This window comes from Sorghum bicolor, chromosome 7 (genome assembly GCF_000003195.3).
Source record: "Sorghum bicolor cultivar BTx623 chromosome 7, Sorghum_bicolor_NCBIv3, whole genome shotgun sequence".
NCBI lineage: Eukaryota > Viridiplantae > Streptophyta > Magnoliopsida > Poales > Poaceae > Sorghum > Sorghum bicolor.
Genome location: NC_012876.2, coordinates 10076049 through 10148137, shown reverse-complemented (window position 1 = coordinate 10148137; position 72089 = coordinate 10076049). Strand labels below are relative to the sequence as shown.

Sequence of the window (72089 nt, the reverse complement as noted above, 5' to 3'; positions counted from 1 at the left end):
CGAATGGCCCCATCGTTGCTCTACCGACAGGGACCAACATCCTACCACCGAAGCGCAACGAAAAGCTATTGGGAGTGAAGACCAACAAGAAGGGGGAGGTAGTCTGCGCCAAATACACCACTGGTGAACGTGCCTTGAGGGGGTTCGCGCTCATCCATCGAAGGTCAAATTCATCCCCAGAGGAAGCTCCGAAGTCCGCCATGGCCATAGCCAAGACTCCATGGAAGCGCAGCAAGACGATGGCCGACTTGGAGAAGGAGTTAGCTGAGCAGTGCACCATTATAGCCTCTCTTGAAGCTTGTCAACGTGTCCAAAGTCGATGCATCACTTATGGCGATACTAGAATGGTAACGCTAGAGCATGATTCCACCTTCCTAAAGGAGAGAGTTAAGGCTTTAGAGAACCCTAAGAAGTAGGGTCTATTTATCTTAGCATACAATAGGGCGAGTGTTTCGTTTCATTCCCAGTGTGTTTATTTTTCAAAGTTTGCTTTTGTAATAATAAGCCCTGCGTGCAAATGATTATTATTATATATGTCTCTCTGTTGTCTTTATTTTGTCTCCACCATGTTGTGAATGAAGGATAACAGGAAACTAGTGTGGGGGAGACACCCGATGATCGAAACGAACAATTTTTTACGAAAAGTTAATAAAATTGGAGAAGACATGACATGAAGACCATGCTCGACGAAGTTGACCCCGAATAGCCACTAGCCAGGGGCAGCCGCCCCTATCATTCATGGGCGCCCGCCAAGGGGGTGAAGCCCCCTGATCTCCGCTTCAAACCACGGTCAGGTATGATTTCTCTAAGTTATAAATTGTTATTTTTGCTGTTGTTTCGATTTAGAATAAAATATCTTTATTTAAATCAACCTATGCATAAATAATTAAAAGATGTTTTTATTCATGACCACAGGATAGACTTATACCATGATAATTCCTAGAAATTCCTGTTGCTGTTGGGAACTTTGGTATAGGGACCCCATTTTACTTAAGTTGTTGTGGAAAGAGAGATAATATGAATATGAGAACTCAATTTCTGATGCCTAGTCATTTGGAGAATTTTACTTTTCAAAAATCTTAAAATTATTAGCTATACTTCTCCTCTGTAGCAAGAATTAATATCCTACTAGAGCCATGCATGATAGATATAAACTAGCTCACAGGGTACTTGGTTTGTATTGAGTTTTGTCAAACCTTATTGACCTATGTCGAAAGGATTATCATGCTCCTAAGATCAAGATCACGGACACCCACATATATCTGCCATTCCTACACTGGGAATGCGCATAAACATGCTTTTCCATCCACTAAAAATGTTTTACTCCTACACTGGGAGAAAACACAAAAAGAGTTTTAGTAGGAATAATTGCTCTAAGTTCTTTTAAAAGTCTTTCTCAATATTTTCTGGTTACAGAAGGAGGTATGTGGCTATGCAAAATAAAAGTCTTGAAAAAAAGAGAGAAAAGAAAGAAGATAAAAAGGACAAGTGTCTTAGAAAGAAAGAAGAATAAAAGATAGCCCATACCATCCTGTACAAAGACCATTAGTGCTTTAGAGAAAGAAAGACATTTTTCAAAACAGCAATGTCGAATTAGGATTAACCACTATATATTCCATACACATGCACTTCTTGATCTAAGAGTATGATATTCCCCTCCATGGATCTGAGTTTTGACTTAGCAAGATATGCAAGGGAAGTATGCTATTTCCTTGAATTACCTTTAACTCCATATAAGCCTATATAGAGTAGGCTAATCCACTTCGGTGAGTTCCACAAATACCACATATAATGGGTGATTTGAGTGTGCTACATGATGAAGAAGGGTAAGCTAAGTTTTTTTTGCAAAAATAATATAAAACTCCAAGTGACGAGACTAAAGGAAAAGAGAACTCTATTTTGTAACATTCCATCCTCAACCTCCCAAAGTTTTATGGTAGACACTTTGAATCCCGTAGTACAGGTATGACTTGGAATAATTCTGGTAATGTCTTGGTTTGAGGTTATGATTAAAATAATCTATCTTTTTTCCTCGAGGACGAGTAAAAGATAAGTGCGGGGGATTTTGTTGACGGTAGATAACTCCTAATTTTAACCGTCAACTTAACATGAAAAAGGACCTATTTATAAGCACTTAGTAGAAATAGGGTTATCACTAACAGAATTCCACGAGTTTTGGTGATTGTCTATTTCTGCAGGGGATTACCGAAATAATAACAAAATAAGGTCCACATGTCAGATTTACATAGAGAGAAGATCGAAACGTCAACTCAGGAAGACTCTAGAAGACTCCAGGAGCCACCACCTAAAAGGTGGGACCCATCTATCATAGGGCAGGGGCGGGCGCCCCACCCTGACAGGGGCGACCGCCCGAGGCTCTCCACCAATCGGAGTGAACCTCACGGACCTACCTCCACCGACTTTGAGGATTAATCTTAAGCGCATGTTTAAGTTGGTTTGATCCAAGGGCTGTGGTGATTCCTAGGGGACTATAAATAAAGACCCTACCCCCCTGAGATGTAACTCTAAAACCCTAATTCATATTTTCTAGAGAGAGTTAGACAGAGAGGGGTCCCTCGAATGGATCTATCTCTTTATGGTGATAGCAACAAGAGAGATTGAGAGAGTATAGGGTGAAGATAGGAGTTGAGGAAGCCCGGCCTGTCGGTGCCTCTTCTTCGTATCTTCGAGATTAAGTCTCCTAACTTGAGGCTTGGTTCTAGAATCGTCTGGCAATCGACTTCTGATACTAGTAAGTTATTGTTCTTATTGTTCTTTGGTTTATGAGTTTACTTTATTCGCTTCGCGTAGGGAATAGAGTAATTATTCGTAGCATAAGCGTGGTGCTTGGGCTAGGAATACTCATAGATACTCCCTGCTTGGCTGGATTTGTGGTAGCCTTTTAGAGGAAGTGACAATCCTCTTGGGTCTCAGTAATCCACGTCCCATCAGGAGGTAAGGTAGGGTATATGGTACTAGGGTTAAGCACTCTCTAGGGTGTCTCTTTTCTCTAGATACTCTTCTTAGAATGATATCTACACACTTACCATAGGTTAGAAGAAGACTGAAGAAAGAGTTCTCTCTATATCGCTTAATTCTCACTATCTTGTCTTGCAACCCGTGGGTAGTAGTTAAGATAAAAGGTTAGTCTTTTGCACGTTTTCTCCTAGTGGTAAAAAATAAATACGATACTCTAGACTTCTCTCGGGTGAAGTGCTCACCGATATCCATGCGCTTGCGGATTATTTCTCTTTGATTCTTTCGTGTGCGTAACTAATATCAACATTCCACTAGATTAATACTCGAAACAGGGATCAATCATATCATAAATAAGGATAATTAATAATATATCAACATATCTCAAAGGGGTCCCACTGAGCATTTCCTACTTGGGCGTGATTCTAGAAAGAACTAGAAAATAAAGACTAACTCCTAGGTTTATTCTAACTATAGGTCATTGAGCTACCTTAATTAGTGTAATTATATTTAGTAATCATAGTCATGGCTTAACCTAGATCCATACATAAGAGACATTGCTATGGCAAGGTAGGATGAAATTTGCTATGTTCCAGGCAAGAATCTAGATTTGCCAAAATCAAGAAAATAGCACCATAATGAAGATGAACCAATGTGGCATTTGAAGGTTAGCCTGTATGATTTACCAAACTAGTCACAATTGAAGCTACAGTACAACCTTGATGTTATGCACAAAGAGAAAAACATATATGAAAACATTTTGGCAACTCTACTTAATATTTTAAACAATACCAAGGACAACATCAATGCAAGACTACATTTGGAAGATAGAAGTATAAGAAAAGAGCTTCATTTGCTAGATGATAGTGGTTGTTCATCATCAAAGCATAGAGCTTGTTATGTTCTAAAACTAGAAGATAAGAAGTTCTTGCAATGTTAAGTTTCCAGATGGATATGCCTCCAACATATCAAGATGTGTCAATATGGAGGGAGCAGGATCAATGCAGGGGCTGAAAACACATGATTGTCATATACTGCTGCAACATATTTTACCAACTGACATTTGTGGTTTGGTGCGCAAAGACGTATATGAAGTACTAGCTGAATTGGCTTGGTTTTTTAGATGACTTTGCTCAAAAACTCTAAAGGTTGATGCACTACACCTAATGAAGGTAGATATTGTGCTTATCCTTTGCAAGCTAGAGAAAATTTATCGTTCAGCATTCTTTGATGTTATGGTTCACCTAGCAGTACACTTACCTAATGAGGCACTTCTTAGGGCACCGGTGCAGTATGGATGGATGTATCCCATTGAGAGATGTTTGGGCACCTTTAAGCGTTTCATCCGTAATGGTGCAAGACCTGAAGGATGTATTGCAGAGGCATACACTGCATATGAGTGTATGACCCAGTGCTCTACATATTTCAGGACATCATTGATAGGTTCACAAGGCTTGAAAGAAACTTGGATGGAGAACATAATCTCATTGAATGGTTACTCTATTTTTGGTCATGGTATTAACATGTTGGGTGCTTCAAAACTTCATTACAAAGATAAAGACTATGACTCCATGTTTTCGATTGTTCTAAATAACTCCAAAGAAGTTTATGAGTACAAAAGGTGAATAATTGCTCTAATTTTAGCTCAACCATCTTTATTCAAAACTATTGTCACAAAAAAGTAATTCTTCTTCCTTTGGATGCAACATGCATATGGAAGAATTACAACAACAAGGGGTGAACGATGTTGAAGAAATGATGTCAACACAATTCGTTACGTGGTTCGAGGATCATGTGTGTGCACCTTCTACAACATGACTTAATAATTTAAGAAACAATATATTTTCAAACTCACTAATTCTGTATGTTTTCAACCTACAAATTACTAGGTTGAAATATGAAGGCACCACACATGTTGATGAAGACCTACACTCACTAACCTACCAGCCGGTTCATCGTGTGCACTCGTACACAACTTGTACAATCAATGGGGTACAGTACCACACTATGGCTCATGACGAACATAGGAAGACACATAACTCATCCATCAAAGTGCAGGTACTCACGGTGATGACACAATTGACTTCTATGGGACAATCACAGACATTATTGAGTTGAGTTATAGTAAGAACAACAAAGGGCATAGAACTGTTATCTTATTACGGTGTGAATGGTACAATCTTGAGGGTTAGAGATACCAGATGAAAGATGATGGTTACTTCAAGAGCATAAACACGTTGATGGTATAAGAATGATCCTTTCATTATGGCCACAGATTCTTCACAAGTATTTTTCTTGGAAGATACAAAGTTAGGTCCATGTTGGCGAGTGCTACGAGAATTTGGGCACCGACATAGATTTGATGTCAAAACGTCTGACACAAACCAACCAATTCAAGAACAAATACAGATGAAATGTCAGGAGGCATACCAAGTGTAGCATATTTTAGCTAGAGATGGTGCAATGGGAGACATTCATCCTGATTTGGATTTGTTGCACATGGATAATGAACCAGGCAGCCATATTAGTAGAGACCTCATTGAGAGCATCTGGTGGTAGAAACATACACCTCAAGGTGATGTAGTAGAGGAGGAGATGAAGATGAAGATGAAACCTATCTTTAGTACCATAGTCCAAAATAAGAAGGCAATACTTCAGGAGAAGACAGTGATGATGACTGAACTATGCATTTCTGGATATATTTTTTTGTTATTGTTGACGGTCATTAACTCATAAATCCGACCGTCAATTACTATCAAAAATAGGGAAATTTGGCAAACCAACATCACATATGCATTTATTTCTAACCTAGTTCTTCATGAATTTGGAAGATTGTATTTTTTACAGGACATGTGCACAAACACATGGGGATGTTGGGTATTTTAAACGCAAACAGAAAAATCCGCAAGCGCACGGATACCGATGTAGCCTTCACCCGGGAGTATTCCAGAGTATCGATTTTCCACAGAGAACGTGAGTGTACTAATTAAGATCCAAGATCGCCCAAGGATAACTATATGATTATTTTTGGTGGGAAGAGAGGAAGTTTCCTGAGAGTTCTCTAGTTGATCTAAGAATCAAGAATTACTTCAAGATTATCTATATCGGGACGTCAGAGCACTAACCACAGAAAGAGATGAGAAGGGGGCTAGGAAGGTCTGACTACGGTCCTACAAACACCGATCCGAACGTGGTGGAATACGTCGACCGTTAGGGCTGTCACTACCCTAAGGCTACCACAACAATCCGCAGGATTGGGTGCAATTCCAGGTAATTGCAAGACTAAACACCACGTCTAATCTATTAATTACTACTATAATGTTTCAAAGATTAGAGCACTTGATGCAAGCGGGAATCCAATAAATAACTTGAATGTAAATAAAAGTAATTAGAGAACTCAGGAGTTATGAATTGAAGAACCTGGAGAACGATGAAGAACGAACCAGATGCTGCAAAAGTACAATGTTGAGGAAGATCCGACAGATCTGGCTCCTCCTCTGCTCTCCTCTTCTCTCTCCCTATTTTCTAGATTACAACTAGAACTAACTAGAACTAGAACTAGAACTAGAGGAACTAGAACTAGAACTAGATGAACTAGAACTAGATCTAGATGAACTAGAGGTAGAACTAGAAGAACTAGAGGGATCCTCTCTACTTGGATAAAGAATTGAAACCCTAACTTTGATTCTGTAGAAGAGGTATGATCTCCAGGGGCCAGGGTGGTCTGGTTTTATAGTCCCTTCAAGTGAATCTGGGCCGTCGGATCAAACCAACATTGATCGTGTGGTTTTCCTTGAAGTATTAGGTCGGTGGAGCATGATCCCCGAGCTTCACCCTGATTGGTCCAGGGGGGAGGGCGGGCGCCCTCAGGACTAGGGCGGGCGCCCTGTCCCTGAGGCCTCTCGGCTTCCGCTTCGGTCCCGTGGCTTCTGGAGTCTTCTAGATGATAGAAAATTGCGCGGCACGTTAATATCTCTATGTAAACCCGACGTGTGGGCCTTTCCTCCATATTTCCTGATAACCCCCTGCAGAAATAGACAAACACCAAAACTCGTGGAATTCTGTCAGATAAAACCCTAAGTCTAGGTGTTGGTTGCATTTGGATCCTTTTCTATGATTAATTGATGGTTAAATATGTGCATTAAGGACCGTCAACAAGCTCCCCCAAGCTTAACTTTTGCTCGTCCCTGAGCAAAGATGAACTCAAGAGTTTCTGCAGTGGTTTCATAACTTAAAGATACACATGCGTTTAAACAAGATCTCATCTCTGGTTAGAGTAAACTGTTAAGACTTAAAACTTACTCATTTACCTTTCACCATGGGACTTGTAACCGTCACTTCTGTCTTGAGTAGTTAAAAGATAGAACGGCCTAGTCAAGCACCATGTCTCTTATTCTTGATCAGCTATAGCTCTGGAGTTTTTGTAGATTTTCAAATAAAACTCAGAGATTCCTTATATGACTCTCTCTAGTCTCTCTTTTGTGGTATTTCTGGATCCTTACCAAGGCATTAATGATGTATTCCTTCTCTCAAAGTATGTGATATTTTTGGTATGAGGCATAGTGGCATTGCCTTCTCTCTCACCCTACTCTAATAAGGCTTTTGATATCTGGAGCTCATAGGTGGGAGACAGCTAATACATACTTACAAGACATTTATTGCATAGTCAAACCATGGATCTAGAAGATCAAGTCAATAAGTCAAATCAAGATGTGCATGTGTGGCGAATGAATGGTGTATGGTGATGATGGTGATAACAATGGTGAAACTCTAATTCTACTTATGCTCTTTTGAGGGGATACATACCTTTCTTGCTCTTTTGAAACTTTTGAGGAGAATGGGATGCTCTATATTTTCTTTTTCTTTTCTCTCAGGTGGGTATCTTGTACCCCTAATTCTACTGTGGGACACTTGTCCATTTTTACCTCTCGTCTCACTTTTTTTTCTTTTCTTTCGAGGTTCCGGGCACTTGCCCCTTTTTATTTCCTCGTTTTTTTAGAGCACTCATCTCATGAGATAATATAGCAAGTGGTAGTAACAAGATAACTTGAGCATTTATTTCACAGGGAAGAACAGAAATATTTTTGGCTATTCTCTCCCGGATTAGGAGTAGAATATTTTTAGGTGATTCTGAAGATGGAAATGGGTGGATATATGTGGATGCGTACTTACGAAGTAGAAGCAACATGTGTGAGTGAACGTGCAAGTGAATCTTGACTTAACCACATGACAAGCTCCTAAGGGTCTACACAGCTTGACCACACTCAATGCTCATAAGCAGTAAAAAGTAAATGTGTGGCTCAAAGTCTAGCAAGCATGTATATATGGCTGTGGTAAGAATTTAAACTCTCATCATACAGGAACTCATCATGTGATATTTTAAAGATTTTCAAAAATAAAATTCTCCAGAATTCTAGCATCTCTAGGAACAGATAAACAGCAGCTCAACCTTCCCATATCATATCCGTTAACGACTTAGACTTCAGATCAAGTAATCTTCCCACAAGTTCAGGTTTAGAGCAAATCTTAATTAATAACAGTCATTTCTAAACTTGAGAGAGATTTCAATTTTGAGAACTAGTCATGGCAGAGCAACTATTCATCATTTCCATGTGAGAGCTTATCATGAGGGTTCATAGCAAACTTTATTTATTTATTTATTTAGCAAACTAAGCAAAGATATATATAAGCACAAAATCTTTATTTGGGTTTTATGATTATGCATCTTTTTATTATTTGAGTAAAGTATAAACATGAGTAGAGCACTTAGCTGGATAAATGGGGTTGCTCTCCCCCAAGCTGGGTTTTGACGTAATTCCTTCTGATGTAGCTAGCAGGTGGCGGAGGTGTATTTGAATGTGGCAGCACCCTGACAGCGATTAGGATGTCCTCCGTCTGCTAGTCTTCTTTGATCCTTGAATTCTGTGGAGCTCAAATAGACAACAAAGCTTTGTGGAACTAGTTAAGTGTTAGCATAAATATCTAGCCTTTATCATGTTGAGCCTCCTCAATAAATGTTACTCATTAGTAGGATCATAATTTTATTTTTATAATTTTATTTTTATAGGACAGGAATATATTTATTTCATTTTTATGCCACCACAGTGAATGTACTTATGGGTTTTATGCCATGAGCATACTCACATGGGGCTTACTATTTTTAACATTTTTATTTTCTTTTCAAGATGATATGAACCTGATTAACTAAGCAAACTGTTTTAAATAATTGAAAGGAAAAAGATAACTACCAAGTTTACCTCTTGGCAAGGCGTTCGGTGTTTTTAAGTCCTCCGAACGGGACTCTCAGTCGTCGTGGGATTCGCTGGATGGCGTAGTCGGTGGTTCCGGCGGCGCCTAGTCTTCATGTATAACTATCTTCTCTCTACACACCTGACTCGGTGCTACGGTCTCCTCAGGACAGTTCTGTTTAAGCTATATGTCTTCATGACTTACAACTTCTCCTTCATAGTCTGCCCATCCGTCCTTGATGATTTGCCTCCTCTAGTTGCGGTTGCGTTGTCTTCTTCTTGTCCTGACCTGCTTAGAGTCTTCAACTATATAGTTAGGGTCAGTAAAATAGTGGCGTACCTTCTCAGAGGGGAAGTGCATGTGGACTTCTCCGGTTCCAATGTAGATGATTGCTTTAACGGTGCTGAGGAACGGTCTCCCAAGGATGATGGGTGGATCGTACTCGTCTTCTCCCATGTCAATAACCTTAAAATCTGTAGACAAAATGATCGTCTATTCTGACAGGGACATCCATTATTATACCTTCAACCTTTCAGAATGTCTGATCTGCCATCTGGAGTTGAATGTATGTCAGTTTTAGGGGCATGGTTCCGAATAGGAGCTGATAGGTGACTGGGTCGTCCTTTTTGGTCAGGAACAGTGACTTAAGTCGACGATCTTGACCTCCTTTAATTGCAGTGACCATCTTAGCTGACTCGGTCCACAGTTCCTTGTTCTTGTTCCTCCTATTGGTCCTCTTCCCTTGGTTCATGTTGGGATTGCTCTGAGATTTGTGTAGTCTTGTTCTTGAAGGAAAACATCTCCTTCCTCCCCTTGATGTAGAAACTGATCTTGGTAGCACTAGCGTAGATGACATCTCCTGAGGTGTTCAGGAATGACCTCCCTAGGATGATGGGTGCCCTCTCATTAGTACCAGTCTCTATCACCACGAAGTCTGCTGGGGCGTACAAGGTACCAACTCGGACGCAGAAGTTCTTCAATATTCCCCTTAGGAAACTTAGTGTCTGATCTGCAAGCTGCAAACACATGGTTGTTTCTAGGAAAGGATGTGTAAAGAATTTTTCATAGAGTACCCTGAGCATAATGTTGACGTTGGAGCCAAAGTCGTAGAGTGCTTCTAGGAAGTCCACCATGCTGATGGAGATCGAGATGACGAGGTATCCTGGATTGTCTCTCTTGACCGGCAGAAGGTCAGTAATTACTTCCACAATGGGGTTACTCCAGAAGTTACGTCCTTAAGCATCTCAGGGCAGTGATTGCCTGAGTGTCCAGTATCTCTAGTGTGTGTGTGCTCGTAGATCTAGGTTTTTCACTTGGTGGAGTCTGGGAGTTGTAAAACACCTTCATATTTTGCTCAAAGTGTACCTGCTCATAGAGACAAGGCAGAGATCAAGTGCATGGGCCCTGTTGGTGGTAAACACCAACAGAACCAAAAGTGTATTTGTTCTTCTCTATCCTTAAGCATAGTGAGCAAGACCAAGTTGATGGATAATAAGATCATGAGTGTAGCATTTAAAACATTTGTCAGATCAGATCACTCAACCTAATGGAAAGATAATCTATCTATATTTATGTTGTTTTTTTATATATCTTCCAAAGATTGAGTGTGCAATATTTTAGCTTATATGATTAGGAGTATGGGATCACAAAGGTGGAAGGACTAAACATGTTGAATCGATTAGGTTGGTTAATCTAGAGTTGTAAATCATACATGTTTGTCTCTTTTATTCATGTGAACGCCAGAACCAAGGAGAAGCTTATAGAAGTGATAGTCAAGTACTTTAAGATGTTACCTTACTTGAAGAGTGATGGTACAGTATCACCTTATGGGAGCTTTCCTCTCTTAGCGGTTGTGCATTGTACTTGTGGCACCCTCCATGGATCATCTCTTGTGAGCTATGCCTTCCTTGTGTAAATTGTTAAACTTTATGTGTCTCTCTCATTGTCTCCAATGTGGGTTTATCTCAGGACTTCCCAGGTCGATATTGAAAGTTTTCCTACAGGGGTTAGTCCAACAAAATATCCAATATCTACTATAGCATACTATTGGCTCAAAGATCAACCTAGACACCATGTCTAATTTGATTTAGGAGGGCATTTTAACCTAAGCATCATGCTTAATTTAAACTCCCTTGAAAGTAAGATCATCAGCCCTAAACTAAGCACCATGCTTAATTAAGAGATAAATAAAACTACTCCAAACCTAGACATATACTAAAGCAAATAAAGGTAGCATGAGAGCATTTATAGAGATCTACTCAAGTGGAGGTGAAGTAGTGTGATTAGTATTTAACAAATTGAGCATGTCTCAAAGGTAGGGACAACCAACATAGCAACATGGTAAAGGATGTTTTTATGTAAAGTACTCCCCCAAGCTTGAATTTTGCAAAATTCAAGTTTGGATGAATTTAATTCAATGTTGTATGATGATTGGTTGGGCATACCTTGTGCTTGTCATTCATCCGATCTTCTTGCTCTAATCTTGGAAAGGTTAGTGACAAGAATACCCGAAGGAATTTTTACAATTATCCTTATATGCTCAATTCACAAGGTAATGTTGCAAATAATTAAAAGCTCATGTTACGATCTTATCAGTGCTTGTTTTAGGACACTAAGCTTGTCCTTTGGGAAACCATCGATTTATGTCAGTGAAGTGGTTTCCCCTCCAACGCTGACCTATATCAAGATCGACTCAACGAGATCTGCAAAATTTATTATAGACATATGCATCGACAACCACCCTTTTTAAGTTTTTATAAATAGGAAGGATGAGGGGGTTGGAGATCTCGAATGTGGTGATGTTGGAGAGACCAATGGATTGTGAAGATGTTGCATATGAGCATGGAGTAAATGAAGTGGCTATGAAATGAATTCCATGCTCATTAATGCTTAGAGTGAAATCCATGTGGTATGGTGAAAGTGATAAGGTGAGTGTGGTAAAAAAGGAAAAGAAAAAGGATACACGGACGACTTGGTTCGAAACTAGCACAACTACCGTTCCCCGGCAACGGCGCCAGAAAGCTTGTTGGGTATTTTAAACGCAAACAGAAAAATCCGCAAGCGCACGGGTACCGATGTAGCCTTCACCCGGGAGTATTCCAGAGTATCGATTTTCCACAAAGAACGTGAGTGTACTAATTAAGATCCAAGATCGCCCAAGGATAACTATATGATTATTTTTGGTGGGAAGAGAGGAAGTTTCCTGAGAGTTCTCTAGTTGATCTAAGAATCAAGAATTACTTCAAGATTATCTATATCGGGACATCAGAGCACTAACCACAGAAAGAGATGAGAAGGGGGCTAGGAAGGTCTGACTACGGTCCTACAAACACCGATCCGAACGTGGTGGAATACGTCGACCGTTAGGGCTGTCACTACCCTAAGGCTACCACAACAATCCGCAGGATTGGGTGCAATTCCAGGTAATTGCAAGACTAAACACCACGTCTAATATATTAATTACTACTCTAATGTTTCAAAGATTAGAGCACTTGATGCAAGCGGGAATCCAATAAATAACTTGAATGTAAATAAAAGTAATTAGAGAACTCAGGAGTTATGAATTGAAGAACCTGGAGAACGATGAAGAACGAATCAGATGCTACAAAAGTACAATGTTGAGGAAGATCCGACAGATCCGGCTCCTCCTCTGCTCTCCTCTTCTCTCTCCCTATTTTCTAGATTACAACTAGAACTAACTAGAACTAGAACTAGAGGAACTAGAACTAGAACTAGATGAACTAGAACTAGATCTAGATGAACTAGAGGTAGAACTAGAAGAACTAGAGGGATCCTCTCTACTTGGATAAAGAATTGAAACCCTAACTTTGATTCTGTAGAAGAGGTATGATCTCCAGGGGCCAGGGGGGTCTGGTTTTATAGTCCCTTCAAGTGAATCTGGGCCGTCGGATCAAACCGACATTGATCGTGTGGTTTTCCTTGAAGTATTAGGTCGGTGGAGCATGATCCCCGAGCTTCACCCTGATTGGTCCAGGGGGGAGGGCGGGCGTCCTCAGGACTAGGGCGGGCGCCCTGTCCCTGAGGCCTCTCGGCTTCCGCTTCGGTCCCGTGGCTTCTGGAGTCTTCTAGATGATAGAAAATTGCGCGGCACGTTAATATCTCTATGTAAACCCGACGTGTGGGCCTTTCCTCCATATTTCCTGATAACCCCCTGCAGAAATAGACAAACACCAAAACTCGTGGAATTCTGTCAGATGAAATCCTAAGTCTAGGTGTTGGTTGCATTTGGATCCTTTTCTATGATTAATTGATGGTTAAATATGTGCATTAAGGACCGTCAATAGGGGACACCACAAAAAGGCGCTTTTCAATGCATGATTACGCTATCAAATAACCAAGATGTCAAGTGAAGTTTCTCCAGAGCAATTCCCCCTGATGCAACCCTCATGAGAAGAGGCCCAAGGTCCAACATGTGAAGCTAGAGGCCAAGGGGCGCCACCCAGGGACCAGCTGGTCCATTGGGCCGGCCGGCCCCGGGCTAAGCCCTCTTGGCACTGTCTTTGTTGTGCGGCTGCATGGCGCTCCCTGGGGTCAGTGGATTAAGTTCTTATGCGGAGATTGTGGGAGAGCACCACCTCACTCAGCTGTATAAATAGGGGGCCATACCCCCCCTCTCAACACACACCAACACTTGAGCCATTCTCCATCTCCACTCTCTAGTTGTAGTTCTTTTATTTTCTTGTTAGTAGAAGAGTAAGGCAAAGCTACCTTGGAGAGCTTGACTCCTTAGGAGAAGGCCACTTGGGGTATGAATAGAATCATGAGTTCATAGTCATGATTATGAACTAGAGTATAGTTGTGATGTTATGCTATTGATATATGAACTAGAGTATAGTCTATGTGTCAATAGAGTGTCATCATTAACATTGTGCCTAATAAATACATTTCACTTAATTAAAGATAGAGTTAGGTTGGATGTGGTGGTTCATCGCACCGCAAGGTGTGCCCAATTCATAACATGTCGATCCATAGGGTCGAAGTCCCAGGGTGAGTTGGGTAGACTCTGCATTCATAGGTGAGGTGCCTGGGTATGGAGAGGCAGGTGTCTGCATGGCCCTTGCTTCAGTGAGGTGGATGGCGGTAGGTGGTGACAGCCCTATTTGTCCTTGGCATTCCCCCTTGTTCGTTTGGGATATAGGAGTCTAAATTGGCATGACGGTTGCTGGCAGACCAGTACGACATGTTCTCTTGATCCATATCACACTTAGCACTAATCCTAATTATGTGAATTGTATGAATATTAACTAACCGTAACATGACTATACTTGATTAATGCTTGCTCGTCTAGAAATCTTATTTTATTAGTTTCTCTTTTATTTATCATTTGAGATGAGCTCATTAGTGTGTCCACTATCTCTACTATCAATCCTTACCGCTGTATGAATAGCTGGTTAATTTGCATAGTACTACTATTCATGATCTATCAGAATCTTAATCAAATGCCTTCCTTTGGGAAAATACAAATAATGATACCCGAATACTCACCTGGTGAAATGCTACACACGATAGCTCCGTGCGCTTGCGGATTAATATCTAAAAGAGATCAAGGAACTATCAAGGTCAATACTTGTGACACTACCATACTTTAGTGATGTCTCTAAGTACAACCGACACCCAACATTTCTGGCGCAGTGGTTGGGGATAGGCTCTCTGCCTACTCCTAGTGACTACGTTAAGAAATGCCAACAGTTATTAATGACTAAACTTTAGGAGAAGGCAATACTTTCTTTGTATTGACTTTATTGTATTTGAATTATGCTACCACATTTGGGTTTAATTAAGATTATGAAATGGGAAGAACTTATATGCAATGATTTTGTTTTTAGTGCAAACTTGATGTATGATGCAAGTTACAGTGCCTAGAATTGAATCACAAGTTGCAGGTTAAAGTGCTCAAATTTGTATCACATGATGCAAGTTATAATCCCCAGATTTCTATGTTTTCATGACACTTGAAAATGTCATGTAATGCCCAGATTTCATCATGGAATGTACAGAATCTATCACAAAATGTATATGCTGCAAGTTGTTGTGCCAAAATTTCATCAAACACAATTAAATCATCATAAGCAAAAGGGATATTTATTTCCAACATACAACACAAATGCATAGGTTCTTCAACACAAATGCCCATGCTTCATCAGCATGACCTACTTGAACACTACAATTACAAACAAGAAGATGGGCAACAACAGAAATAGTGTTAGATTCACACATCCACACACGAGACAACTACAGCTTCCCATGCCTTCATTGTTCTTGTGTACCATTTCCTTTAGCTTGTTTAGGTTTTCCTCTAAGCTTTCAATTTTCCCCATGACCTAAGGCACTTTTTTCGTCGTCGAAGAATCTCATTGTCCGTAAGGTAGACCACATATTCTTCCTCAAACAAATAGCTACGACATTTCGCCTGCATCCAAATTTCACCCAAAAGCAATACAATTTGAGCAAAGAAGATTGAAATTTGGGGTACATTCAAATTGAACCAGTGCACTCACATAGTTCTTCCTTGGACATTTGAAGAATCTATTTCCAATGTGACACTGAGACTCTGTGGTAATGGCAGCAAATACCCTGACATCCCTACATTCACTACAAGAATCCTGCTAATCCATGACGAAATATTTCCGTCACGGATCACCAAAAATCCGTCACAATATAGTATCTGTGACGGTTTTAGGTATTGTCATGGATTGAGCGTCATAGATTAACCTCAGTGACGGTTTTCCAAAAACCGTCACAGATTAACAGAATCCATGACGGTCTTAAACCGTCATAGAACAGCCCAAAGCCCAGTCCAAGCCCAATATCTGTGACGATTCTAAACTGTCATGGATGAAATACCACATCATCTTGGATGCTTACATGGATGATGACATGGATGCTTATGTCACCATCTTGCTCACATGTTTTATTTATTTTAAGAGATATCGGCTCATTTCTTAAGAGACTAAAATCAAAGGTGGCCCATTTATTGAATGGCAAATATCAAGATGATAATAATTTCTTATCGCACTCACATGGATATTACAACCATTTGGAAGAATTTGTTTATGTATACAAAGATACAAAGATACAAAGATGCCATTTACACACATTTTAGAAAAACACTAAGTCATACAGGCAACATTGTCTATCCACCATGCAGCAATAAGCAATGCAGCCAACTTGAATGATGTTCCTTCCTTCGCTTTGCCAATGTTGTTTATCCACCAATTCTTATTTTGCACTGCCCTCAAGCCTTTCCTGAAACCATGCATGAAAAAAGAAACGTTGAAGCAAATGGAGATTCAGAAAGCTTAACAAATAATATTGCAATGACAAGCCAATATAACACTACCGGTTGGTGAATTATAAATTACAACACAAAAAGCTATTAATTCCTATAAAAAAACTAGTGCATCTATTAAATAGTCTGGCAGCTATTTCATTAAGAAAAAGAAATAAATGCAAGTCACATATACACGAAAATACATTCTCATAGTCAGTGCAGCTAGAGAAATACATGATTTACCAAGGAAACATCAGTTTTGACTTATGGTAGCAAACAAATACATACCAGTTGAAGTAGAAACTAGCAAACTGAGTTTTCTAAAATCTCAGTTTCCACCCTTGCTTTCTCAATGTCTGCTCAAAATAAATGCTACTGTTAATACCTGTAATAGATATACTATTCAAAAATTTCCAGCACACTAATAATATATGATTATTAAACTTATTTAGCAAATAAGAGGTATGAGCCCTTTGGGGTGCATGCATAATTTTCCTACAGCTGTTAAGTTTCAACTGAAAATTTCAGAATGCAGCTACTAAGAGGTTAACTATAAGCTGCAAAAAAAACGAATGTAGGACAATGTCACTAATCTTAGTATGCAGAGTCATATTTAATGTATGATTGCAAGGGCAATTCAGTGTGCAGATTAGATTCATCCCACAAATATTAGAAGTACAATTGACCCGATACATATTCAAGCAGATACAAAAATTAAAGAAACAACAAGCAGATACAAAAATTAAAGAAACAAGTAGCCATAGGTGCCGCAGAACTACTGCTATGCTACAACTGTTAATATCAGCAGTGCTAGCTGCTCCATTGGCTGCAGTAACACTTGATATATTTCTGAACAGCCATAACAGTTATCAAAAAGACCTTATTGTTAAGCATCAACAAGTAGTCTGAGCTCTCATTTTTCTTATCCAAGATATAAAATCAGCACATTAAAAGACATTAATTCTTAAATAAATTTTCTCGAATTTGTTCAACACAATGAACTGTAAAAGTGATAGCTTGCGAATGCAAATAGTTGATAGACAGTGATACTCAATTTGGTCAATTCAGAACTACTCATACTGATCTGCAATGTAGTAACCATTCACAGAACACAGTGATACTCAATTTGGTCAATTCAGAAATACTCTTACTGTGAATTCAGAAATACTCCTACTAATCTGCAATATAGTAACCATTCACAGAAATTCTGATCTTTAAAAACGAAACATTCACAGAAATTCATGCATAACACATTCTAGCAAGCAGAAAACTATAAGGATAAGAATTATTATCTGCATACTAGTAGAGGAAGCCACTGCTGGATAAGACGATTCACCTGCTCTTAGCGTACTAGTAGAGGAAGCCTGCTGGATAAGACGATGAGCACGACCTTGGCTTGCCAGATTGAGCTACTACATACAAATCCACCAAAAAGAATTTAATGAAGAGCAATCTGAGATTCCAAAGAAATACAACCAGTAGCCACCTAGCAGATCGTGCGCTCCACGATGGCACTACATCCAAATCAAGCCATTGGGGCCGGATCCTGCGCTCGTGGCTGCTGCTGCCACCATCGTCGGATTGAGGCTCCTGCACGACGCCTGGCCCAGGTCGAAGCTATCGGACGCATCCCCCAGCGGATCCTGCACGGCCGGATTGAGGTGTTAGGGATGGATCTTGTGCTCTCGAACGTAACTATGGCCAGATTGAACTATTGGACCAGATCCTGTGCTCATGGCTGCTGACGCCGCCATCATTGGATTGAGGGTCCTGAACACTGCCGTAGCCTGGGTCAATGCTCTTGGACGCATCCCTCACCAGATTCTGTGCTTCTAGATGCCGCCATGGCCGGATCGAAGTGTTGGGGCTGGATACTAACCTGCACTCATGGCACGCTAGATGGTGGTAGGAGCCATGGCATGAGACAACAACACTCGAGGGGGCGGTTGAGCTCAGGTGGAAGGCACAGTAGGGGTGGCGGCCCATGGGTGAGAGGCAGATGGTGGAGACTGGGGAGGCAGTCGGTGGATTAGGTTATGGACAGCTTATATATGTGACCAGGTATTGGGTTTTGGGCTGGATATCCATCATCCAGAATCCGTCACGGATTAACAAATTTTTTGTAGTGATTCTATGCATAGTATCAATGAGAAGTTGGACACTTCATCAACCGGTGCCTCCATATCGACAACACTTACCACAACTGCTGCAGCTTGAACAACAGCAAGGGGTCTAGGTTGGTGGACATCCCTAGCTGACCGCCGCATGCGAGCAGTAGATGACGACGCCTGTGATATGAGGCCTGATTGAATTGAGGGGGTGAGGGCGCCATTGCTGACCAAATAGAGGGGGACGTGGAGGGTAATGGTGGTGGCACGAGCCACAAGCACCTAGGGAGCTGGAGCGTGATGGTGTCGCAGTGGTCACCGGAGATCCATGTTGCCTCCGCTCAGTCAGGTAGAAGCTAGGGTACAGCCACTGAGCCGTTAGTTGGGGGAGAGGAGGAGCTGCCTTCGTCTAGCTCACCGTCCACCACGCTCGCTAAAGGCCGCTGCCCGCTGCCCATCCACCGCGCCACCAGAAGCCGCCCTCTGCCTCCGCTCGTTGTCATGTTCTGTTGGGGTGGGGGAGATGGAGTTGTCGATGCGGATGAGGCCGTGCCCGCAATGGGGATTGGGGAATCATTTTAGTCATGACTTAGGCCCACCTGCAGGGGTGCAGTAACATTCGGGTAGGTCAATTTTCAACTAACTAAAACATGTTGTCATAGAATAGTCACAAAATACACTTTCTAGCTTCACAAAAAGAAGCCGCCACTCATCTCCCGCACCACACAATTTGTGACGACATCAGCTACCCTTATGTGACAAAAAATAAAGTTGTCATAAAAAATCTAGCTCTCATCCACTTGTGACGAGAGAAAATTGTGCGTCTTATTATGGTATACTATATGACAAAATAGGCCCCGTCATGAGGAATTTTTTCATAAAACATTAGATTTCTTGTAGTGAGTATAGCCAAAGGAAAAAACAAAGTGCTAACGACTAATTCGAACATCACTCAACACCTTTGACATTCGAAACTAACCACCCTTAACCTTGTCATGCATTCTTTGAAAACTGAAATGATTTCCATCGACAGGGGGCATGAAAACCATATTACCCAAGATTGTCATTACCATGACCTAACACTAATGTTTCTACAAAACACACGTTAGTCATAGTAATCAACGGTTGTCATCAATCATTGAAACCCATTCAAGGGGCCTAGATGCTTTCAACAGGACTCTAGGTGAGAAAAATACAAGAAAGAAAGATCTGGTGGAAGGGCTCCTGATACAAAACATAAAACTAGGTCGTAGGAAAAAGTGTCGAGGAAAAAATTTTAGGATAGAAATATAGGAAGCTCTTGAGATGACTTATTTTTTCCTTCTCATACTAATTTAGGAGTTGGAAAACATCATATTTTGGGAAACTAAATATGAGGATCTCTTGAAGATGCTCTTAGGATGCCAGTGTTGCAATCAAAACCAAATAAAATTTTGCACGAAAGGATGGATAGCAATCTAGTTATGCAACAGATAAAAATTTTAGCTCTTGTGCACATAAACAAAACTGATCTTTCTACTCTTCTTTCACAACTTTTGTCAACTCTTTTTTGTAACTTTTCTTTCTTTTTTTGACACACTTTTTTATAGAAGTAAGAATAATGTTAACTTGATAGAAACAAGATACATCCAATGGATATAGCTAATAGGATAAAAATTAATGCTAAGCATGATACATGTTTTAAAATTTTCTTATGGGGATTTTTAGATATATAAAAAAGATGCTCAAAGAAAGTGGAGGATAATATAATCATAAACTAAAACAAATACGCTAATGGACCAAAACTCACTAGAATAACAAATTGAAACAAAGGGCTAAAGCAAAATATTTTTCTAACCTTTTGGTGGATAGGACGAAACAAAAATACATGTATCTAAGGATAATGAATCCTACCGTAGTAATAAAAGCTTTGATACTAGATGATGCGGTCCTTGGTCCTGATCTTCATGACATAGGATCTTCATCTAGATAACTAGCTAAAGAACAACTGGATAACTTGCTGCAAGCAGCGATAACAACAAGGGAGTAGGTGCACCAATTAGGAGCGGATGAAGTCGCCAATTCTATAATCCCACAAAGGAAATCATAAGAGCAAAGGGGTAGAGATCTGTATCTCTGAGTTTCATTAGTACATAGCTAAACAAGGTTCTGGTTTTGATTATCAAAAGTCTTAGTGTTGAGTGAAAGTTTTTATTCAAACTGAACAATCACACAAACATCAAAAGTTGAATACAAATAAAAGTTGTATTCATTGTATGATGTGATTGTACATGTCGGTGGGGGTATTTATAGGGCCCCATCTTTGTATTTTACACTAAATGACTATTTTTCCCTTAACATAAATGGTTACAACCCTTTTCACATATAAGGGTGAAGTGGTCTTTTACTACATCTAACTCTTCAATTCTTCAGCTTCGTGCATCAAGTTATTGACTCAATCAATTTTTGCTTCATGTTCTTTCTTAGTTTCAATTGATGAGCAAAGCCAAATTCTTTTATTCGCCTTGTCTTGTTATGCTTGTTGATTTGCTAGAAGGGAGGATGAAATCTTTTATCGATTTCAATTAAGGCTTGGTGAAGTCAAACTTTCATCTTTGACATAACAACTTTATTGCAAGCAAACTTTGTTATGAGAGTTTAAGAACCAATCCTAAAGTTCTCACTCTAAAGTTTGGGGCTACTTTTTATGATGAAGTTAAACTCCCAGCACTTAGTTTCCTTAGGAGCATAGGGATATTTATACTAGGAACAACCCTCCTAGATAGATATGAACATGAGATGGAAATAAAAAGACTAAGTATGTGAAAAGGCTTCCACAAAATGGATTTCCATGAGTTGTCACATGGGTGTTTCCCTCAAGAGTAGTCTCCACTATAAGAGTTCTAACTCCCTAGTGGGAAGTCAAAATGATGAGCCATTTATTGGGTGTGAAAGCAGTATGCTTCCAACTATGTGTAGCATGCACCATGAAACATTTTAGAATGGTACAGTTTTGCATGGGAAGTGTACCAACTTTCTGTCCTAGGAAGACTATTAACCTTCTAAGCAGTCTTGGCTAATCTAGATGTATCTTGGCATTGGGAATTCCAAAATACTTGTAACTAGAACAATTGGAAACTAGACTTGATAAGCTTTCCAAAATGTCCTAATAGACCTTCATAACTTTTGGAAATCAAAAGTTATGGCATGTTCAGTCATTCATCCATGTTACTTTATCTTGGTAGCAGATTGGTCCGGTCGTCCGTCCCTCTTACTTTTTGGATAGATCCATTTTGTAGCATCATGTCTTGATCCTTAGACCACATGTCATCCTTTTCTTGATGTATAAATCTAATAAACATCAATATAGAATATTTAGGTAGTATAACATTCTTAGAAATGTTGAAATCAAAATTAGTTAGGAAATAATTCACTGCCCTTGTAGTTTTTTGGCACATCTTCATGGAAACGGCCCTTGATTTGTGTGTTCAACGTTGTATTGTGAATGGTTGACACTTGAGGAAGCATGTACGGTTGAGATGTCTTAATCTGGCCAGATCAGGGGCATAGGGTCCCCTTAGAGTTGGAGAGTCCCAATTGTGGTCCCCGTAATGTGGTGGGTATGATCAAACACCTATCCATTACGCTATACAGGATTTGGGTGGGGCTAAGCCATGCGAGGTGACATAGTCGTGCCCTGGTGTGCTCTTGTCTGTCACCAAGGTGTTGATCAAAGTGATGCTTTGCCCCATGCCCAGAAGGTCTAAGGGGAGTCATCCTTCTCATACCTAGCAGAGTGTGCGCGTGTGTGTCCTGTCCGGGTTGGTGTATTGAATACGTATGGACCCCTCACCCTTTCTGGTTAAGGTAGTAGGTGGTTGGAGGCATTGCATGGTGGTACGTCAAGAGGTGGGCCTCATAAGGCTTTAAGTGTGAAAGGACATGGCAGGCCATGGTTAGCTAGGCGATGGCCAGCTAGGCCGTCCTAAGCAACTCTTAAGGCCGAGATTTGGGGTATCCCATTTACATAACCCCGATGGACTAATTAATGCATGCAAATACGACAAGCTCTTAAAATGGCATCCTACTCATCTCATGGGAGGGTCAAGGATTCCACAATGCTACTAAATCAGCAAACCTACTTTCTCATATGCTGCTAAAAGAAAAATTAATAAGCACAATAAATAGCCATATAAAGAAGTATAATCTTGCAACTACTTAATTCCTTCAACCCCCATCCACATCCCATCCCCCTACCTCACCAATTCTTTTTGCATAGCACCTCTATTCTAGATCTATGGCTTTCTCGACCCCTAATCTACCCTTGTAGTTTCTTGGCATGTATTCATGGAAATGTCCCTTGATTTGTGTGTTCAATGTTGTATTGTGAATGGTTGAGACTTGAGGAAGCATGTATGGTTGAGATGTCCTCATCCAATTGGATTAGGGGCATAGGATCCACTCAAAGTTGGAGAGTCTGGTCCCCACAATGTGGTGGGTTTGATCAAACACCCATCCATTAGGCTAGACAGGATTTGGGTGGTGCTAAGCCACGCGAGGTGACATAGCTATGCCCTGGTGTGGTCTTGTCTATCACCAAGGTATTGATTGAAGAAACGCCTTGCCCCATGCTCAAAAGGTCTAAGGGGAGTCATCCTTCTCATACCTAGCAGAGTGTGTGCATGTGTGTCCTATGTGGGTTGGTGTATTGAATACGTTTGAACCCCTCACCCTTTCCTTAGTGGTTAAGGTAGAAGTTGGTTGGAGGCATCCCACGGTGCCAGGTCAAGAGGTGGGCCTCATGTGGCTTGAGGGTGAAAGGTCATGGCAGGCCATGTTTAGCTAGGCAATTGCCAGCTGGGCCGTCCTAAGCAACTCTTAAGGCTGAGCTTTGGAGTATCCCATTTAAATAACCCTGATGGACTAATTAATGCATGCAAATAAGACAAGATCCTAAAATGGCACCCTACTCTTCTCATGGGAGGGTAGAGGATTCCAGAATGCTACCAAATCACCAAAGCCACTTTCTCATTTGCTGCCAAAAGAAAAATTAATAAGCACAATAAATACCCATATAAAGAAGTACAATCTTGCAACTACTTAATCCCATCAACCCCCATCCACATCCCCTCCCCTACCTCACCAATTCTTTTTGCATAGCACCTCTCTTCTAGATCCATGGCTTTCTCGGCAACAACGATTTCAAGGGAGATGGAGGTGCAGATGGGGAAGGTCCCACCATGTTTGAATCCCTTCCAGATGGTAAACCCCCCTTTGCCCTCTCGATATGTCTCTAACTGGTCATCCAAGCCTACACTAGTTTTCCAATCTAGCATGAGCAATGGTCATGGAGCTTTAGATTTATGTGAGGGAAGACAAAGGGGCAGGAAGGTCGTTGATGTGGAGTACTTGTTTAGTAAGATTCTGACTGCAAGTGATGTTGGCAAGCTGAATCGTCTATTGATCCCAAGGCAATGCGCAGAGGAGTGCTTTCCCAAGATTTCCAAGACCAAGAGTGCTGAAGATGATGAAGATTTTCTCAATTTTGAGGACATGTCCACAGGGTTAATCTGGTGCTTTCGCTTTTGCCTCTGGAACAATAGCAAGACCTATGTCCTGACTAAGGGCTGGCACTTCTTTATCAAGGAGAAGAATCTCAAGAAAGGTGATGTTTTATCCTTCTACCGTGGTGTCGGTAAGACTAGAAGCACAGACCACATGTTTATTCATATCAAGCCCCATACTGGTACCATGTCTTTACCACATCATGTGCCATGTCCAATCTTCTCTCCATCTAGATTGATGATTGATGATTGGGACCATGAGAACCTTGGATTTAGTACATGCCATGGGATTGTTCCAGCATCGATGCCTTTGTCCATTGGATTTGGGGAGCTGATGCCTCCAACTAATCTGATGCCACAGCAAACAACATTTCTTGAATCGACATCACTTGAAATTGTAAGGGTAGAAAAGCGTTTGCGGCTGTTTGGGGTTGACATTCATCCCTTCCCTTGACTGTGGTGATGAGTCTTGCAGTGGATTATGCGCCAAGAATGCTACTTCAATTGTCCTAAACATGTTGGACGAATAAATCGCTCTATAGTTCTAGGTGGTGCTACTATGTTGTTTCTACTGCATTAAGTGCTATATTGTAAACCAAAGTTGTTGGTTACTTTATCTTACTATTTCTGGGATTTTAATCTATCATAAACTTTGTATGTTTTGTTGCCTTTTCTATCTACCTGTGTGTTGTCTATTTATCAATATCGATCTAATGAGTAAAGCTTCAAATACACAAAGCCAATAAAACTATTGCTATTGCAATATGTTAGCTAAACTATAAATAGTAAAATGAGCCTTGTGATGGTGAAGGAGATATTTAGATAGTTTACTTTCACTTTAGAATATCTTCATCTATTTATATAGATGTGTGGTAACAAAATAAGTGTTCAATTTCTTGTTGTGTAAAATACCATATATGTTTCATATATGATAAATTTTGGACATTGTTATGTATTTTCATGATTTTATCTTTTTTGCCAAGGGGAGCACAAATAATATTTTTAATGGAATCATAGAGATAGTTTTCTATATGTGCAACATACTTGTTGATAGATATGTTTATGATTTGGTCACAATCGGATTTGAGTTGAATTAGGGGTTAAGATAGATTTTGTGTTGCACTCTATATCCTAGGGACATAAATATGAGCCCAACCCTATTTTTAATGGAAAATCCAAATTCTGTTGTAACCAAGAGATGACTCAGTGACAGGTTTGGGTGGTGACAAGGCTACAGGAGCACTCAGATACTAGTGTAATTGTTGTTTATGTGGGCAAGCTCGCATAGTCAAGCCTCATGGATGCAGGCAAATAAGTGAACCTGTTTTAAAAGCATTGTGCCTCCATATTGTTTTTGTTTGTGTATTTTCTTCCATGATGTACTCTAAGTGGTATCAAAATCCACTGTCTCATTTTTTTCTCAATCCATGTGCCACTTTTGATTTCTGATATAGGTGCACCCATAGCTGAAACACATACCATTTTTTTTTACTTTTTTACTTTTTTCTAAAAAGTATTCATATTTATATCCTTGGATGTTTCATTTGCATTTTGAACCCTAGGGCCGACATCATGGTCTACGGCGTTGAGGTAACATGTCTCAACACCATAGACCATGGCGCTGAACCTCGATATCCAAATGGCATAGTGGGACGATGTGGCATTAACATGGCTGAGCTTGGTGTCGTGGACTATGGCATTGAGGTCGGTGCTATAGTCCTCTGCTAGCGCCATATCTCGAGCCTTGACCTTATCTTCTACTTCGAAGACTCCTACGCTAGTTGCTAGTTGCACTAGTTGTCATAGTCGTGAACACAGTCTCCATTTAAACTCTCATGAGCAAAGACATTGGACTCTAGGAGGAATTTTTATATTCCAAATAGAAGAAACTAAGGTAGGCTAGATACCCCTAAAGTTAATAACTTTCTATAAAGATTGAATAGAGTAAACTCCTTTTGAGTTAAATTTCCAGATTAAAGCATCCACATAATAAAAAGCTTGTCATCTATTGTTCTCCCTAAATGTGCATTTCAAATTCTCCCCATCCCAAATTTCAGCTATTGTTTTGTTCTTTTCATTAAGTAATCTGTACAATTTCCAATATTGAATGGCAAGGCTTCCCAAAAACACAAGTTCCTACCATTCCCAATTTGCTAAAAGTAACCCATCTTTGCTGCTTGTATGGACCACATGAAACCTTTAAAAAATTCAAAGGATCCTAAGGCCTTAGATTGGAAAATATTAGGCTTACAAGTCTTATATTTGTAATCTATATGCTGTTTCCACAACTTATCCCTATCCTGCTCACAACTTTTGACACAAGAAGCAAGCAAACAAATATTTAGATCTCTAATGCTAGGAATCCCTAAACCACCATATTCCTTACACAATAGATACTAAGCCCAACTTGCTAAGTGATATTTGTGGGCTCCATCTAAGTCATTCCGGAGACAATTTCCCATCTGAGTGTTCAACAATCTTATGACACATTTAGGTAATTTCAGAAAAGACAACTAGACTGGAATAGTAGAGAGACAAGTCTTAAACAGCAAGGCTCTTGCTGCTAGAGAGAGCAAATTACCACTCCACCCTGCCATTCTCTTCAGAAGCTTATATACTAAAGGTTGCAAATCTTGTCTAGATAGCTTATTAAAGTGAAGTGGGCAACCTAAATACTTTATAGGAAAGGAACCTATAGGGCAATTCAGAATCTGAGAGGCTACATTAATTTTAGTATCATCTAAATTCATAGGGATCATCTCACTTTTGTTAAAATTGACTCTCATACGAGAGATTTGCTCAAACCACATCAACACGGACTTTAGATTAGCAAGATGAACACTATTAGCACTAGAGAAAATGACTGTATCATCAACCTATTGGAAAGATAGAATTCCCTCCTCCTTAAAATCGTTCAACACACCTCTAATAAAACCAGATCTAGTAGATTTGCTCAACATATTGGTGAACACATCTCCTACTAGATTAAAAAAAGGAGTGGAGACAATGGATCTCCTTGTCTTAAGCCTTTACCTAGCTTAAAATAAGAACTATACTCCCCATTAGCTAGAATACCAATAGAACCTCTTATGACCAAATGTTTAATCACCTTTGAGCAACCTTACCTAGTCTATTAGTAAGCAGCCTTGAGAAAATTTTGAAACTACAATTGATGGGGCTAATAGGCCTAAACTATTTCATGTTACTTGCTTCATTAACTTTAGGAATCAAGGTGACTAAAGCAAAGTTTAGCCTCTTAAGATCTAAAGAACCTTGCTGAAAAATCTCTAAACATATTAACAGTATTGCATTTAACCTAGTCCTAGAACTTTTGGTAGAATAAGAAAGGAAGACAATTTGGTCCAGGAGCCCCTTTAGGGTAGCAACCAAAGTGTCTTTAATATTAGCCTAAGTAAAAGGAGCTATCCCAATTAGATCATGGAAAATTAAATCAGAGCTCTTTGATAAGTAGCACCTGCATTCTTCAGCCCAAATGTCATCACAACCCATTCAAAAAGACCAACAAATTTAGGACATATGAAATTTGTCTTCGACATATCTTCTTCGGCCATGAAAATCAAATTATAACTGGCATTACCATCAAGAAAGCTAATAACCTGGTGTCCTGAAGCATCATTGCTAAGCATATCGGCTATAGGCATAGGATATTCATCTTTCGAAGTAGCTCTATTCAGATCTCTAAAATCAATGCAAACTCTATCTTCCTAGAATCTTTCTTCTCAATAGGCACAATATTAGAGACCCACTCCGCATATCTACATGGTTCAATAAACCCCGCTTGCAAGAGCTAATTAATCTCTTCCTTAACCCGATCGTAAATTGTGGAATTAAATCAGCGGGGGTGTTGCTTATAAGGCCTGAATCCATCTTTGATAGGGAACCGATGTTCAACAAGCTCTCGGCTCAATCTAGGCATCTATGTTGCATCCAAAACAATGGACAATTTTGTATGTCAACAGTGAGTTTAGTAGTTTAGGATCCGATAAACCATAACTTTATATAAAATATAGTCTAGGCATTTATGTCTTCAAATAGATTTACTATAAAACATATTTCATAACGATCTAATAATATTTATTTTATTTCAAAAAATATTTATTTGATAACAAATTTGGAAGACTTGACTGATTTATTATTATTGTCAAAGAAGCAATGAAACAAATAACATAAATATATACATCCTTCGTACTCACAAAGGCGAAGTCGTTTTTGGACAAAGTTTGAGTTAAATATTGGAAATATGAATCGTGAATAATTTTTAAGTTATTGAGTTTGGAAACGTGAAAATCATATGAATAGATTTGTCTTGAAAAATACTTTCATAAAAATATATATATACAACTTTTTGATAAATATTTTTTATAAAAATAAGGAGTCAAATTTAGGATTTCGAGACCGTGTCTCTCACACCATATTATAAGAACAAAATAGGATGCATAAAAGACTCATACGTGCCCCAGAAACAGTCGCACATATAAGTAGACAAATCTCAAATATACCATTGCAGTGTTTATAACATAGCGGAACATAATAAATCACATAATCTTATACAAGAATGATAGTATGAAATAAACAACGCTCTCGACGGAAGCACCACATAGGGACAACATTGACTGGTTGACTCTAAGCCTAATACTCATAACGGTAGTCCTCATTCCAACCATCATCATTAGCATAACCTGGGGTGTTGGGAAATTGCAAGAGTGAGCACATATCGTACTCAACAAGTATAACCAGGGGTTTATAAGGCTCAAATAGCTGACACTGGTTTGACTACATTTAGCTTTTAACAGTGGATAGCATGTTCATAATTAAATAGCAAATGTCAAGGTAACATAAATAATCTGATAATCACATGATCAAGTGTAAGCATAATTAACTCTTAGCATAAACGATAATCTAATAAACATAACAACTTAACAAGCTCATCATCGTTGATGTAAGAACCCCCAAGGCCGCTCTTAACCGTGAGCACGGCTAGTATACTATTTTTAACACTCTGCAGAGGTTGTACATCTTTACCTCTGAGTCATGATTTACTCTTTTGCCCGAGGTGATCAGCCTCTTAACCCACTACCAAGGAAGGTTGGCAGGGATCACTATGAAGCCTTTTAAAAGTTCGTCTAACATGTTAGGGCCGCAAGGTTTCCATCGCGAGCAGATATAGATACCCCTTTCCAAATGGCACAATGACGCGCAGCCTATACACATAGGGACAGGGGCTCGCACTATACCCGTGTCGGTTTAGCCCCTCTAGTGCCCTTTCGGGTACATAGGGATAGGGGCTCGCACTATACCCGTATCGGTTCAGCCCCTCTAGTGCCCTTTCGGGTAACCTCTAACAATCTAGAAAAGGTCTTCATACTGAGCTAAAGCGAGAGCCATTATAGCCCTCATGGTTGCACTGTTGTCCCGGTGATCACTTACAGACAAGATCTCATATAGTTATTTGTCATCTTTTAACGTTCATTGCATAGTTATTAATCATCTTACAAGATCATGGATTATATCAAGCACTAGCACATCTACACCAAATGCATATCAAGTAGGTAGCAAGGAATCTAGATAACAATCATCTATGATTTTGCTAAGGTCGATAAGGTGAAAGCATGCATATGATATATATGTGTTTATAAGTGAATAGGTAACAAGGATGATCCCAAGTTATACTTGCCTTGATCAAAGCTCTCCTGAGCCTGCTGCTGGTCACCAAAAACTTGACCTTGCTCACCAACGTATGGCTCACCGTCTAAACCCGATCATCAATCAACAACACGCATTCCAATGTAGACAATCGTACACGGAGCAAACAAGCTATAATTAGAACAATACACCAAACAGTGGAAAAATAAAGATAAAAGTTTATAAAAATATTCTACGCAGCGCTACGTTCACACAAACGTAAAGTTCACGAAAATCGGAATTAAAATGTAGAAGTTATGAATTTTCCAAGATTTTCTATAGATAAATAATTAATTAAATGCTACTATGAAATTAAAAAGTTTCAAAACAGTAAACTAATACTTCTAACATGTAGAGCTTGTAAATATGAATCTAACGAAATTTGAATGGATCAAATCAGAGTCAAAATGAGTATTTTATAAGCAAAACAATTTTGATGGCAAAACTGTAATTACTGGAAAGCGTATTTTAACTTAAACCGACAGGAATACGTTTTCCAAACTAAAAGGCGTAAAGCTGAAAATACGCCATGGACCGTGGGTTGATTCCTGGAAAAGTCCAGGGACTCTTTAGCATATCTCGCAACGAAGGGGTAAGTTATTTTCTGGGTCGTAGATCTTGATCTTGATGGTCACGAATCGCTCCAGGGGAGGCAACGGCGGGTCCGGCCGCCGGGAGAGAACTCTGGCGCGGCGGCGCCATTGTCGGCCAACGAAAGGTCGCCGGAGACCGCCGATTCCATGATTCCGAGTGCCAAACAACGAAAGAAAAGCGCCAGGAGAAAGAGGAGCTCACCGCGGTCTCGACTAGGGTCTTTGCTCGGGCCAAGAGGAAGCGAAGAACTCGCGGTGCGGTTGGGGAAAACGTGCGGCTTGATGAGATCTAAAAGCGTGAGGCTAGGGCTCCTGGGGTTCGATTTCAGTGGCTAAGAAGGGAAAAACAACACGTGGGGCATCTCTAGGGGCTTTATAGGTTCTCGGTTCGCGAAAAGGGCAAGAAATCGTGGCGTCCCTGGGATCGGTTCGGGTGGGATTGCTCGAACACGGCGAGAGGAGGAAGACGCTGCATGGTGGGGTCAGCTCGTCGGCGAGAGAAAGGTGGGGTCTGCTGGTCAGAGAGAGAAGTGGGGAAGGGAGGCGCGCGCTGCTGGGCCGAGAAGAAAGAAGTGGGCCGGGGTGCGGGGGGGGGGGAGAACAAGAGAAGGGGGAGAGGGGAGCTGGGCCGGGAAGGCCAGGGGGAAAGCTGGGCTGGCAGGGGATTTTCTCCTTTGTTTTTTTCTATTTTTCTTTTCTGTTTTCCAAAGCCTCTTTAAATAGAATTTTGGGAGCAACCAAATTCCAACCAAAAGGAATTAGCACAAAAATAAAATATACCTCAGCATGAATGCACAATCAAGTTTACTAAACTTATAATGAATTTTAATTTTAACAAAATTATTTATTCACTAAATTAAATGCTCACAAAAATAATTAAATAAATCAAATAAATTCCTATTAATTGAAAACAATTTTTTTGGGTGTTACAAATTTTACCCCCCTTAAAAGAATCTCGTCCTCGAGATTGAGCAGTACATAAACAAACATCTGTGGATATGACTCTCTCAAGTCATCCTCTCTTTCCCGAGTTGCTTCTGCCTCTGAAAACCGATTCCATTGCACTAGCAAATTCAATGTCTCTAATCATGACAACTTATCTGAAAATTCATCCGGAAACTTATTCACTACACGATCATGAAGATCCACATCTTCATCTAGCTTATTCACTGAAGCTATGGGGGGAGCCTGTACTGCTACATCAACACTGATTCTCTCTCCCTTCGGTGTTGTCACAAGTACTACTTTCTCTTTGCACTTAATCTCCGTAGTATACTTCTTCATCCAATCCAAACCCAAGATCACATCAATGCCTGAAGTTCTCATAACCATAGGACTGACCGGGAAATCTACCCCCTTAAAGAAAGACTTGCTGAGGGGCAACAATACGAAACCGGTATAGTACCCCCGGTGAGTTTACTAGCATATGGGTTTTCATGGAAACTAGTGAAATGCTATGAACTCTAACAAATGCTTGTGATATGAAAGTATGCGAAGCTCCAGAATCAAATAAAACTGTAGCGGGGATAGATTCGATACTGAACGTACCCATCATAATTTCTGGTCCCTCCCGTACTGTCTCTGCAGCCACATGGTTCACCTTTGCTCCATGAGAATTAGACTTTTGATTGTTGTTCTGCTGATTGAACCTCTCCGGGCAATCATATGACATATGACCTTCTTTTCCACAGCGAAAACACCTAGTAGGGGTATTGGGAGCACTTCTCTTCATAGAGGTGGCATTTGAATTTCCCGAGCTGGGAGTCTGCTGTCCACTCTGTTGTTGATTAGGATTACGCTGAGATTGTTGGTTGCGGTCCCATTGACCAACCGGTCCCTGGGACCTCTGTTGATCACCTTGCTGAGAATTGAAACGTTGACGGTTGTTGCCTCTAGAACCTTGTGCTAGCATCCTCCTCTTCTTGTCCTGACCTTTGCGCATATTATCCAATACAATAGCACGATTCACCAGAGCCTGGAAGGTAGGGTAGGTATTTCTAGCCAACTGCAACCTAAGTTCATAGTAAAGACCTTTCATGAAGAGACGCTGCTTATCAACATCTTCTCTGACTTCATTTGGGGCATAGCGGGCCAACTCCTCAAATGTATCATGATACTCAGCCACAGACATAGAACCCATCCTGAGAGATCTGAATTCCTCCTGTTTGAGCTCCATCATTCCCTCAATGATGTGTCGTGCTCGGAAATCTCTGTAAAATTCTAACCAAGTGACAGGAGGAGCATTGTTGGGACGAGCAGCTTGATATGACTCCCACCAGGTCTGAGCTGCTCCCTGAAGTTGTCCAGAAGCATACAACACCTTTTCCATATCATTGCACTGTGCTATGTTCAGTTGCCTCTCCACAACACGTAGCCAATCATCTGCCTCCATAGGATCAGCTGAGTGTGTAAACACCGGAGGTCTTCCCTTCATAAATTTGCCACACTTATCTCTCGCATGAACAGGTGGTGGCGGTGGAGGAGGTTGTTGTTGTAAATGCTGCATGAAAACGTGCATCATCTCATTCTGAGTTTGCATAAGCTCTTCTACAGTAATTGGATCATTTGCACCCATGCCACGGCCTTTGCCTCTGCCTCTTTCTCTTCCTCTTCCTCTAGCTGCCATCTGCATTCCAAGTTATAGAAACATATCTCAGTAATATCCATCATGATAAATACGAGGGATGGTTGAATCTGAATTTTTTTGGGCGACATCCAACATTAGCAGATCAGAAGATCAGTCATATCTCGAGTTTCAAAATTCAAAAGGATACATGCTATACACTGTTGAAAAGATAAAGGAATTATATACAACTTTCATTTGGACCATATTAACAGATTCTGTCGTTGAACTAGTCAAAACTGGGCATAACTAAAACTGTTCCAGAATTCCAGACTGCGCAGAAACCTCAACTTTGAACAGCCCTAACTCACAGCTCATAACAGATATGAATGTCATTTTTGAGGCATTGGAAAGATATGTAAGTCTACTTGTTCCCAGAAAAATTTGATGAACAATGCACGAACAAAATTTGAGGTGTACCAGATTTATTGCAGACTGCTTAAAAAAACAGCAAAGGACAGAAACAGAATTTTAACCCTACCCAACTATTTAGTTCATTAATCCTTATGCCTTAAGCCTATAACTAAATGAAATTATGGAGAAAACACATAAGATCATTACACTCATTACAAAGATCCAAATCAAGCATAAGCATAATAACAAACCACACCAAACATCAAAGGTTCACACTTCAAGCATTGACTCAACTTGCGGTACTATCGTCCTCTTCCTATTAAGGGTGGAGATCCTAAAACACCTATTTTAACAATGCCAGAAGGTGGTAAGAAAAAGTTCTAAGAGCATATCAAGCAAGGAGTGGGGATGAGAACAAGTCTTTAAAATAAGCAACAAGGATGAGAAAAAGTTCTAAGAGCCGGCATCTCTCCCGTCACTCTGTGAGTTTCTCTTCTCTTCTCCATGTATTCCATCCATGATTTCGATTTGGAGAGATGCAGTACAATACTATTGTATAAAATTGAGACCGTGAATATGGCGGCAGCGAGGCTTTAGGTGCGATTGCATCCAGGATTTGGTGAACGACCTGTTCAGCAGCTAGCAGTAAACAAATGTTCGCTTGTAGTGGATAGATCTATTGTGGTAAATAAAGGGCAAAGGGTAGACAATACATGCATGTGATGCGAAAATGGATAATATCACATCATCGGAGAAGACAAATAAACTGTTAGTAACATAAATTACGGGGGCGTTTAGGAATGTAAACTACAACAGGTTGAGGATCTCGTATGTCATTGTATATGATCTGATACTTGCCCCAATATGGTTCCACTGTCAATCCAATCTCGCACAGTTTCTAGTTCCATCATACACTTACGCTGAAATCATAGTTGTTACTTATGGCTACTTAAATAAGACTGTTTTCTGAAAAGTACATTACAATACTATTGTATAAAATTATGCTTGTGATATGCTGCAACATCAATTCTAGATTTTGCTTTAGTTGTACTGCTAGCTGTATAAATTGTACAGTTGTTTTAGTTCTATGCTTTTTTTCTATACAACTGTTTCCATGTACAATAGAAATAGCTTGCTAGATCTGTGCTGACTGCACTTATAATCTTGTGATATAGGTATTATGGAGAGGGTTTCATCAGCAACAGCAGTAGAAGTTGAGGATAGTCTTGATGCGATCTCTACTGATCAGTCAGGCCGGTCAGGAAAAAAGAGGGCTAAAGTTTGGGTTTATGTTGACTCAGAAATTGTTTATGGAATTGAGAAGACTGTGTGCAAGTATTGCAAGCTCCAGTTGTCTTCTGTGTCAGGGAAAGGGACAACTCATTTGAATAGGCATATTGGATATTATTGTCATCATATCACTCATGAGGACAGGGACAAATTCTTAGCAACTTTGAAGAACAACTCTAATAGAAATAATTCCGTATTTGATCCTGTTGTATTCAGAGGTCTGGTTGCAAAGTACTTCCTTAGTGCTGAAGTTGCATTTCGAAAAGCAGATGATCCTACTTGGAAAGAGAAGATAAATTATTGTCAGCCTTCATTTAATGAGGTGGGTCGACAAACTGTTCGTGCAGACTGTCTGATGTTGTATGAAGAAGAGAAATTATAGCTACATCAAAAGATCACAAAGTTGAAGTCTCATGTCAGTTTAACTGCTGATTGTGGTTGTCAAACCAAAATTTGGGATATATTGAGGTTACAGCTCATTACATTGATGAAGAGTTTGAGCTCCATAAGAAGATTATTGCATTCAAGCGGATCTCTTTCCCCATAACTCATTTGTTGTGCAAGATGGCATCACGGCTTGCTTGATTGAGTGGATTTAGATGATTGTGTGTTCATAGTGACTTTGGATAATGCAAGCATGAACAACAGAGTGATTAGAGATTTGTGTGCTGCTCTAGGTGCTCAGATGTTCTTTAAGGGTGAACATATACATGTCAGATGTGCTGCTCATGTGCTCAATATAATGGTCCAAGCAGGATTGCAAGTCATACCAAGTGCAATTGGAAGGGTAAGAGACATTATCAAGGTTGTCACATCTACACCTTCTCGTCTACAAACATTCAACTCAATCGTTCAGGCATTAGGTCTTAAAGGCAAGTCAAGGTTGGTTCCAGATGTTCCCCATTGCTGGAATGCTACGTATGACATGTTGAATGAAGCTTTGAAATATAAAGCAGCTCTCAATAGATTCGTAGAAGAGCAATATTAGGATGATCCTAGTGAACAAGACTGGCGGAAAGCTGAATCGCTTCATGAATTTCTAGAACAGTTTAGTGAGGCTACAAAAGCATTTTCTGCGGATAGACATCCAACAACCCACCTCTTTCTGAAGATGTTTATGGCAGTTCGAGATGTATTGCTTGATGAGACTTGGAATACTAATGAACTGCTCAATCAGTTGGCTAAAGCTATGTATACCAAGTTTCAGAAATATTGGGCTACGCCTAGTATGGTACTTCCCATAGCTGCTGTCCTGGACCCATCAATGAAAGCTGTTTGTTAGGTTCTTTTACTTGACCATTGAGAATACAGAAGCAGAAGCGAAGATGAGAGAGCTTAGACAATACTTGAAGAAATATTATCTAGAGTACGTGAGGATTGTGAGGAACAACATTGGTCAACCAACGACCGGACATCATATGTTTGAATAAGATGAAGAAGTAGATGACTCACAGGTTAGTGCCCTTGCTGTTGGTTCACTAAGACTAAGAATGTTGTTTCACTGCATATTCTGAAACTGGTTTGCAGCTGTACAGTGTATTTCACTGTATATTCTTTGAATCACCATGCTTCACTGCATATTTTTTTGGTATTGAATATGTTTTTAGTAGTTTTGCCTGCATATTTAGAGTCTATATAACACTATTTGAACATGTTTCTGTCTTCGCAGCTGGGTCAGATTTTTTTCTTGCACTTGCAGTCTGCTCTGCCACTGTAGAGAATTTCCTGCATGAAAGCAATTGCTCCTTGTTAAATGGCCTAATTTATATGCTTTAGTTTTTTTTAGAACTTGTACTCATGAGTAAACGGATCAAAATGATGACGACATATGTGTACTCATTCTAATTCATGTACTTGTTTAATTCAAGTTTTGTAATACGTGATGAATATCTGTGTATTTGAGATGGTGCTGCAGTGCCTCAGACAGGAAAAGAGACTTGATGGTCAGCGCTTGAGAGACCGGCCTGTGGGTTTAAAAAGGATTGCATGTGGATTAGGATTGTGCAGCCTGATGGATCGGATTGGATGGAGTATTTAAAGAAGAAGGATTGGGGTGGGATTAGCTTGTGTGCTAAAGCGCATAGGGCTGGAGTGGGGTTGGGGCTGGATCACAGCCCAGTATCAGGCTCCAACCGAGCTAGACCAATGCGAAGGCCGTAGATGTAGTGTGGAGGACCTCCAGCTCGCCGACCCACCCACCCGAGCTGAATGACGCAAGTGATCCAGTCCCTAGATGACGACACGGCAGAGCTAAAATCTGTGACGCTCACTAGTACACATGGGCACACTATACAGACGGTTGGTAACATATTTCTACAGGTGTTTTCCAGTACCGCCTGCGCTGGGGCCAATTGAAATCGTTCATTTCCACAGGCGGCTGCTTGAGAGCCGACAGTAGAAACCGTTTACACAGGCGGCTCTCTTTGGGAACCGCATGTGTAAATGTACATTTACACAGGCGGTTTCCTAAGAGAGCCGCCTGTGGAAACCTATTAAAATATATATTATTTATTTATTTATTTAATATTTTATTGTTATTATTTAAATATATTGATATTGGTTGGTCTTCAAACATAGCAACATGCAATTTAAATACTTCATCTCATACATACATTTGTATACATCAAAGTTTGGTGCTCAAAGACATAAAGTTAATTACAAGAGTATATCCATCATCACACATCATATATATACATCAAAGTTTGTTTCTGTCCTCTAATAACCCTCTTTAGTAAGTTTGAGCTTACTAATCAGCACTCGGAACTGTGGCCTGGATAATTGGCTTTCATCATCATGATATTTGCCTTCATGTAGAATGACATGCTTCAAGATGAACGACCAGATGTTGTCAACTATGTTGTCTAAAGCACGTTCGTCCATGCGCTCCGCCGTCCCTAGCTTATATACCTGCAAAGAAAGTTTATAAACATTATATATTTTATGACTTCAAACTTTAATAGACTATTACTTATATTACCTTATCAGAGTTCCTTGCATATTGTCCGTTCTCTCTCATGTTCTCGCACACGTAGTAGCCACAGAGGACACATAAGGGTGGTTGCTTCATGCACTGTATAACAGGAGAGTGGTTATTTAATTATAGTTGCAACGGTGGTCCTATGTGTATGATTTGTATTCATAATAGTAAATTTTTATACGTATCGGCCAGTTATGTATAACCTCCAATGGTTGCCCTGGTCTCTTGGACTCGCACTTTCCATGATTTATCTTATAGAACCTGTATGCCCTATGATCTCAAATAGAATCACCATGTTATTGTCAAACTCTCACTATGCTTAAGTATGCATGCATAGCTTGACTTACAGCTCTAGCAGTTTGATGAATGGAGCATAACTTTCTTTCGAGTAATCTGTGGAGTCTAGTACCAACACCCTTCCCTCCTTGGGATAAATGATGAAGCATATCCAGTGGTTCCTGATCGAATGAAATCCATGATGCATTTATGCATTGGAATAGTTTAGATAGATATTTGTAAACTCACACTTACCCAAAGTGGGGTACAGGACCACCACCGCTTTCCTGTCTTGAAACTTTATTAGTGAATGTCCAATGTAGAAGGCGTATTTGGCTTCAAAATCAAGTTTCAACTTTCGGAGTTTCTCATCCCGTTCTGCACCTTTCAAACCCTATACCTCTGTGCTATCATTCCTGATCCGGAATGTGTGCCGATTTTCGGCTATATCTATTGTGCAGAGATAGGCATTCCTTTCTTCGACACAATAATTAAAGTCTGAACCAAAATACAAATCTTGTTGATCATATAACGTTCTGCAAGACAGAAGCATATCATAGATTGAAAATTGATGCAACTACAATGTGTGTAACTATGTAACACTTACAATGCAAATGCCGTTACGATTTGTACATCTAGCATCTCGTGGTTCATCAGTGCCCACATGTCATCAAATGTAAGCATGCATTTGTCAGTACTCTGGCTGAGAAATGCTATTTGTTGTATGTGCATGCTTATGGTGTCGATGCCAGCAGAAGAGGCTCTCATGTACCAGTCATGAAACTTTTTTATACCACTTGGTTTCTTCATAAGTTTAGCCCGACTGAGTAGAGGCTTTACCCACACGTACTTTTTGGGATATGCTTGTAGTCTTCTGCAGTTGGCACCTTGAATTTGACAGGAGTTATGACCTTAGGCGCCGGCACCTCTGACTTTGCTAGCTCAGAAATCTCATGTTCTTGTACTGTGCGTTTAGAACACTACAAGAAACTTGTTAATCCGTGACGATTTCTCAATGACAGATTTACAAACCGTCACTAACAACCACTACCAGATGTAATTCGTGACGATATTCATTTTTTCGTCAAGGATGAGCCCACTGGATATTCCCAACCCACTAATTCGTGACGATTTTATCAGGATCGTCACAGTGTATGAATTTTGAATTTTTCATACTCTTTAGCCCAAAACAATAGGCCCGCTACCAATATTTTGTGCAAAGAAAAATAGAAAATGTGATTGCCAAAAGTATCAAACCCAAAAGACAATCTATTAAATTATTTTTTTCTTTATCTGAAAAAACATGTATATTTTTTACATGGCAAAACTAAAAAGGGTCTCATATAGTGAGAATGGGAACAAAAAAAATTGCTATGTAGGATTTGAACACAAAACCTACAAGAAAGTAGAAACATGTCTTACCAATTGAGCTACTAACATGTCTAAATGTGCACTCAAGTATTTTTATGTAGTAGCAGCATTTTATTTCACAGTAGGCACCAACCCAGCATCATAGTAGGCCTTTTTGTTTTATAATGCCCACCCACGTTGTGGCCTTGGCGCAGCTTTTGGTAAATAGCAAAAATAGGGGTAAAAAGGTGCAGACCATGGGAATTGAACCCAGAATGTGCAACTTCAAAAACTGCCGACCTTACCATTGCACCAACTTCTCTGTTGTGCTTGAATTTGATTCTATTAGCTTTTGGACCCTGTCTAGCATCTGGTAAATATGTTAAAAACAAAACGTCTTACCATTGCGCTAGCTTATCCAATGTAGCAAAATATGATTCTGTTATTCTTTTGTAGTGTAGGGTAACTTTTGAATACAAAGGTGTTAGAACTTTTTAAGATCTACATTTGATACATACCTCATTTTTGTATTTGAAAAGGTGTTAGTAGACACTAGTCGCAAAGTCTTCAATCTCATATAGACTTTACGAAACTATATGTGAGACTTGTGGATTTAGAACTACACTTTCCTAAGACTTTGTCAAATGCAAAAATGACCTATGTATCAAATGTAGATCTGGATGAGTGAACCAATCTTGATATTCATGACTTTTCGAGTTGATACCATCTAGGGTTTCGAAAACTGGTTTGAACCTGTCAAAATTTCAAAATTCAAAATTTAAGTGGTCCAAACTTTGTCAAATAAAAAGTTGACCAGTATACAAAATATAGATCTTGATGAGTTTGACATTCTTTGTATTCATTAGTTTTTAGTTGAGACAATCTCTAGTGCAGACAAAGTGTCTTTTTGTTAAAATCCAAGATTTGACTTGGTCAAATGAGACACTAAATGACTTCAAATGAAAGACTTTTGAATACAAAGGTGTTAGAAATCATCAAGATCCGCATTTGATACATAGTTAATTTTACCATTCGAAAACGTTTTAGTAAACTCTTGTCACGTGTTTTAAAAATACAAGATGTGACTTGGTCAAACTTGGTCAAATGAGGTACTAAATGACTTCAAATGAAAAATTTTTGAATACAAGGGTGTTAGAACTTATCAAGATCTACATTTGATACATGGCTTATTTTTGCATTTGACAAATTGTTAGTAAACACTAGTCACTAAGTCTTGAATCTCACATAGACTTTCTGAAACTATATATGAGACTTGTGGATTTAGAACTACACTTTTCTAACACTTTGTCAAATGCAAAAATAACCTATGTATCAAATGTAGATCTTGATGAATGGACCAATCTTGGTATTCATGACTTTTCAAATTAAGATCATCTAGGGTTTCAAAAACTCGTCTAGAGGTGTCAAATTTTCAATATTCAAAATTTGAATGGTTCAAACTTTGTCGGATGAAAAAATGACTAAAATAAAATTTGTAGAACTTGATGAGTTGTACAACTTTGTTGGTGATGAATTTTTTAGTTGTAATCATTTGCTATTTCAAAATCTTGTTTGAAGTTATCATATTTTGAAATTCTATTTTTTTAATTATTTAAACAAAGACGGATAGAGAGATAACCAAAATAAAAGTTGTAGATTTTGATGATTTCTGCAACTTTGTTGTTTACTACCTTTTCGTTTGAAATCATTTACTAGTCTAAAATTATATATTTTTTGAATATCAAAATATATTTATATCTTTTTTATAATTGTTCAGCCCTCTACTATGTGCCCCAACATCATCGGTCTTGTTTGGCCCATGATCTTCTGGCCGTTGGATCGGAACATGGACGACTGATATGCAGTCGGTGTCCGATAAAATCCCCGAACCCTAGCTCGTGCCCTCTTCCTCCTGTGCGGCTGCGGCTGCGCCTCTCCCTCTCCTCGGTCCTCCACTCGCCAGTTCCTCTCCAATCCGTCCTTTGCTAGCTACGTTCCCGGCAGCACACGGCGCCGCCCTGCAGATGCGCGTGTGCGTGTGTGCGTGTGCGGACACGCGCGGCTCCATCGATCCCGGCAGCACGCGGCGCCGCCCTGCAGATGCGCGTGTGCGTGTGCGTGTGCGGACACGCGCGGCTCCATCGATCCCGGCAGCACGCGGCGCCCCCCTGCAGATGCGCTGGCTGCGTGGAGGCCGAGCCGCTCGACAGTGGCGACCAACCCTTAGAGACGCGAGGTAGCGCAAGGTGCCCCATCCTCTTCGTTACGTACACTGACCATCGCTGCAGATCTGAGTAGTGAGCGGTGGAGGGCGACAACCTCGCGCATGGAGTTTCGGCCATGACGACAGCGCTCGCGGTGACGGACGAGGTGCCCCTGCCGACAGGCGGTAGGGGATAGTTTGGCTGCTGCCGAGGTCTCGTGGGAGCAGGTGGCTGTCATCACTCAGTACACGGCGCTCGGTCAGCTAGCTACGGCTTGCTCTGCGCTCGGGGAGATTAAGAGTGAGTTCATCTATGTGGATGCAGGAACTCATTGATTTGTGTTCCTTTTGCTTGCTTGCATGCTTCAAATAGCGAACGTATTGCTGAGCAGAAATAGAGCAGCACATGTTCTTCGAATTAATAATAACTAGTAGACTAGATGTAGAGTTAATGAAGCATTTTCTCTGAATATTGATATGCTTGTTACTGCTTATAGTAGTAGCACAAACAGATATAAAAGGAAAATTGCCACTGGAAATAGTTCTAGCATGTGTCCTAATATTCTAGCCATACCAACTAATTCTGCATGGTATGTGATGCACTTCTGAAGTGTTTCTTAGTGGGTTAAGTGGGAAATTTTATTCTTATTATTTGATCTGTGTGACCTCTTGAGAAATGAATTTGCTTAGCTGATCTAAATAAAGCAGCGACGCATGGAGCCACAGCACCTTAGCAATTGTTTTATTTGTCTAATGTAGGATTAAACATACCTCACTTTTTGTCCTTTTTTAGCTCTTTCAGATATATAATTCCTTGGCTAATGTGCATAGGGAAGTACCAACAACAACCACATTCTTGCAGCCTTGGTAATTCGTGCTTCTGTATGTTCAGCACTATATTCCCTGTCAGCTTTGTTAGACCTTATGCCAATTATTATTCATTGCGGTTAATTTTAAAAATTTACACTCATGTGAGCAGTCAACATTATCTCTGTAAATATATTATATTTTGTCTCTGGATTAGGATTCGGACAGTCATAGTATCTGAGAACATTACCTCTGTAAAAATTTAAGCTTCCATTGTATAAGCTTTTTTTTTAGCCTTGCCAATCGATATGAGCTCTCACTATTGAATATAATTTTTTTTCATATATAAAGTTGCTGCCATTTTATGAACTTTTATTTAGCCTTACCGACCGATGTGATTCCTGACCTTAACTATTTGGTGTTCCAATGTAGGCTGCGATTCTGGGCGAATGAAGAAAGGAGAGGGGTTCAGTCAAGAGATAGTATTTTGGTCGTTTCTCGTGGCTCCTCTTTCTTGCTTGTGCAGTATTTGCACATTCTTACCACTGCCACCAGATTGCTTGTGCATGAACTTGTCTGGTGCAGGAAGTTTGTGCTAGCTGTTGGACTTGTTATTTTGCTAGATCATTTTTATTCATGTTTTGTTGTGATTTTGTATAGAGACATGGGCTGCAACATGTAGTTTCATGCAAGAACAGTGGAATTGATGAACTTGGTGTTTTATATGATTTTGGTAAAGCAAAAACACCGAAAAGACTTTATACTGTGCAACTAGTTGAATCTGATTGATGTGAATTTGTGATGGATGTAATAATATTGATAGTTGATGCAAGACTTGTAATAGCTATAATATTCACCTCTTTAATTCGGAACTCGTTCCTAGGCGATCACGGTGGCCACGATAGCAAAAAATGATTTAGGCTGTTTGATCCGTATCGGACGACTGTTAGTACTTCCGTACGTGGTTAACTGTTCAATGGTATACGTGCTTCCTTCCTACAGGTTGCCGACGGCTGAAGTGGAAAAAAATGTTTGTTTTTCCGATGACCCCTCGACTTCCACTTCGCCTTCCTCATTCCTCAGTTCCGTGGCTTTGTCTTCCGCTTCGTTCTTGTCGCCTCCACAGTCTTCCTCTCTGGCTTCAGTCGCTTGTGCCCCATCTTAGCCGTAGGCAGTAAAAATCGCCGGCGGCGTTGCTGAGTGCTGCATCCAAGCCCTAACCACTGAAAATCGCCGGGTCCGTCGCTTGGGGGTGCAATGCCATAGTCAGATTGGGAGAAGCGCAGGTGCCTGCTCTTTCTTATTCGTTTCCTCTCCCCCCCCCCAATCCCAATCGTACTCTGAAAATCGCCGGCTCCGTCGCTTGGGGGTGCAAACCTCTCCCCCCCCCAATCCCAATCGTACTTTTGACCCTAATCAAATCTGTTTAATGTGCTTCAGGACACTACTCTGACTGTTGTGCCTCGGCTGGATTATGAGAAAGAGCTTGCTGCCCTTTCAGACCCAGTTACTTCAGAGAGTTTTTCTGAAATTGAGGTACTATTTTTCCTACTCTTTGTCCGTGTTTCTCACCCTTCTCTTCTTCACACACCCCCTTTTTAAAGATTTTTCCCCCTTCCGATTATTTTTTCAGTAGGTAAATATTCATGTGTGTTAACCCTTTTAAAATCTGTTTCATGTGCTTCAGGAAATTACTCGGACTGTTGTGCCTGGGATCCATTCTGAAAAAGCGTTGCTTGCCTATTCTGACGACCTCGCTTCAGATAGTTGTTGTGATGCTTATGCCTCTGATTGATTTTGCAAATTAAGGTACTACTTTTAATCTATATTATTGTCATCGTTAGTGCGTGCTACATAACGTTTTTTTCCTTGTATAAAAATAATTGTCTAACAGTGATACATGTTGATACCTTGAATTTGGAATTTTAAGCTTCCATCCTGCGATGATTTCCAATTTTTACTTAAACGCAGAATGTGCTCCCGACTCATATATGTCCATAAATTTAGATACCTTGAATTTGGAATTTTAAGCTTCCATCCTGCGATGATTTCCAGATTTAAGTTAAATGGTTAAATGCACAATGTGCTCCTGACTCATACATGTCCATAAATTTAGAGTCCTTCTGTTTGTAGTTACCTTTTTTTATTCTAAATATTCTAGGTGCGATGATACTCCCTTTGTTTGTTGTCATATATTAATTCATTCTGCATAAACTTATAAATGTTCATAAAATATGAACCATTGTGTTTGTCGTTATATTTTTTTATATTCGACAATTCTGAGAGCCCTAGCTACCTTTTTTTGTTGTCTAGATCAAAGGCCTCCATGCCTGGATCCGTTCGTTGCCCCACCGGATGTGGCATCAAGGCATCCGCTCGCTACGTTGGCGGCGAGGGATGCGGCATGCATGGATGGGAACGTCTTGTGGATGTGTGCTTGGTACGTGCTGTTCATACACTGCAGTTGAGATCTTGAGGAAACTTTAGGTACATGTTCTTCCTTGTTTCTCTTTTTAGTTTTTTTTTTCCAAATCTATTTCTTTTTAGTACTGCATCTTCGTCTGTGTGATCCAGATTATAGTCTAAAAACCAATACAAATTGCTAGGACCTGTCAATGACGTATGCTCTATTTTTCTTGGTTTTAGCACCTACTCTCTGTTTATATAAATTGATAGTTTTTAAATGGAGCATATGACACTAAGCTGCTCCAGCAGTGGTGGCGCTGATGACTCAGCTCGATGGCAGGACTGCCTGGTTTGCTAGGTGCTCACCGTCGGCCAGGACTACTACATGTGAGTTTCCTCATTTTCATTACCTTCTGTCTTCAATTAATTTCTAATTTCTAGACAAATTTCAATCCATGTACTGGGGCACAATGGCTTCATGAAGACAAGGGATGCTGGTCAACTTATCCGAGATCAGCAACCTCAATCTATCTCTGACCTGAAAGGTAGCCTCTGGTACATTTTCAGTTGTTCTTTTGATGTTTGTTTTAGCATGTTCCAATCAAATGGCTACAGGTGTAGAGGTTTCAAATAGGTTTCATCACGAATCAGCAACTAGAATTTAAAAAACTCACATGTATTTGTGTCACTTCAGAGATTAAACTTTGTAGCTTGTCGAAAGGATTAGATAATATTGCAGGCTACCTTCTGCCTTAGTGCTATGTATTTATATTCTTTCCTTTCTTTGAACATTGTACTGCAATTCAATTGATCAGTGTGAGTATAAAATTTTAGGTCTGTTGTTCTTTCCTTATGATGATTGATTGATTTCTTTATGCCTGTGTTAGTCTTCACTTAGATCTAGGCTTTTTAGTACTAGAGAAAAAAACTTGATTATGGATGTGACCATTATACTACTGTCGATACACGCTATTCTCATTTTTATTAGCCATACATACATCTTATTAATCTATATATGGTAACTAACCATTGATGTTGTTTAGTGGTCTGTTCTTGTATTACTTAATTGGTCATGCTTGGATTATAAATTATAATATAAGCTCATTGTTAAAGATGGTTGTTTCATCTAATAAATTAGTATAATTTGTCCAAATATTATGATCACTATATAAATATTCACTTAAACAATTAATCCTGTAAAATTATTTTCTGAGAACTTTCACATCTGCTTGAGTCTTTTTTTCCTATGAGAATTAAATCAGCTATCATTTAAATTTAGCTACATGTTATTTGCTTTAAATTGTAATACATTGCCCGATAAATTATGCAAGGAAAAAACACTGCCACTAACAATGTGATGATTTTGTATGGATAGTTACATGACTACGCTTCTATAATTATTAAGATAATGGATTTCTCTGGGCTGTGGCAGTGTGCATACGAAGAAACCCTCAGAGGCAAGCTGGTTCTAGACATGATGATGATCAGTTGTGTCGTCTACTCTCTGACTGCAACGCACAGATGCATTTACAGTTCAATTTCCATGGCTGCTCTACCACAGTTGCTCATCATGCCCTGTTGCAGCGTTAGTGTAGTGTCCATTTTGTTGCTGCTGCTTATCCTTCCATTGTCACAAAGGCAATACAATCTTTAATTTCACATTACTACTATCCAAGTTCAGTCCTTGGCTTATTGGAGAAAGGAGAGGGGCTGGGATAGTTTGTTCTGTTTTTTTGGGTGACTCCTCTGTTTGTTTCTATAGTATTTTTTATATTTTTCCTATGCCATCAACTTGGAGACCAATTGGATGATTTCTTTTATCCTTTACTTGATTATATGTTCTCTTATGTCGTGACACAAGATGAATCATATTTGCTCTTTCCTTTTTCCATGCCCAGAGGTTCTCCTACTCAATCTAATATCTCTTGCAATCTTGCTCCATGAAAGGTATGAAGCTAATTCAGGATAATTGTGCTCCATGCCTTCATTCCTCCTAACACTTTTTTTATATAAATAATGATGTTGTAGTGAAGCTTGCTTCTTTTAGAAAACAATGGTAAAAACTAATGCTTTATCACTAATAAGTTATGAAGCTGATTAGTTGATTGATCAGTGTGTGTATCATTCACTTATATATGATACTATCTACTTACACTTATTAGTTCATTGAAAATATAAAATGCCTGTTCATTTCCAGTTTTCCGACTCCTAATGGTTACCTCCAGATACAATTCAATTTTTTTTTCAATTTGATTAATTAATACAGGTACAAGCTAAGATTACGACTCTTACCAATGTTTGAGCATGAGCACTATTTCTTAGCTTGCCTTCCAAAAAAATGAGCTGGTCGATCTAAGGTTGTGTACCAAGAAAAAAGAACTGGTCAATTTAAGGTTGTGTATTGCCTGCGAGTGCTTTTTCTAATTCTTTGGCTAAGAACGTTGATTTCGGTGTACTATGTTCTTAAGATTGCCGGTCTAAATTATATTTTCTTGGTAGCAAAGACCTTGTTACTTTCTGTGTTAATCATTAGATTATACATGAGTGCCGAAATTAACCTTTTATTCTGCAGAGCATCTTGTTCCCTTGCATAGGGTGATAAAAAAAGTTATATTCACCTGGCTATCTGAAGCCTCTAATATAACTAACTCCTGACAAAAAATGGCGACCTGTTTAAATATTTCAAAAACGATGTATATTATGTTGTTATCTCCAGTACACTTAGAAACTACTACTACTGTTTTGTGTCATGTGATTAACTATGTGCCTCTCTATTTGAACAGTTCTTAACTCCACACCAGGAACCAAACTTTTGCCTGTATATACTTGGCTACAGCTTTATCTAATTTCCAGTCTATGAACTAAACATATATTTCGTATGTGTAACAGTCATATTCTCTCGATCTTCTATTGCAGTCCGGTGATTACCATAAACTAAGTTGATAGACACCGGTTCTAAGAAGATATTTGAAGATCTGATTTTTTTTTTCATTATTTTTTATGTCGACTTTTCCTTATTTATTGAACCTTTTATAGACACACAACTACCGGTATAAAAAAACGTGTAAAATGTAATATACATGTTCTGGATATATATCTACCTCTCTTAAAGCTCCTATTATTACCAACATGTTTTTCTATCTTCAAAGTCTTTCGTGTGAACATGGATGGGAGTCTAATCACAACATGAACTTTGGCTGATCGTACCGTCTCTGCCTCAACTCAACAAAATTTATAGTCCACAACCTCCATGCCTTATGTAATGTTTAAGCCTACCACTATCAGATACTTTTGTACACCACATCTCACAGTAACTAGCCTCTCTCCGCATTCTACTAATGTTGTGTAATATCGCTGCCTAGCACTCTGCAGTGCTTTCATATTACCATTAGAACTACAGATGTAATAGCCTAATATGTATGACTGTCACGTGGACTGCTCTATATAGCTACTTTGATGTCTATGATGCTCGCTGTATATAAGCCTGATTTTAGATCCAGCAATGAATAAAATATAGACATCCATAATTGTACCCTTTACATCTTCTCCAACAATGATGATCAGTATCCCTTCCGATCGCGTGCAGGGGCGCGCGTTGCCACTAGTTAGAATGCATATGTTGCTGGATAATATTGTAATAAATTTATTAATAGTGGCCGTATGTTGTATGGGCTGTAACAATTGGCTAAAAGATAAAATTGAAAAATGGGCCAAAACTAGAATGTAAGTGGGCTTAATATAGGATGTAAATGGATTGAAAATATATTTGAAATGGGCTGAAAATATGCCAAAAAATGGTCCATGTTGATGTTGGGCTGTTAATAAATGGGCTAGGATGCCCACGATCATCTATGTCATCCTCCATGTAAGCATCCACAATGATGTGGCAATTCATCTATGACAGTTTTTATTCGTCACAAAAAATGGGTTTGGGCTGGGCTAACTAGGCTTCGGGCTCTGCCGTGACGGTTTAAAACCGTCACCGATTCCATTAGTCTGTGTGACGATTTTTTGTAAACCGTCACGGGAGTTAATCCATGACGCTCAATCCATGACAATCTCTAAAACCGTCACAAATGTTGTATAGTGACGGTTTTTTAGTGATCTGTGACAGAAAATTTTCATCATGGATTAACACATTTCTTATAGTACTCTAACAGTAAGTCGTGTGACTTGGCCGGTGGTGCTGTACGAAGGTTAGGCGAGCTGGCATGGAGATGGAGCGGGCCAAGTGCCGAAGGTGGTGGTCAGGCTGGTTCTGCCGCAGAGCTCCACGAGGAGGCCGACGAATATGTAGATTTTACTTGTAGCACCTCCGCTGTTAACAACAAAAACTGAAGGTCGCATGCATGAAGACATGACTTTTCTGAAGGTTGCAGGTAAGCGGCCCCGATCTTCTAAGGTCGTTATAAGAAATTTGCTCATCTCATGTAACCAACATGAAATTGCTTAAATTGCTAACGGAGGATGGTTAGTAATACATAGGATGGAGGCCGCTCATCTCAAGGTCGCATACATGAAATTGCTCATCTCAAGTCTTGGCGATAGTATTATTTTCTATGAAATGAGGCCGACATTTCTGAACTGCAGTGGATGGAGGCCGAGAGCTGCACGCCACACGGCTGTGGAAGGCTATCACATGGAGGCCGAAGGCTATAAATTTTTTTGGAATATTTTAATAAATAAAAATGGTAATTATAAGTTTTACTGGAGATATATTATTGTTTCATTTATACTATTAGGGATGAAAACGATATAGATATTTTGCGACCGTATTCAAGACCGAATTCGTTTAGAAGAGTTTCAGCCCGTATCCGAGTTCGAATATTCAACATCCAATACCGTATCCGTATCCGAATACTTAAATCGTATATTTATGATATCGACATACAATCGTATGTTATCCAACATGATTGACATTATCCGTATTCGAAGCCGAATCCGACCAGAAATATGAAAACAAATATGATATCGGTGATATCCGTCGATATCCGATCCGTTTTCATCCCTAAATACTATCTACTAATTACTTAGTTGATTGTTTCTACAGGATTAATGGAGAGCAAGAGATCCATTCACCTGATCGCTGCAGGTTTGGCTGCCACTGTTGCTTCAATTCCTAGAAGCTGCTGCAACCTGCAGACAAAAGACTAATGCCTTCTTGGAACTTGGAAGGCAGGAACTCTCCACGAATCAAACAAAAATAAATAATGGTCATGGAGAAAAGCTGAGTCTTAGCATTTTGTTGGAACTATCTTTTGCTGTGGCAGTGCTTTTAAGTATGCGGTGATATGGCTTTTGCCTCATTTTGAATATGTGGTGACGGGTGAATGGTGCTGTAGATTTTGCCTAAGTTGGCGTGTAATGGTTCTTCTTTTATGTGTCATCAAATGGATAGTTGCCCCAAATACTGTTACTCCATGTTTATTTTCTTAGACATGAGATCTCGCAAATTTAACTAGCAGAGGTACATTTATTTCTCTTATCCCAATTACTGATATACTCCTGATCATGTAGTCCCGAACTCATTTACCTATTAGAAAGGGACCACCGAGACCTCTGTAAAATCGCAAAGCCAACCTGTGAATCCATCGTCTTTGACTTGAGTTGTTGAATTTTACTAATGAAAGACTGATTTCTCTACCAAGATAGTTCATGATCACTTTGCATTAAAACTTATTATGCCAAGGTAGTTCATAAATTATTCCAGATACTTCTTGATTGCATTGAAACTTATTCCAGATACTGATAGAAAACTTATTATGCCATGCAGTGAAACTAGAAGCTAAATGTTGAACTTATTCCAAAATTCTCAAAACTGTCGACTTTGCTCTAAAAGTTCTTAGAATTTTATTAATACACTATTGCAGCCAGGTGAAGCCACGTTTACACTCAGCAAAGGTTTTGCTGAGTGCCACACTCGGTATAAGGGTCTCGGCAGAGCCCTATTTGGCAAAGGGCTTCTTTGCCGAGTGCTAGATGTCGGACACTTGGCAAATCTCGATACTTGGTAAAGATATAAAAGAAAAAAACCCCAAAAAAATAGGTAATTTTTTTTGGGGAAGGCCCCCAACAGCCAGTGCCCACCCGTCTCAATCGAAGTTGCAAGTCGTGGTTTTTTTGCACAAATTTTTTTTTACTTTGTCAAATGAAGAAATGACCAAATTAAAGATTGTAAATCTTGAAAAGTTATATAACTTTGTAGTTGAAAACTTTTTGATTGAATTCATTTAGGTGTTTAAAATTGGATTTAAAATTTTCTTTGTCGAATGTTTGTCGTTTGACACTAGGCAAAGAAGGTTTTCGCCGAGTGTAAAAAAACACTCAGCAAAGAGGCTTTTCTGCCGAGTGTTAGAAAAACACTGTCACACCCATATTTTAAGAACAAATTAGGATGCATAAAAGACTCATATGTGCCCCAGAAACAGTCGCACACATAAGCAGACAAATCTCAAATGTACCATTGCAGTGTTTATTACATAGTGGAATATAATATATCACATAGTCTCATACAAAAATGATAAAGTAAACAACGCTCTCGACGGAAGCTCCACACAGGGACACTGTTGACTGGTTGACTCCAAACCTAGTACTCATAACGGTAGTCCTCATTCCAGTCATCTTCATTATCATATCCTGAGGTGTTGGGAAATTGCAAGAGTGAGCACATATCGTACTCAACACGTATAACCAGGGGTTCATGAGGCTCAAATAGCTGACACGGGTTTGACTGCATTTAGCTTTTAATAGTTGATAGCATGTTTAATCATTGGATAGCAAATATCAAGGTAGCATAAATAATCTCATAACCACATGATCAATGTATACAAGAATTAAGAATACCACATATAAACAACATAATAAACCATCATTTATCATTATTAATCATGTTCATCAGTGTCCATCTATTCCGTCAGTTTTCCGGGCCGCCCGTATCCGTGGGCACGGCTAGTATACCAGATTTAACACTCTGCAGAGGTACCATGAGTCATGATTTACCCTTTCGCTCGAGGTAGCTAGTCTCTTAACCCTCTTCCTAGGGAGGTCGGCAGGGATCACTATGAAGCCTTTCAAAAGTTCGTCTAACATGTTAGGGCCGCAAGGTTTCCTTTGCGCGCAGATATAGAGCCCCCTTCCGATAGCACAATGACTCGCAGGCTATACACATACAGACAGAGGCCACACTATACCCAAAACGGTTCAGCCCCTCCGCCCTTTCGGGTAACCTCTAACAAGCTAGAAAAGTTCTTCATACTGAGCTAAAGCCACAGCCATATAGCCCTCATGGTTGTACGAGTTGTCCCAGCTTTTGCCAAGGGATAAGTCCTTATGGAGGGTCAAGATCAATCCAGCAAAAGCCAGAGTTCTTTCCACCCTTTATATTCAAGTTGCTAGAAAGCTTATTTTATTGTTTATTGTATATTCAAATATTCATGTTACAAGATCATGGATTAATAATCAAGCACTAGCAAGAACTACCCAAATGCATTTTCAAATAGGTGACAAAGAATTCAGGATAACAATCATCTATAATTTTGCTAAGGTCATCAAGGTGATAGCATGCATATGATAAATATTGTATTAATTGTGTATAGGTAACAAGGATAATCCCAAGTTATACTTGCCTTGATCAAAGCTCTCCTGAGTCCGCTGGTCTTTAAAGGCTTGATCTTGCTCACCAACGTACGGCTCACCGACTATTCCCAAACATCAATCAACAATACGCATTCCAATGTAGACAATCATACACAAAGCAAACAAGCTATAATTAGAACATTACACCAACAGTGAGAAATCAAAGATAAAAGTTTATAAAAAATAATCTACGCAGCGCTACGATCACACAAACGTAAAGTTCACGAAAATCGGAATTAAAATGGAGAGTTATGCATTTTCCAAGATTCCCTATAGAGAAATAATTAATTAAATGCTACTGCAGAATTTAAAAGTTTCAAAACAGTGAAATATTACTTCTAACATGTAGAGCTCGTAAATACGAATCCAACAAAATTTGAACGGACAAAAACAGAGTTAAAATGAATATTTTATGAGCAATTTAAAATCAGTGGCAATCTTGTAAATAGCGGAAAGCGTATTCCAGTTCAAACCGATGAAGAATACGTTTTCTAAAAGAGAAAGCGTATTTTTGAACTCCGCTTTGGGCTGCGGGTTTATTCTTAAAAAGAGCGGGGGCTCTTTAGCAAGATTTCCAGCCGAAGAGGTATCTTTGTTTCTGAGCCGTCGATCTCCAAACGGACGGTCCAGGGCGCTCCTAGGGGGGGCAGCGGCGGGCCGGCGGCCGGCGGCCGGCTCCCTGCTCCGGCGCGGTGGTGGCCATGGCCGGAGCCCTCGAAGCTCACCGGCGCCGCTGATCTTCCGTTTCCAGTCGCTAGGGATCAAAAGAAAAACGCCGGGCGGAAGAGAAGCTCACCCCGAGCTCACCTATGGGGTCGGCTCGGCCTGGGAAGGAGCAGAGAGGGTTGGCGAGCTCCGAGCTCTCGGCGAGATCGCGTCCTTGAAGAAAATGGCGGCTAGGGTTGCTAAATCGCGCGGAGATGCAAAGGGGAAGCTGCAGGGTTGGGGAGGACGTTTTATAGCGCTCGGTTGACGCATTAGGCAAGGAATATCCCGCAGATTTCGGGATTGAGTCGGTCGGGGGGAGAAGGAAATCCTTCTCGGTCACGCGCGAGGAAGGAGAAGATTATGCCGCTCGGCGGCCCAGCACGTCAGCGACCAGGAGGAGGGGCCCGACTGCCAGTGACCAAGAGAAAGAAAAGGGGGGAAAGGGGGTGCGCGGCTGCTCAGCTTGGGCCGCGGCTTGCTGGGCTGCGGGGGAGGGGCAGCAGGCCAGAGAGGGGGGGGGGGGGCTGGGCCACGCCCGGCCGAGGGGAGAGGGGTGTGCATTTCTTTTTTTTCCTTTTCTATTTTATTTTCCAAAGCCTTTTCTAAAGAGAGTTTTGAATGCAATTAAATTCTAGCCAAGGTAAATCAACACAAAGTAAAATATGCTCTAGCATGAATGCACAGTCAAGGTTACTAATCCTATGCTAAATTTTATTTTCAACAAAAATTATTCATTCACTAAATTAAATGCCCACAAAAATACTTAATTAAATTAAATTAAATTAAATTAAATCCTATTAATTGGAAATCAGTTTTTTGGGTGTTACAAACACTCGGCAAAGAGGCTTCTTTGCCGAGTGTATACGCTTGGTAAAGAAGGCTCGAGTGTTTTTTCCGACACTCGGCAAAACACTCGACACTCGGCAAAGAGGTTGTCTGCCATAATAATAGAAGAACTTAGTTATATAAAGTTTTATTATTGATGAAGTTTAAATATATTAAGTTGATCCATTCTTATTCTATGGCCAACAAAATAGAAATCAGTTTACTTGTTATCTACCGGCACTTAAAAAATAGAAATCAGTCTTTTTCTATCCACATCCGTATTTTTAGGTGTTCTTAAAATACGAAGAATGACTAATCTCTTACAACTAAAATTTAGACATATAATTTCCTCCATTTCATTGTTTTCAACCTGTATGTCTGTTTAGTTTGTTGTTGTGTGTGTGTTCTTGTAAATACTTTTTGGTCCATAATCTAATGATACCCATCAGCAGCCTGGTCTCATACCTAGCAAACCCTAAAATCAGTATGTATGAAAGAAATTTTGCGATAGAAAAATCAAATGCGAAAAGTCAAAATTCACTGTTGATAGCATATAGTCATAAACCATCACCTGCAAAAAGATTTCTAGAGCTCTCAATAAGTCAAAATTCATTGTTGATAGAATGGCTTACTACAATGTTCATAAGTTTGCTTCTGTTAATAAATACTATTTCCTTATCTCCTTGACCTGTTGTGACCTCATCAGTATGTAAAAAATTGATGATTAATCTACTTTCGTGCTTTATGGTCAGAATTTTGCAAAATAGGAGGAAAAAGAGCCACAATAGTAACAGTACCACAAATGTTTTGCCCCAAAGGTAAACCGTACTAAACTTGATCTTGTCTTGAAAGATAAACTTCCACTGTTTGTTATGATGTCATGAACTCACTATATTTTGGGACAAGTTGCTTTTTGTAGCAAAAATGTGATGGTAACCAAGAAGAGATGCTTAATAATACAGAAAAAAGATAATGGACTTCCATTAATTGAATCTAAAGAGACATCACCGGATAGTAAATCAGAAAAATCAGCTTCAATTGTGGCTATCCTGGAAGGTAATTGTTTTCCCTTTTTCACACGTGTCGTCTTCCTTACACAACTTTTTTTCATAGATTATGTTTGCAACCAGGCTGATCTTGACATTATTGAACCTATTAAAAAATCCCTTAAAACCTAGAAAGGAACAAGTTGTGCTCATCGATGATGCTTTCAAAGACAGGATGAACATGGAGTTCCTTTCTTAGCTGAATGCATTTTTAAATGTTCAGATCATAGCATTTTTAGATGACCAGTTCATACCATTACTTGTAACATATGAAATATATTTTTCCAAATATTTACAGTTCCTGTTAACTTGTGTAGGTCATAAATGCATACATTACCTTATAAGGGCTCAATATCATCTGAAGTTGAGGCCTTGTGGTAAGGTCCTCCTAGAGAATTCTCTTATCTCCGGTATCGCCAAGAGGGATGGTGATGATAAAATTAAAATAGAGGAGCTATATTCCATTCATGACAAGAATAGAGTTAGCACCATTGAGCAAAGGGTTTTATTGTACCTGGACCATGACATGGTAAAAATCAATTTATATTATGATTTATTGCTGTATACAAAATATATCCTTGTCTAATGCAATATGTACAATGCTTATTTAGGTGTTTATTCCAATAAACATTGAACACACCCACTGGTATATTGTCGTGGTTAATGCCAAAGAATACGAGATACATGTGCTTGATTCAATGGGCACTATATTTGATCGTCAAGGCCTAATTCTTACTGTGAGTGTATTTTGTTGCTACAAAGTGTTAATTATTTTTTAGTTCATAAATAGACAATATTTTGTCTGATCTTGCTTTTCTAGGTAAGCAGCTCGAAACCCAAACACTTCATGTCTTTTCTAATCTTAATCTTGTCATCGGCTAAAAGGATGTGAACGTCATTGTTGACTTCCTATTTTGGCATATCCATCTAAACTTTAGTTTTAGCTTAGTGGAATGAATTGTAGATTTTTTTTTTGTTATTACCTATTAGTTTGATTTCCAAGTTCAATGGTAGATACATTGTGTTTCAATTTTGGATGTTTTTTATGCAACGACCAGGGGATGATGAGTCCCCACCTAAAATAGTGGAACTAGCGATGACACTGTGATACTCATATACCGGTTAATGTTATGGTTCGATTGGTCACTTGACACAACTTTTGACTTGTGGAACCTGAACAAAGCTAATGAGCTCGAAGAAGAACGGGAATCCTGTGCAGCAATGGCGCCCACAACGGGAGGGTTAGCTCAAGTGCAACACGGATGTGGCCTTCTATCTAGAACAAGGACAAGAGTGTCCGGGGTGGTTCTCTCAAATGACCCAGGTCTCTTTGTTGGAGCACGGGTGAGAGGTGGTACCCCCATGGCTTTGATGCATTGACCTGGAAGCTTTTGGCTTGCGGGGATGGTGCTGCTCTAGCGTGAGACAAGGGGTGCTGCAACTTATCCTGGAGACTGATAGCCAAGAGTTTGTGAAGTTATGGAAGGAGGGCGCCAACCAACAATCATGGATTGCTCCAATCATCAGGGCAATTCAGGGAGATTAGCTCATGTTTTGTAAATTTTTCTATGATGTAACTGAGTCGCTCATGTGTTAGCTAAGCAAGTATATACTTGAACCTGTGTATAGTATTACACATATGACTGTTAATTTTATAAACTTTGTTTTTATTAAATATGATTTTAATATTGATATTTAATTGTTATATTATTTTCATTTTATTTTACGATTCATGTATTTTTAGTATAAAATATTAACTATCTCGAAGCAACATACAAAGGAAGTGTGTGCCAAACAGTTTTCATCCGCCCTCCGTCGACCACACCTTGGGATCTCTTCCGCGTGCGTTGCCATCGATCTCCTCCGCGCGATTCGCTCTGGCTTTGCGGTGCGAGTCGAGGCAGTGTCGGATCAGCCGCCGCGCCATGGCCACCACGAGGTCACCCTCCGCTGGCGCCCTCCAGGATTGCGCGGCGGCACGCGAAGGCGACGTGGTGGTCGGTGTCGCTCACGTCGGCCGGCGGTGATGGTCCCGGCCGCTTGCATCGAATCTCTGGCGCAGAGCCCGCAGACCTAGCTAGCAGCCCAGGTACACTCGATCGACCAGCACACTCGATCCTCTGCAGCACGGCTTGCACCGCTCGCCGTTCGGTAATTCTTTCCTTTTCCATGCAATCTCCTGTTCCTAAAAATCGAGGGCAATCTCTTGTTTACCTCTGCTGACGCCTGACAGGAACCACTTGAGTATGCATTCCGGCATTCCTACCCAAAAATAGAAGCCAAGATCGGAAGCAGAGGATCAAGACAGCAACGAAGGCAATTAAATTACTCTTGTTTTGCTCTCACATCCCTGTCCTGCTACCGTGCTCCTGCCGGCGGTGCTCCAAGATCGGTGGCGGTCCAGTTACTATTATTTTTCGTCAAAATTGGTTAGCCGCCGCCCAAAATGGCAAGTTTCTCTTCCTCGGTTGATGAAATCTGATTTTGTTTTTGGAACTTTTCTGATTTGTCATCCCCATGTCTCTTTTTTTTTTTTGGTGGAGGATTTGTCGTCCCTCGTGTAGAGGTATCCAGATCCGACCAGAGAAGTAGCAACCTTATGTGCCAGAATTGCATCACAATTTCAATTATGGGCTAACAATTGGGCTCTAAAGTCTAAACATCGTTAACCTCAAACTCGAGGTGAGAAGTAACAGGGGAGGAATTTATGCATCCTTGAGGGCTTGAGACAACTGTAGTGATCTCTATTGGGGAGGTAGCAATGGCCGCTTAATTTGGTGATCCATTAACAATGCCACAATTTGAGCAATGATAAAAATTAAAAAAATGTCTGAGCTAAGCTGTTACATAAAACTGCCAAATAGGAAAAATAATCTATTATAGTTACATAGAACGATAATGATGAAAACAGTTATATTATAGTTGCAACAATATTGTCACCATGTAAATATTTTGCAGGTTGAGAAAGTGGAACAACTGATGATCGATCTTATATATAGATGTACCTGGAAGAACAACACCAGCCCATGGGCAGCAGCGGCGATGGGCAGAGTTGATAGATGATGTTATCGAGGAGCAGGTGCACTGTCACGAGCAGATGGTTATTTCTTTTATGATAAACTAATTGATGAGTTTTTTCGACATCCTCTTAATAGTGAGACTATGACTGGGGAAAGCATTTCAACGAGTTCATGTTCAGCGGCACCAATGTGAACCTTTATGGGTATTATTAATCCTCGGTTCATCACTTGTTTTTGTGGTTTCGTAGGCCTGAGTTTTGTTACTATGTACCATTTATCAAAGTTCAGTTGAAACAAGTTGTGCTCAATTGTGTTGCTGATGTGCCTATGACTATATACGTTTGTGTTGTTAATGAGTATTGGTCTTATTTTATACTAGCAAACATGCCCGTGCATTGCAACGGGAGAAAAAATATCACATATTTACTTATACAGTTTTTCTCTTTTTATTATAAAATTTGAGAGCTACTATACTTAATTTTGTGACAAAATCCAAATTATAAGCAAATGTTGGCAATAATATCACAATGTATAACTAAGCTTGTATCAAATGAAAAGAAGGTTTCGATAAACTTAATTTTTCTCACATTGCTAAGCAAAAAATATTTGCTCGTGGATATAATTAAGTTTATTTTTTTTATAATATTAATATGCTAATATAATTAAGTATCAAATTTCATGAATTCTTTTGAACACACTAAAAATCTATAATTCAAGTTAGTGTGGAATTAGTTATTGATATCAAGGGCTACTATGTATGATGATCCACCCTCGATTTTCTACATCGTTTTCAGCGATAGCACTTGTGCATACTTGCTAGTGGCACATTTATTTAGTGATAACAAACTACTCAAGATCTAATTTCATAATTTGATGACCATAGACTAAATTAGGTTATAATAATATGAGTTTTGTTTTTAATACATTAATAACTTGGTGGCAGAAATATTTATTTCTCATCAGTGAATGGTATGAAGTCCAAAGCCTATATATTTTGTTGTTTTTATTTTTTATTTTTATTATAATTATTTATCTATATGTTTCTACATTTAGTTTAACGTGTGAACATGATAAATAAGGAAATATAACTAGGAAAAAGAATCAGATAAAAAAACATTATTATTAATCTATTTGTTTCTATATTTAGTTGAACGTGTGAACATGATAAATAAAAAAACATGACTGCAGGAACTGGGAAAAAAAGTATCAGAATTTTTTGTGGCCAACAAAGTGTTGGCTCGCGTTTCGATCCTCTGTTGGTCTTCTATGGCAAAAAAAAAAGAGTCTCAATCTGGAAGAAATAAGTAAAACGCAAACTAGGAAAGTTGCCATGGCTTATAATGGCTAGGAATAGATTTTTACTCTATGACTCTCTTGCGTGATCCTGTCATCAATTTGTTCTTTAGTTCTCGGTTCTCAAACACAAATAGAAAAAGAATTGACAAATAGCTATTAAGCTCATGTAGCTTGGTGGTCAGCCTCGTGTTCTCAATACTCTCCTGTTTGGTTTCCCTTGCTAAATTTTAGATAGCTAAACTTTAGTCACTTTAGTCACTAAAGTTCTAAACACATTGACTAAAAATAAGCTAAAATAGTTTAGTTCTATTATTTATCTAAGAGTAGCTAAAATAATTTTAGCTAGCTAAAATCTAGCAAGGTGAATCAAACGGGGCGTTAGAGACCAAGGTTCCATCGGTTCGATCCCTGCTGTGCTTGTTTTTGGCGTCAGCTTTTTTTTTCTGTTTCTAGGCCTATGGACCAGTGAAATGGGCCGCAAGCAGGCTGGATATAGGGTGTGGGTTCACGTGAGCGAGTGGGCTGAAAAAAAAAGCCTCCGATGACTGGTGCTTTGGTAGCCAGAAAATTTGTTGGGCCTCGAGAAATTTGTGTGGGCCAGTCTTACAAAGCAGGGAGAGGGCAGACAAAAATTTTAACCAGACGAAAATTTTAACTGAAATTTTGCCTCTTTAATATTAGAGAAATATTAGATATAGATATTGCGGTGTATTCACCCTCTGTTCTTTTTTAGAGAACATTTGGCTCCTCTGACGTTCCAAAATAGTTATTCCATGGCACATGATTCACAATTTTGTTTGTATGGTTCTATGTAGAAGAGCTCTAGATATCGATGCAACTCGACAATTTTTTCCTCCTTTTTTCCCTCTTTTCCATTTAGGAACTCAGCTGATGGGTGGCTGGGTTTCTTGCCACATGTAGGAAACGAACATTCTGTGTATGACAATAAAAAAATAATAATATTGCTCAATTTTGAACCTTTTCAGAAACCACAAGGTTTTTGGGCAAAACATGGATTACATGTTTTAGTAAGAACTTTTCTTGAAAAAAAATGCAAACATCTAGCAACATAAAGACATAAACCCCCCAGTGTTCATTTTGGCTTGTGATGATTCTCGAACAATACTAAATGTCTTCTAAAAATTTATGTTGTCCCATTGCAACACACAGACAGTCACCTAGTATATAGTTAAATAGGTACGGGACAAATGAACCATGTCATGAGAGAAAGGAGGAAGAAAGAAACTGATGAGTTATGCCCTTAATGACCACATCAGTGGCCGTGGTTTATTTTCATCCACTCAAGGCCTTGTTGGGCTGCACTCTGATCACAATACACGCACACTCATCTATACAAATACACGCACGCAAATTGTACCTACATTCCATACTAGACAATCATCACAATATATACATACACACTCATCTATACAAACACAGGCACACAAATCATACCTATATGAGCACCTTCAAAGACAGGGTAGAATGAAATGGATACAATTATAGTCAAACAACTCAGTTCAACTAAAAAATGATATGTAATATATAACTGTAGCAACGCACAGTATTAATTTATTCTTAGCTAATATAATACTCTCTCCATTCTATTGTCTGATCGATCAAGTGGATGGAACTTGGGAACCGTCCAAAAAGTTTTGCTAGCTAGTAGCTACGTAGTTTTAAAACTTGCTTGACTTCTCTAACACTTCCACCAAAAGAAGAGGGTGGGAATGTTTTAGCTGCAAGAACCCTTGGGTCTTCTTTACCTGGTCCATCCTAGACGAAGTGGTCATGAAGTCGATGCAGGCATCCTTGAGCGTGCCGCAGTGGTGTCGATCAGCCAGCCCCAGCGTATCCGCCACGTTGTCGACATCGATCCTCTTGCAAAGAATGCGCTCGCAGATGAGCTTCAGCCGCTCCACGCTGTAACGGTCTGCGGCGGTGAGCAGCTCCCAAACCTTTGTAGTATTGCCATGGCTGCCGTCTTCCTCCTCGTCTTGTTGATCCACGATGCTGCTCGCCGGCGAAGCGTCGGTGTAGATGTAACGGAGCAAAGCCCTGAACGTGTCGGCTGTCATGGCGCTGATCTCAATCGGCTGCGCCGCCCCCGCCACGCTCTCCTTCATCTCCCCATAGAGCTGCGCCTTGAAGACGCGTGATCGCATGGCGAGCACGATCTTGTGCGCCGGAAAGAGCTCGCCGTCGACGGAGAAGGTGACATCCGCGCCCTCCCTGGTCTCGAAGATCTCGCCGAACTGGTCCAGCATGTCCGACGGCGGCACGTCGTCAATCTGCTTGCCTATTGTCGTCGTCTCGGGATCGTCGTCGTCTGGGAAGACGGTGACCGTGATCAGCAAGACGAGCCGGCCACTGTCGCCATCGACATACCAAAAGCACTGGTCGCTTAGGAAGACATAGTCCAGGTCCCAGCTCATGTTCACCGACTCCTCAAAATACAGCGGCGGCGTACCGTAGAGCTTAGTCGGGAGCAGGGAGCGGCATCGTGGGTCGATGACGCTGAGCTCCCAGGACGCCTTGACGCTGACGCCCCTGGAGCAGAGCTGCAGGCTCATGGACAGGGATGGGTGGCCGCCGTAGGTCTGGCATACGAATCGGGCGGACCAGTAGTGGGGGCCGGCGGCGAAGACGTTGGACTCGATGGTGCTGGGCGGGAGAACCACGTGCGGGTAGCCGCCGATGGGGTGGTAGATGTATAGGCCGTAGTACGCCACCGTCGCCGACCCCGTAACAAGGTTCATGGCCGATCGAGGATGGATCCGGGCGGCGCGTTTGCTTGAGACGGCACCGGTCCCCCGCCGCCGAGGCTACTTAGATTTAGATCTCTCATCTGGGGACCGGTTAGGTTAGTTAAATAGGAGTAGCCCGGATGGAAGCCTACATTCTCGGGACTACAGACCAATCCTAAGTTGACTACGTGAGCTGTGAGCAGGTCCACCATTTCAAGAAGTACAGATAGATCCAAATGGGCCACGGCGCGGTATATATAGATTTCCATCTGTCACTAACACGATGGGCCGGCCCAAACACGACACTAAAAAGCACGGTCTAAGCACGACACGGCCCGGTGGTAGTGTCATGCCTGGGCCGCAACTTCAGCCCGCAGTGCCGGCACGGGCACGGCACGGTTAATAGGCTCGCACAACGCTCTGATGCTTTGAGAATAGATTATGACCATTGAATGTATTCTAAGCCATGTATATAAACATCACACAACTCTTCCAAACCCTAACTCCCTAGTCGGCGGCGCAGACGCATCCTTGTTGCGGCCACTCTTTCTCCCGTCTGACTATACGACAGTGGTGGTGCTCGTCTTCTCCTTGAGGCAGGGCGCAGTGAGCTTCTCGACTTCTCCCGAAGCCACGGGCCGGCACGGGCACGATGGGCCACCGTGTCTATCGGCACAACACGGCACGGTTAAGGAGCCATAGTGCCGTGCCTGGGCCGAGAGTTTGGCACGATGGCCCGAGACGGCACGACACGATAGACACAGTGCCGCATAGTATCGTATAGTGCCAGGGCCGAGCCGCCCATTTGGCCAAGTATACGGCGCGGTCGACTGTATGAGTAGGGTCCACAATGGTGGAAAATCAACAACCACCATTAGGGTTTCACGGCTCGTGAGTCGCGACTCATGGCTTAGAGAGCTGCCGCCCTCTACTTTCATCATCGCTCTGGTCCCCCTCTGTCCCCCTTTGGTATATCGCCAAAGGGCTGAGAGAGTGGGGATCTAGCATTTTAATAAGTTTAGTACACTGAGTCTTTAAGGTTATGGTTTCTTTATGTAAGTTTTTTGGTTTTGTGGATTTTTCTCCTCCCTAGGGAGTGAGAGGGCAGGATGAAATCCTTTTCTCTATAGCAGTTGTGTTAAAGATAAGGATAACAATGACGGTGTAAACCATCCCTCTCGGTTGCATAGCTCCGTCACGAGCTTCTCAACTTTCCCCTGCGTTTTACTGTACCGAGGGGGAAGTTTCTGCACACCGACAGGGAACCCCAGAGCCAAGATTCTACATTTGCACGCGCGGTCCAAATGCTGTCGTGGCCCATGTATCAGAGATAGAAGGGTGAAAAAAGAGCGCGTAATGGAAGAGGCGTAGCAAGCGAGGGGAAATTTTTTCCCCAACCTTATCCTCTCACGCCGGCCCCAGCCAGTAGTATCCCCGCCGCCCGCACACTCGCATCAGGGCAGCGACCCGCCCAAGCGGGTGCATCCGCCGCCGCCACCGCCGTTGCTGCCTCATCACCCAGCCACGTTCGCCGCCGCACCGCCTCATCATCCCCACACTGATCCGCCATCGCCGTCGCCGAGTCCTCTCGAACCGCGCGCAGCAACCACCGCCGACCCCAACCGATGAGTGGTCGCGGTATTGGGAAGAAGGCGAAGGCGCAACAACGGTGCCCCAGCCATCGGTAGTATTGATCCATGGCAATGTGTTGTATTTATGCTCAACTACATCGCGTCAGTGGGTTAGCCCCTCATGTGCCTTTTAGCAATCTCATCTAAGAGTATCCTAAATTTTACTCCCCAAAGTCCTTGTTTTCTAACTTTAGAGCATCTCCAACAGTTTGTTAAAAGTTGTTTGCCATATTTTGAGTTTTGACACTTTGCTAAAAGTTTTGGCAAGTGAAAAAAATGACCATCTCCAATAGTTTGCTATTTGGGCTTGCCAAATTAAAAAAAGGCCCACACCTCAACTACCCATACATCAAACCAACAACTACTGATCCATCTATCCCCGTCGCGTGATCCATCTATCCCCGGCGCGCGTTGTCTTTATCACGTCGACGCATCTGTGAAACATATCTTGTTTTGGAACCATCATCTATTATTTTATTTTGGAATCGTTATCTGTGAAACATATTTTGTTTGATCGTAAAGTGTATTTGCTTGAATTTATTTGCTTTAATACTACTATCATTTGTTGTTATTTTATTGAACAAAGAAGCACTAAATTATTTGTTGTACCATAAGGCCTTGTTTAGTTCAAATTTTTTCGCGACATTATAGCACATTCGTTTGTTTGTGCCTTTGTGGTAATTATTGTCCAATCATGAACTAACTAGCTCAAAATATTTGTCTCGTAAATTTTGACTAAATTGTGCAATTAGTTTTTATTTTCGTTTATATTTAATACTCCATGTATGCGTCTAAATATTCGATGTAACGGGGAATCTTGAAAAGTTTTTGTACTTTGGCCTTGTTTAGTTCCCAAAAAATTTTGCAAAATTTTTCAGATTCTCCGTCACATCGAATCTTTAGACGCATGCATGGAGTATTAAATATAGATGAAAATAAAAATTAATTGTACAGTTTGGTCGAAATTGACGAGACGAATCTTTTGAGCCTAGTTAGTCCATGATTGGATAATTTTTGTCAAATACAAACGAAAGTGCTACAGTGTCGATTTTGCAAAAAATTTTGGAACTAAACAAGGCCTTTGGCTGGAAGTAACAAGGCCTAACACGGCAGCACAGTAGCAGCAGTTTGGCAGAAGCTGTCGCTATCAGCAGTAGCACGGCAGCAGCTGTACCACAGCACGGCAGCAGCTGTACCACAGCACCGCGGCAGCTCTCTCTACCACAGCACGACAAGACAGCAGCAGCACGGCAGCAGCTGTACCACAGCACCGCGGCAGCTCTCTCTACCACAGCACGACAAGACAGCAGCAGCTCTCTGTACCACAGCACGACAACACAGCAGCAGCAACACAGCAGCAGCTCCGTACCACAGTGACAATAGCCAAGGCCTTGTTTACTTCCAAAATATTTTGCAAAATGGATACTGTAGCTTTTTCGTTTGTATTTGACAAATATTGTCCAATCATAGATTAACTGGACTTAAAAGATTTGTCTCGTCAATTCCGACCAAACTGTGCAATTAGTTTTTATTTTTGTCTATATTTAATACTTCATGCATGTGTCTAAAGATTCGATGTGATGGGGAATCTGAAAAATTTTGCAAAATTTTTTGGGAACTAAACAAGGCCCAACGAAAATTCGCACAGCGAGCGAGAAGGAAGAGAGACGACGCGGGAGGTGGATGCGCGGAGGAGTACGCGCGTAGAAATACGCGCGCGGCACCTCAACATGGTAAGTGCAAATTTTTAGCAAATATGTTTAGCAAACTGTTGGAGACAGTTTTTACCATTGATTTGTCAAAATTTATAGAATGGGAAGTCATTTAGCAAACTGTTGGAGATGCTGTAAAAATGTATTGGAAGAAAAAACAAGGCCATCTCCAACAATTTCTAATAATTGACTCTTAAAATATTGAACAAATTTTACATCAGAAATCCTATACTATTTTTAAATTATTATAATCAATTATACATAATTTTTTTGTCGTTGTACGTTTGTATCTGGAACCCTTATATACTCTTTATTTTTTTTTCCCTTCCACCGTTAATTGGCCGAAGAACACGCTTGTATCTGCACGAGTGTGACTCTGTGCAAAGTTACGTGTGATGGGGAGGTGTGTAAATTTTAGGAGGAAGGATTTGCAGTTATTGAAGAGTGATTTTTTTTATCCTACCAATTGTACACGTACATGGACTTAGGACCTGTTTGATCTCAGGAAGTGAAAAATTAGCACTATGTTTAGATGGTAATTAGAAGAACTAAATGTGAACTAATCTTCAAACTAATTACATGAGTGTTGACTAATTGGTGAAACGAATCTTTAATCCTAATTAACCTAATGTACCGTACCACCATATATATAAGCTAATCATATCCAGATTAGGATTAATAGATTTGTCTCACCAATTCATTATTGCATATTGTTGATGGTCCTTAACACCCGTTTTGACCATCAATATTTCATGCAAAACCATAGTAAATCAAGATGAACATATGCATATTTTGCTTATTACTTACCTAGTTCCACACGTACATAGAAATTTATTTGTATGTAGAAAATCACAGGAAAAAGAGCGAAAAAGACCCACCAGGAAGGCAACCCACCCCACCTAGCGCCACATAGGCCAACCAGGGTGGCGGGCGCCATGCCAAGGTGGCGGCCGCCGGGCCCACCTAGCGGACGCCACCCCCAACGTGGCCAGCCACGTCACCGATCCACGTGACACCTCTAGTAGTCCATCTAAGGCGTTCAAGACCTTGTTTAGTTCCAAAATTTTACAAAATAGGAATGATAGCACTTTTGTTTGTACAAATACTGTCCAATCATAGACTAACTAGGCTCAAAAGATTCGTCTCGCAAATTATAGGTAAATTGTGCAATTAGTTATTATTTTATCTATATTTAATGCTCCAGGTATGTGACGCAAGATTTGATGTGACGGGGAATCTGAAATTTTTTGCAAAATTTTTTGGAACTAAACAAGGCCCATGTCGGCTTGATCCAATGGCCAAAACATATTGTCACATGGATTATGGTATTCCAACATGTAACAAAACGTTACTCCGATACGTGTCTTACCTGAAACCGACCTTGGGAGATCATCTCTGGATCGTCGGGAGCAAAGGCGGTTAACCAGGGGTGGCGCCCGCCATAGATTCCTAGCGCCTGCTAGGGGGAGTGGCGCCCGCCACCCCATTCTGGCGCCCGCCACTCCTCTTCACTCCCCTGCGAGTTCCTTCCACCAGAAGACTTCCTAGCCTATAAAAGAACCCCCTTGGCCACTCTTTCGAGGAAGGGAAAAAAAGAAGAGAACACAAGAAGAGGCTCAAGCATAGCATAGAGCTTAAAGCAAGTGTTAGTGTAGTAGCTCCCTCGCTTAGGTAGCCAACTTAGCTCCATAGCCTCTTCGCCTCGAGCTTAGCTTCGCTCTAGCAGTTCGGAGTTGTAAGCGCGAAGAGTATCCAGGCGTAGCTCAGCGTAGAGACAGGAAGAGTCTTCCTCCTCTCCACTCTGATATTATACCTTTGCTATCTTAGTACTCATTTATTAATCATTTACTTTTGGTATTTTGAGTGCTATTTACCTTTTAAGTACTTAGTTTATAGTGATCATTTCATTAGTGAGCTTAGGTGCTTCATTCTGTTGGGATAAGTGCTTGGTTAGTTTAGTGTTAATTGTTCAAGCTAGTAATTGCTCTGTCGTCTAGTTAGGGTGTCTTTACTTCAGAGCTCGGGTAAAGATAGTAGGAATATAGATTAAGCGCGGTGCTATTACATTCAGATACGGCTAGACCCACGGATAGCTGGGGTAGCACCAGGTGGTAACAGCCCTGATTGCCTACGTATTCCCCCACGTTTGGTCTAGTTCTTAAAATGCAAGGCTCGTTGTGCTTTGTGCCTAAACTTCAGGATGGGTACGCCTCTTTGCTTGACTTGAATAACTAGTGCTATCCTTTTACTAGGTCCTCTAAATCTACTACCTCTTATTTATCTTTTAACCCCCTGAGGTTAGTTGGCAAGTTAGTTTGGTTATCCTTTACCCATCCATCCTTACTAGCGAGCCCATCCATACCATTATTAACTCTGATCATCCATTCTTACCCAACTCGACCACATCACCCCAGCCTTTCTTTGGGAAATTATAAATTGACACCTGGTTACTCACCAAACGAAGTGCTACACACGATAGTTATGTGCGCTTGTAGATCCCATTCATCCAGGTAGATTGCAATCACGCGTGTTGGCCCTATTAGTGTCGGGATTGACAACCCGCTGGACATTAGTAGACTAGCCAACTGTAGCTTCACCTTAAGTGTAGCTAAGAACTACTTCTAGTACTACCACTACTAGGATAGTAGTTAACCTATGTCCTTTCTTAGTATTGCTAAGAAGTGTCAATATGCATTTCTAGCGCCGTTGCCAGAGACTAGACTTTGTGTCTACCTTTGGTGATCGCGTTAAGAATTGCCAACACATGTAAATAGTTTTGAAATTAGTTCACATCTTATCCTTCTAATCACCAACGTGGTAATTTTTTCTACCCCTATAGATACAAACTTGGAGTTTGACATTTGATAACTTTTTTCTCTCATTGTAGCGTACGAGTACATTTGCTAGTCTTACCAAAAAACCAAGAATTGAGAAGAAAAATAGAGTACTTTTAGACATGCTCTAATCTTCTTGTATATAATATTATTTTTTTCTTAACTGAGGCGGAGAGCTCTGACATTGTTCCTTTTTTTTTTAAAAAAAAAGCCCAAACAAAACGGAGCACGAGAACCGAAGCCCAGGGGCCGCCGCCGCCCTAAATTTCCCTACTACATCTACAACCGAAGCCCAGGGGCCGCCGCCCGCCGCCCACCGCCGCCCTCAATTTCCCCACGCAAACCTTAGCAATGGCGGCATCCCAGGGGCCAAGGCGGAAGACGGTGTCGAGGTGCATCCCGGAGACGGACCAGTGCACGCAGGTCTTCGACATCTCCGGCTACAGCCTGCTCAAAGGCCTTGGCGCCGGCAAATTCGTTGAATCCGCCGCCTTTGTCGCCGGTGGCCGCGACTGGTGCATCCGGTTCTTCCCCGACGGGCACGCTGGGGAGGACCTCAAAGATTACGTGGCCGTCTACCTGGCGCTCGTGACAAACAGTGCTGAGGCGAGGGCGCTGTTCGAATTTAGGTTGGTAAACCCGGCCACCGGCGGGTCGTCGTCCGTGTACACCTGCAAGACACCGATGTCGTTCAAGGCTGGAGGTAATCAGGGCGCCTGGGGCTGCAGAAAATTGAAGAAGAGGAGCGAGCTTGAAGAATCTGTGTACCTTCAGAACGACCGTCTCGTGATCCAGTGCGACGTCACTGTCATCGTCGGCCCGCCGGTGATCACATCCGAAGCAGACATTCAGGTGCCTCCCTCAGACTTGACCGATACTCTTGGCAAATATCTGGAGTCAGGGAAGAGGTCCGATGTGACATTCAAGGTTAAAGGCGAGGCCTTCCATGCCCACAAATTCGTGCTGGCATTTCGGTCACCGGTGTTTGAAGCAGAGTTCTACGGACCGATGCGCGGCAAGAGCAGGCGGCAGAACATAACAGTTGAAGATATGGAGCCTGATGTCTTCAAGGCATTGCTTCACTTCATCTACACCGACTCGTTGCCCCCATTGGATGACCTTGATGAAGATGAGAGTCAAGAAATGGATAAGCACTTACTTGTCGCTGCAGATAGGTATGCCATGGAAAGAATGAAGTTGATGTGTGAGAGCATCCTTACCAAAAGGATTGATGTTCACAGTGTGGCAACCACTTTAGCTCTAGCTGACCAGCACCATTGCGAAAAGCTCAAAGAGGCTTGCATTGGATTTATCAGCTCATCAGATAAAATGGATCTTGTGGCAAGCAATGGTTATGAGCACCTCAAAAGAGCATGTCCTGCTATCTTTATGGACATATGGGAGAATGAAGCTAAGTCTCGTAGAATGATGTAGAATGTTCATATTGTGTTAATCTCTGAACATTGAGTTTAGTTGCTGTATTGACCCTTAAGTTGCTTATCATTGGCTAACTTCTGCATTGTTCACTTAGTCGAGCTGTGAGTCATAGCTCGTAAGTTTAAGTTGGCTTGGCCTTTGGTATCCAGATCTTTTGGAGGGAAGGCAGACATTTTCAAATCTTATACCTGGTATATAGGTTATGATGGCTCTCAATGTACACATTTTGATCTGCTCACAACAAAGCAAGTACTGTCTGTATATTGCCTTTGTGCTCTTTCAATTCCTAGTAATTAACTAGTTTAAAATCAGGGAACCACACCAGCATGGCCGCATGGGTCATGACCAAAGCCATTGTGAGCTGCCATAAACATTTTTTACAAGCAGCATGATTAACAATGTACCTAATTCAGATACCTTAAATCCTTAATAGTGCTAGCTATAACCATTTTCAAATTACCACAACATTTTTGCATGATCAAGATCTTCGCAGCCTTGTTCAATCTATACTTCACAGTCTTTATACCAGATTTTAATTTGTTTATTTGGAGGTTTTCGGATTTCAGACCTGATCACCTAGCACATAATTGGTCATTTCGACCAAAAGCTGTGGGGTTTCCTCAAGTATTTAATCCACTCAAAGCTTATTGTTCTAGTTTGCTTATTCTTAGTGTGCTGTGTTATTTCTTTTATGATTGTGCTATTAGGAAGGTACTGATTTGACTACATCTTGATATGATTCAAATTTGCGCATAGGTTGTTATACTCGTTTTTCACTTTTCAGCATTACCTCTATATTTAGTGACCAAATCAGCACAGATCTGGCTCTTTTCTTTTTGAAGATATGTTCCATGATGTCTTGCTCTTGCTCATAAATAGGACCTTATATCGCCTTCTAATAGAAAAAGTGGTATAAAATTTATTACTATTTTGTATTGTGTTATGGGTGGGATTTAAATTTGTATAGGATCTTCTGCATGTGTGTCAATGCCCTGAATATTTGCAGCAGAGCATTCAGTTTTCAGTCATTCATCACTATTTAATTGACCGAACAATGTTCAGATTGGTTGCTGTTAACCAGATTGAACATGTAGAATTTCATATGCAATTGTTTTCAATGGACATGCTGATCGAAAATTATGGTACTGCTAACTTGCATGAAATGATTTTATTTTTCAGTGAACTATATTGTTATCAATAGAGTAATCCGTTAATACCCAAGACGCCTGTGGCTAGATATTTCTAAAATGTGATGATTGATAATGATCAGGGGATAGTCTTTGATTTCTTTGCTAGAGGGGCCGTATTGTTAATTGTGTATCTCTTCAATTTTCTGAATTTTTGTTCACAATCCAAATAAGGACAGATATTGGGCATGGAAAGATTCAAAACCAGTTGCCATTCTTATACTGCTGCAATACAAGTATTACTTGTTAGCTTATGTGTTAACTTATGAACAACAAACTTTGATCAAACCTATAACAAGAATGATTCTTCTGATTGTTTTACTTTGGGGCAGTCTTCTCACTTCTGCGGTCCTACGTTGTAAAGTGAATTTGCCCACCATTACACTTTTGGCTTTCATGCATTTAGTCTTGTTGACCTCTTGTGCTAGTCTGTGAACAGAGTATGACATTTCTCTGCATATTCCTTACTCTGATTCATATTGATTCATGTGTTTAGACTAAGTTTTTCCCTTAGTGAAACACGGAAATTCAGGATTAGTTTGTTTCTTATTTGTACCTACTAGTACTCAAATATAAGTGTAAGTCGTTACCTAGAGACTATGGTTACTCAAATATACCTACTAGGCTAGAGTACTTGCAAAGTTGATGTGCATTACTTGAAATGTTAAGTTGTCAAATGTGTTGGAGTTGCCATCTTACCCGGTGGCTGCTACAATTCTATTTCTAGCCATTAGATCTTTGTGATTTTGTTATTTTAATGGCTAATCATCTAAAACCAAGTTGTGTGAGAAAGTAATCACTTTGTCCTCAATTGCTTTCACATAGGTATAAATTCTCTATGTTCTGAATTCTTGTTTGAGTTGAGAACTTCTGGTTGTGTGGTTTCTGCAGATATTTTATCCAGTCATGCTTATTGTTCTACTTTCCTTTTATACCTATGTGAAAGCAATTGAAGATATTTTAGTTTACATCACCTTTGTCTAAGTCAGACTTATCTTTGACTTAGATTATTGCTTTTGCCATGTATGTTGACATAGCATCTATCTAGGTGCATAGCAAGATCTATGCACCAAGAAAGCCAAAACGGCTTATAGTTTGAAATGAGGGGTGTAATATCTAAAATACCAAATAAATTTACTATCAAGATAAGGCATTTTATGGCTGATAAAACTAATTTGATGTCATAAATGTGGGTGCATTCTATTCCAAACTTGGTCAAATTAGAAAAGTGTGAGTTTGGACAAAGCTAAAATGATCTATAA

The 72089-nt window shown here is 40.4% G+C and overlaps 2 protein-coding genes, 4 long non-coding RNA genes and 1 pseudogene across 7 annotated transcripts; 5 read left to right on the top strand and 2 right to left on the bottom strand.

Annotated features, from left to right (window-relative positions):
• On the bottom strand, positions 16189 to 17017 carry LOC110437202. The gene is made up of 2 exons (XR_002455394.1): positions 16805 to 17017; positions 16189 to 16491 (listed from the first exon to the last, which is right to left on the bottom strand). It is a non-coding gene; the product is annotated as an uncharacterized LOC110437202 (long non-coding RNA).
• On the top strand, positions 34621 to 35718 carry LOC8086079 (annotated as a pseudogene).
• Positions 41234 to 43114, top strand: LOC110437157. Its single transcript, XR_002455299.1, has 3 exons — positions 41234 to 41837; positions 42330 to 42403; positions 42776 to 43114. It is a non-coding gene; the product is annotated as an uncharacterized LOC110437157 (long non-coding RNA).
• LOC110437158 lies at positions 43207 to 46596 on the top strand. Its single transcript, XR_002455301.1, has 7 exons — positions 43207 to 43629; positions 43784 to 43879; positions 44031 to 44152; positions 44657 to 44830; positions 45059 to 45136; positions 45234 to 45294; positions 46182 to 46596. It is a non-coding gene; the product is annotated as an uncharacterized LOC110437158 (long non-coding RNA).
• LOC110437365 lies at positions 56770 to 58336 on the top strand. 2 transcript variants are annotated; one of them, XR_002455462.1, is made up of 3 exons: positions 56770 to 57052; positions 57197 to 57645; positions 57922 to 58336. It is a non-coding gene; the product is annotated as an uncharacterized LOC110437365 (long non-coding RNA). The 2 variants fall into 2 exon arrangements; XR_002455461.1 differs by having other exon boundaries at positions 56770 to 57114.
• LOC8086078 (BTB/POZ and MATH domain-containing protein 2) lies at positions 60553 to 62038 on the bottom strand. The gene is made up of 2 exons (XM_002444023.2): positions 61046 to 62038; positions 60553 to 60603 (listed from the first exon to the last, which is right to left on the bottom strand). Exons 1-2 carry the CDS (start codon positions 62036 to 62038, stop codon positions 60553 to 60555), a joined length of 1044 nt encoding a protein of 347 aa, XP_002444068.2.
• Positions 68418 to 69733, top strand: LOC8086077 (BTB/POZ and MATH domain-containing protein 1). The gene has a single exon (XM_002445203.2). It carries the CDS (start codon positions 68555 to 68557, stop codon positions 69635 to 69637), a length of 1083 nt encoding a protein of 360 aa, XP_002445248.1. The 5' UTR covers positions 68418 to 68554; the 3' UTR covers positions 69638 to 69733.

Coding starts and splice junctions, on each gene's coding strand:
- LOC8086078 (XM_002444023.2), bottom strand. CDS start 62,038: ATGAACCTTGTTACGGGGTCGGCGACGGTGGCGTACTACGGCCTATAC. Junction 60,604..61,045: donor CTTCGTCTAGGATGGACCAG/GTAAAGAAGACC, acceptor TATTGTGATCAG/AGTGCAGCCCAACAAGGCCT.
- LOC8086077 (XM_002445203.2), top strand. CDS start 68,555: ATGGCGGCATCCCAGGGGCCAAGGCGGAAGACGGTGTCGAGGTGCATC.